General features: G+C 47.2%; 1 protein-coding gene and 1 long non-coding RNA gene across 3 annotated transcripts in view; one reads left to right on the top strand and one right to left on the bottom strand.

Annotated features, from left to right (window-relative positions):
* The window catches only part of Cdk15 (cyclin dependent kinase 15), a 70575-nt gene extending 63497 nt beyond the window's left edge, over positions 1–7078 (top strand). The window contains exons 13-14 of the mRNA XM_050159395.1: positions 3677–3813; positions 4741–7078. Of these exons, the coding sequence (XP_050015352.1) occupies positions 3677–3786 (110 nt within the window). The 3' untranslated portion in view covers positions 3787–3813; positions 4741–7078. The remainder of the gene's footprint in view (positions 1–3676; positions 3814–4740) is intronic.
* A 12966-nt stretch (positions 7079–20044) lies between these two features.
* On the bottom strand, positions 20045–64312 carry LOC126511838 (uncharacterized). Of its 2 annotated transcripts, XR_007594791.1 has the most exons (7): positions 63959–64312; positions 62003–62116; positions 61512–61681; positions 56014–59497; positions 23880–23925; positions 21785–22202; positions 20045–21006 (listed from the first exon to the last, which is right to left on the bottom strand). It is a non-coding gene; the product is annotated as an uncharacterized lncRNA (long non-coding RNA). The 2 variants fall into 2 exon arrangements; XR_007594790.1 differs by lacking the exons at positions 20045–21006; positions 21785–22202; positions 23880–23925 and adding an exon at positions 54450–55105 and having other exon boundaries at positions 63959–64309.
* Positions 64313–71603: the final 7291 nt, after the last annotated feature.

Raw genomic sequence — 71603 nt, 5'->3', positions numbered from 1 at the left:
ACACACACACACACACACACACACTTGCACAGAAGTGTGCACTTTGAATAATCGCACACAATATGCAGTTTTAGTGGCTGGACTGATTATGTGTCAGAACAACACAGCACCCACGTGACGGGGGAAAGATCAAGACATTTTGCAAGGCTGGTTTAATCTCCAAGTTCTTTGTGACTCCTTTAGTAGGGACAGGGGAGATTGGATTATCTTGTTTCCTGGGAAGGTTACTCAGCGCCCCAATCCCATTAAAGTCACTTTCTACACTCCAGTGCACCGGCCTTCCCCAGGTTATCAGCGAGGGGAGAGTAAACCGAGACGCTGGAATCCGATTTCTAAGGAGGAAAGTCAAAGCGCAGCCTGAAAGGGGTGACAGCCAACGGCCAGGAGCAGAGGAACTCAATTAGACTGGGAGACAACGATCTCATTATCTCCTCTGAAACGGTGCAAACACGTGAGACTCTAGAAGTTTTAAGTAAACGTGTCTTCCCGGCCGTCTAGATGACTGAATTTCCTTCTCAGGGAACTTTTGAGCGCCCACTTTTGTATTTATTTATTCTAAGTGCAAAGCAGCTGAGGTAATTACGCTGTCAGATTCACTAAGCTAATGAGCAAGTCACCGAGTGGAAGGGCTCGCCTTGCTGAGATCACTGAGGGAGAGCCATCGGCTGCCTTCCCTCTCCCTTCCCTTCCCATCATTTTCTCCCCTGCCTTCTCATTTTCCTTTACAGTGTGTTAGGAAAGAGAGTCCGGCAGTCTTCGGCCGACTTGAATCCTTTTGATTAGACTCTCAGTCTTTCAATCTCTCTCTCTCACGCACACGCTCTCTCTTTCCCTTCCTTTCTCCCTCTCTCCCTCCCTCTTTCTCTTCTTCCCTTCCTCCCTCCCTCTCTCCCCCTCTGTATCTTCCTCCATCTCCTTCCCTCCCTCTCTCTCCCTTTTTCTCCCCCCCCTCCCTGCCTCTCTCTCCTCTCTCTTCCTTCTCCCCTCCCCCCCACTCCTCCTCCTCCTCATCCCTACTTTTGTGGGGCAGGGAAGCCTCAGGGAACCCCAAGCTTTTCATGCCACTGTCTCCAAGGTGAGAAGGGGTCTCCTAAATCGGCTCCTATTTGAGTCTACAGAGTCGGCTGCGAAGTATAGACCCTGTTTATTTTAGCAGATTAACTGTTTATGCTGTGATGGGGCACATTTTAGCATCCCTGTGAAAAAAGTCTTATCCGGATCAGCAAAAACTTATTCTCCTCCCCATCCCAGCCTAGCAAATCTCTAATTCCAAAGCACAGATTTCCCACAGAGTTGAAGCAGAGATTCCAGGCCCAGCCAGGCAGGGCCAACAGTGCAGCTTCTTTCTTCCCTCTGGGTGCAAACAGTTCCGAGCAAACAACATCATTAAGACATTATGTGCCTTTGGTGTGTCAAACACAGGAGTCTGCCTCTGATACATACTGAGCTCTTTGGAGCAACCTGTCCCGCAGACCATGAGCCTGGGAAAGCAATGCCTGAGTTCCCACTGTAAGCAAGTTCTGTGCGCTTCCCCGGGTGAGCCCAGGCTCCTGAGCTGCCTGGCTCTTGACCCCAGCAACGGCAACTGTTCGGCACCCACTGAATGTCAGAAACTGTGGAAGGCAGCTCGCACACATTCAGTTTTTGTTTTTGTTTTTTTAACTCATGACAATCTGCTGGGAAGTTTTGTTCTCCTGTCAGGCAGATGAGCTCCTTAGCTTTGGAAGAACTTGGCCCATCGCTCTGTTGAACCCACTCAGAGACACAGGCGTCTGTGGAACTGCAAACCGCCAGGGTGCCCAGTCAGTCAAATCCAGACTGTCTCTGACGGGCAGTGTTTTCATTGAAGAGTTGTTTCAACGTTAGAATGGAGTGATGGCCACAGGCACTCAGAAGGAACCACAGAATGGGCCTCCCATGCCTGTGGGTCCCCCACTATAGAGTCTATGCGTTTTGGATTTAGACAACCCCACATATTCAGGGGCCTGTGTCTGGCCTCCACATGGGCCAACTCTTCTCTGGTCATTATTTCCTTTAAGATGGCCGTATAACTGTTTATACAGTGAGTACCACATTAGGTTTGGTGAGTAATCTAGAGACAACTTAAAGGACACCATGTGTGTGTGTGTGTCTGTGTGTGTGGGTGTGTGTATGTGTGTGTGCGTGTGTGTGTGTGTCTCTGTGTGTATGTAATATGCACAGAGGGGTCTGCTTTACACGAGAGACTCAGCATCTTTTGGTACACACAGGAACCAGGGCACCAGGGATGACTTCATCCTAAGTTTTGATCTTTTGGGGGTCTAGTGATGCTCCCTCTCCTCACTGGGTGACAACAGACCCTTACATGCTCCCAGCCTCCCAGTCGCCAGGGTAAACAACCAGCTCTACCATGTACAGTGTTGCTAAGTGCTAGTGTTCCATAGGTTAGGTGTGTTTAATGTTTGTTGTTGTTTTGAGATAAGGTCTTATCAAATACATTTTTATTTGTTTATATACGTGGGTATTTTGTTTGCATGTATTCCTGCACACCTGAAGAAGGCATCGGATCCTGTGGGACTATAGTATAGACCATTGTAAGGCACCCAGTGGGTACTAGAAATTGAAGTCAAGACGTTTGAAAAAATGGCTGCTGATTTTAGCCGCTAAGTCATCGTTCCAGCCCCTTTAAAAGCATTTTTGATGGAGCTGGAGAGATGGCTTGATGGTTAAAAGTAACAGCGTTCTTCCAAAGGACCAGTTCCTAGGTTCAGTTCCCAGCACCATTGCCATGGATATACCTGTCTGTAACCTCCAATCCCAAGGGATCCGGTGCCCCATTCTGGCCTCCACAGGGACTGCATGCATAGTGCACAAACATACATACAGGTAAAATACATGTGTGAATACCTGTTATCTTTCTTTCATGCTGGGAATTGAACCCAAGGACTTACACTGGCTTACCAGGATATACCCCATGGGAAGTCAAGGAGCATGGGAAGTCTGTGTATATGGATAAAGGTACTACATAAAGATATTTCAAAGCATTTTGCTTTTCCTTTTTCACTTATCAAATCCATGACTTAGAGTCTATCTGAAGTCTTTAGGGCAAGCTTCCTAATTCTGCAACCTTTTAATACAGCTCCTCGTGTTGTGGTGACCCCCAACCAAAAAATAACTTTGTTGCTACTTCATAACTGTAATTTTGCTCCTGTTACAAATTGCAATATAAATGTCTGATATGCAGGATATCTGATATGCAGGATATCTGGCATGCAACCTCCCAGAAGAGTCGCGACCCACAGGCTGAGGACCAGTGCTCCAGAGACTAACTGTATATGACAGGTTTTTCAGTCTTATCCCGCGTGATGTTCATTGCCGGCCCTTGGTGGGACTTCAGTCTGGACTCCTGGGCATGATGTTCTAACTCTTCACCTTGGGTTCCAGATCCTTCCCCACTTTCACCCACTAATGTTCCCTTGGCAGATATGCGCTGAACCGAACTAAATAGGGAGCACTTGACAACTATTAGAGATTCAGTAAAGGAAGTCACCCCCGAGTCAGTATAAGGTTATTAGCCAGTCTGCCTGTTTTGACTTCTCCTTGGGTAACAGATGTTACAACAGGCAGACAAGATATATGTCCTGTGAACAAGCTCAGGAAATCACAGGTTGATGCGTTCCTCTTTCCTTCCCTACAGAGGAGTCTTTGTTTGCAGTTTCGGGAGTGAAGCTGAAGCCAGAAATGTGTGACCTTTCGGCCTCCTACAGGAAGGGTCACTACCTAGCCGGCTTTAACAAATGTTGGTGAAGAGAAAAGGTCATCCGGATCTTTCAGGTAAATGGTTCCAGAGTCAGCACGGGGTCACTGCCGGCTGGAGGGAACCCTGTTCACCTCTGCCCTGGGTCTCCCCCTCCTTGGACAGCCTCTTCAGAATGCCATTTCCTAAGCGGGGGACGAGGTGAGGATGTCCATGGCTACTTCTTCCACCCTTGGTGCTGCAGTCGGCTCCTTTGTCACATCTTCGGGGGATCTGTGCCAACACTGGCAGCTTTGTTTTTCTTAACTAAGTAGGCTTCTCTGTTAGCTGGCAAGGGACATCAGGGCTCACACTGACCAACGAGCCCATTTTCCCCAAAGCCTGAGAGGTCTCCTGGGTGCTGAAGTATTGCGGCTCCTGCTAAACCAAGATGCTTTGCCACCATTTTGTTGTCTTTTGGTGAATCACAGATCCACCTAGAAGGGTTCTGCTAAGCCTGGTGGAACCCCAAAGCCAAGGACAGACACCCCCAGGCCTCTCAGGAACACTCCCTACACCGAGCCTCTGCCCCAAGTGGAAGGGACAGTAACCTAGACAGAGTTGAGTTAAGCCATGCGCAGCACCAGCCAGCCCTTTAGGTGTCCATGGCCAGATTCCAAATCATAATAACTATTCTGTGATTGGGTCACCCCGCTGGCAACCACAGATTGGCCATGTCTCCTTGGGCCCTGCATGTATGTGGCGCACAGACAGACCTGCAGGCAAAACACGGAACAACCCACGTGCATAACAATAAATAAATTTTTCATGGATATTTTAAGATGATGTAATCATCACCTTTTGTTTTGTTTTTGTTTTTGTTTTTGAGACAGGGTTTCTCCCGGCTATCATCATCTTTTTTAAAGGCAGACTATGGTATTCCATGAGTAACTGCAGTAGTCTCAGTGAGTTTTCTTTGCTCAATCTGTAACTCTCACATTTGTTTCTTCTTCACTCCCTTTCAGGGCTGTAGCCATGCTGTTACTTTGTGTCCGCTTACTATGAAGCTTCACGCCCTGCTCCATTCTGGACCAGAGATCTTCATTCTCTCTCCTGTCGCCAGGAGTATTTAAAACAGGATGCGCAAGGCCACAGTCTAACACGGTCTAACACATGCAGAGAACTCGATGGAAGGTTATCGCTATTTTTGTTGCCTAAGCGAAGGGGCGCAAAGTGAGGCGGTGTGAAAAGGGCCCCTCAGAACAGTTTCAACCATTTGGTCGATTCCCTGGCCGAAAGCTCCTTTTCTTGACGGGACAGATTGAGAGACAACTGGAACGTTCTGGAGCCAGAGCCGGTGCTTGCTGAGGCCTGCCATACTTGGGTTCCTTGCAGTTCCTCCCAACCCAAAGACTTCTGTGACAGGAGAGGATTAGTGTGGCTTAGAGGGGTCTCCAGGGAATGTGGTCTCCTGGATAAAACTGTCAGCAAATGGACCTGCTCGGGACTATTTGTGATGACCCCCAGGGATGCCTCTTTCCCCCTTCACGGGCTATCAGGATGTATTACTGCTTCAATCCACCGGGATTGTAAGAGTTCACACTGAGCTGCTGACCAGAGTTGAGTCTCAGCCTATCACCTGCTATTGAATCTTAATTGTCCGCGTTGACGGCAAAGGCAATGGGGAGTCTAAGCTCCCATTGATGGCGGAGATACTGGAGCCTCGGAGATGGAACCCAAACTCTGTGGCACCGTCAGATACACGTGTGCGCGCACACAGCACCCTCCGCAGGGACACTATTGATATTTGTGCTTCCTAAAGGAAGCCCGGAAAACTCAAATTACTCCATCAAGGAGACCTCTCATGAAATATAGTAGCCTCGAAACCGGAGACCACTGGGTATCCTTTAGAAGAAGGAACCAATTAAGAGAGAATTTTTAAATGGTAACTGTCCACCCAGTGGCGGAGATGAAAGAAGGAGAAAGGGATATACGCAGATAGTCGTGTCTCCCCGCCCCCAAAAGCTGCCTTTGTATATATTAGCAAGCAACTGGACAAAGTCTGCCCACTGCACCTGCAAGATCAAACAGTGTGGGTTGGATGGGGCAGGCAAGGTGTGTGTGTGTGCAAATAACAGATCTTATTCAACCTAGGAAAATGCCAGCAACTTGTATGGTAAAGGATTCAGACTTCGGTCCCGTTCTAGTCCCGGGTTTCTATTGCATAAATCAGAGAAAATACATAACTTACTCAGACAACCCACTGAAAAAGTACCATGATTATTGTTCCACCGTATACGTGAAAACTAGGCCTGGCACGGTTAAGTAACTTCTCGAAGGCGGTCGCCAGAGTTCAGATGCAAACCTGAGGTCTCACTGTGTCGCGTGAGATGGTTCTGGCAATCACGTTTATAGACCATTCTGCTGTTGAAGAGTTAGCAGATGCTTCACGTTGGCTGGCGATTCAGAGGACTCGGCCCTGGTGAATTAGCAGCAAGTCAAAACAATACTTACTCCTGTCGGTTTTTATCTGATTTAAATTCTTACATGTCGGCCTTAAAATGCCTACAACTTACGTAAGGCTGCGACTTTAGTGGGAAGAGGCCCTTTTAAGTACAAGATGAATTAATTATATAATCCAGCTGCCCCCCCCCAACAGATAATGCTAATCCCTTCAGGCTACAGAAATGAAAGACTAAGCCAATGCCCCCACAAGAAGAATGTAGCTTAGTCTCTGATCTGGGCACATTTAAATCATTAATCTCGGCTCCACGTATCGTGTACCACACTCTAAAAGAAGCATTCTACGAAATAGATGTTTACTGTACACCGTCAGTTTCCCCACCTAATCGTGCATAATCTTCTTAACAATGCTAACACGCAGAGTTTACAGAGAACACTAAGAGTCGGATAGATCTAAGGAGCTAGGATGCGGTGCCCAAACTCTGTCCCCAAAGCCTGGGCTTTCCCCAGCACACCTTCAGCTTGGCGTGCTGCATTCTCCAAGGTACCAGGACAAGCCACACAGAGGAACAGCTGCCGTAAAGGAAAACCCAGGAGCCAAAGACACTGCTTCCAGGGGTAGGGGCTATCACAAAGCAAAGGGACTGGCTGGCTACTGGGTTACGGGCAGGGACAGCCTGGATTGCAGCTGCTGTGGGGCAGGGGGTCGGAAGACTCACCTGAGCTGGCTCACCTGTCCACGAAAATGGACTGAGTCCCCTGAGCTGGCTCACCTGTCCACCACAAACACCAACTGAGTCCTCTGAGCTGGCTCACCTGCCCATGAACACGGACTGAGTCCTCTGAGCTGGCTCACCTGCCCATGAACACGGACTGAGTCCTCTGAGCTGGCTCACCTGCCCATGAACACGGACTGAGTCCCCTGAGCTGGCTCACCTGTCCTTGAGCACAGACTGAGTCCCCTGAGCTGGCTCGCCTGCCCACGAACACAGGCTGAGTCCCCACCACAGTGATGGCTTCCTCTGCCTCCTGGATGATACAGAGAGCAATAGCCAAGATTCCTAGTTGGAGGTTAGAACATCTGGTCTTTTGGATTCTCACACACTGGGGTTTCTGTAAGATCCTGTTGCTGCAAAAATAGGTAGATTTGTTTTATTTTCTATGAAAGCATTTCCCCCCATTAAATTAACAAAATCATCCTCTTTAGCCAGGCGGTAGTTTCTCACGTCTTTAATCCCAGCACTCAGGAGGCAGAGACAGGTGGATCTCTGTGAGTTTGAGGCCAGCCTGGTCTGCAAAGCGAGTTCTAGGACAGCCAGGGCTGTTACACCAAGAAACAAAGAAAAAAAAATTCTCTTTAATTCTAAGTGGAAAATAATGTTTGTGCTTTTTTTCTCCTTTAGAAGAAAGATTAATAAAAATTATCTATACAGCTCTAGAACATACAAAATTTTTCTTCATTCCTTCATCTTGTAAAATGAGCATTTCATTTGTGAAATTGTGAGTTTTTCCTCCCGTGTTTTTGCTGATTCCTTTGCTAGAGACACACTCGGCTTTAAAGAACATAATTACCAGTACTCCATTTGATTATCAACACTCATTGTTCCTCTGAGAGTTCTGTCTCTGGGTTACCCGTGATCTTAGGGCACTTCCTGCCTTAGCGGATGGTGAGGAGAACAGGATTTGTTCTACCAAAGCGAGAGAGTGCGGTGAGCGTCACCTCCTAGCCAAGTGTTCACTGGATTTTACCAGATTTGCTTTGTTTTGTTGTTTGCTGTCCCACGAGCCAGAAGCATTCGAGATGAGTCGGGGATGGGACGAGATAGGACAGCGTTCCCAAATGACACACAGTGGGAGAGGGACTTAGAACTTTCTGCTTGGACTGGAGAGATGGGCTGGTGGGTGAAAGTTCACTCTGCTCTTGCTGAGGAGCCACACTCAGTTTCTAGTGGCTTCCGGCACCCACATCAGGCCTCTCTCAAGTGCTTGTAGCCCCAGCTCCAGGGACTCCAATCCCCTTGGACCTCTGAGGACACTTGTACCCCCACAGGTGCGTACCCTTCCCCTCAGACACATAAAACAAACAAACCTTCTTCCTAATTAAGCCACTAGTACCTTGGTATAGTAACAACTTAGTAACAACTAACATCTTTCCTGCCCAGAAATGGATGCGTGAAACATACACCTGGATTGCTTTACATTTCCGTCTATCTTCTTTGTTTCTTTTTGCCGTTCTTGTTGGTTCTGGGGATTGAATCTTGGCCCTTGTATATGCTAGGCAGGTTCTTTACCACTGCAAGGCTATAACCCTAGCCCTTCTGCTTCCATTTAAGTGATTAAGTCTTGAACACCATCCCCTCAGACTCACAACAATTCTGGGGCACAGGTAGCCACGTGTGGTTGATGCCTCCCATACACAGACAAAGTACAGTTCCATGTCATCAGAAGTTCTGTCGGACAATGCTGGCAGTGTTTATCTTTAAGCTGGCCTGGTTATTTGCGAACAGCTACAAACTTTCTCCTGAGCAAATTCGCAAGGCAGGCAGTTGAAAGAGAAGACAACCCTCCTGCACAAGGGACACACTGAAGAGGATGCTTCCGTCTAAGTGAAACCTGGATTTCAACACCCTAGCCCACAACCATATCATCTCCTGTAGGAGTTCAGAAAGGGGCTGGGAAAATAGCTCAGTGACTAAAGACCTTTGCTGGAAAGCCTGGAGACCAGAGTTCAATCCCTAAGCCTCATTTGATGGAAGAACCAACTCCTGTGGACTGCCCTCTGACCTCCCCCCACACACGCGCCATGCACAGCACGCATGCACTACCCCCCCAATATAAAATAAATCAACATTTTAAAGTCATTTGGTAGGATTTAATAAGTGGGTCAATAACACAAGAACACACTTCCTCCTTCTCTGCATCTTCAGCGAGTGCTCCTCGGTGCCCTGGGCCTCAGGCTGGTCCCCATCACTGTCCTAAGATCCCAGCATATTTCCAAACCTCATCAGGGGCATCTCTGCCCAGTGGGACAAGATGGTATCTCTTCCACTGGAATAAAATAAAGGTTAAAAAAATGTTAAAACTACAAGAGAGTGTGATTACATGTGTTCCCCATTGTGTATATTTTTTTAAAAAAAATAAAATAAAAAGGCAGAGTGAAATACAAAGGGCTATGACATGTTGGCTACTGTCCCCTGCTAACTCATACGGGAGTTGCCTCCATTTGTAGAAAAACATGACAGGTTAAAGAGAGTTGGCCAGAAAGCAGAACTAGACCATTTCAGAAGCGCTCTCCTAAAGGGACGGGGGAGATAGAAAAGCAGCAGAGAGAGCACAGGCCGTGCGGGTCCTCATTTTGTTTAGCACATGAGAGTTGATGCTCTTTAAGAGGCCGAAGGAAGCTGACAGCATCGGGAGCCAGTGTGAGACAAGCTGGGCTTCTCCCAACGACGCTGTATCTGGCTCCTTGCCCAAATAATCTCTCAGGCAGCTCTAGACCTAGGTCAAGTCCTTGCTCACACGTCACCTCTCAGGGCAGCTTCCTGCAGCCCTACCTGTGTGACTGGCAAGCCTCCTGCACGCTACCCCCATCTCTCCATTTTCCTAGCACAGGTCGGCACTTGATTGCACGCTCAGTAACTTATGACTGACTTTTGGTGATGATTCCTGCTTCTTTCTCCCTTTCTAGAAGGCCGACTCCACAAGAACCTTTACTGCAGTCACTGGCAAATATATCTTGAATAATACTTTGGATTATTTCTATTTTGATTTGTAAAAATATTTTTATTAAAATTTTGATATTTTATTAAATGTTTTAAATTTAATTTTAATATTTTTATTGAAGTAAACAAAGGTATTCTTTCAGAATTTCATAAGTGTATGTAATAAATTACATACCCCTCATTTCTTCCTCCCAACTTCCCCTCAGGTCCCTCCAAACAACTTCATGCCTTCCTCTTTTTAACCCACAAAGTCCAATTAGTGATGTCCATAATCTTGTCTCTGTGAGGCCACCCACTAGCAGACAGACAACCTATTAGTGGCCACACCTTCAATGATAAACTCTTCTCTTTCCCCTGGCAACCACTTAATAAATACCTTGAATGGATGTATTCTGATACCATGTTTGGTTTGTTTTCTGGGTTTGTTATTGATTGTTTGTTGTTTGTCTTGACATGGTCTCATTTTTGTATCCCCAAACTCACGATCCTCCTGCCTCAGCTGAGACCAAGTGCTAGGGTTAAAGGTGCATGCCACCACTGCTGGCCTCTACTAAGTTTTCAACTTCACCCCTAACCAAATATCCATAGCTGTTCCTGGTACATGGTCAGGCTCATAATTGTACAAGGTAATTGTACAAGAAGTTAATAGGATTCAGAGTTTGAAGGGAACCAGTTTAAAGCATTGGCGAGAGCCAGGACCCGTGGTGTACACCTTTAATTTCAGCACTCAGGAAGCAAAGGCAATCGTATCTCTTTGAGTTTGAAGGAGCCTGGTCTATATAGAGTTCTAACCCAGCCAGGGATATATAGTGAGACTTTTTCTCAAACAAAAAGTTAAAGGAAACCAAAGAAGAGCTTAAGAAACGTGACTTATGAGGTGGAAGGAAAGAAAAAGCACACAAACACAAACATTAATAAAGGAACCAGAGAGAGGGTTTGACAGTTGGAAGTTCTGCCTGCTCCTTCAGGGGACCCAAATTGATTCCCAGCAGCCACGGGGCAGCTCCCAACTGTCTATAACTCCATTCCAGGGAAATCAGACACCCCCTTCCGGCCTCTAAAGGCACCAGGCATGCATGTGGCGCACAGACACACTTGTAAGCAGGGTACCAATACATTTAATAAAATAAAAATTAAGGAGATATTAATGAGCTAAGCTGGATGCAGAATCAAAATCCGGTTCCTTTGTTCGGATCTGGCGCTGCCACGTACTGCTCGCGCAAAGGGCTTTTTACAGCTGTGTTTTCACTTTTCTCTTGTTTGCTTGTTCGCTGAGGTGGATCTCGCCGTGTAGCACGGGCTGGCCTCGCGCTTGTGGCGACACTCCGGCCTAAACCTTCCCTGGGATTACAGGCCGGAGCCCACGTCTGCTCCCAGCCCCTTTTGTAAAGTGCAGATAATGACTGCATCTCTCTCAGCGAGCTGCCTGTGAGCAAGCAAGCTACCACCCTGGAGTACCCTGGAGTTATTTTAAACAGTACCTGGTTCACAGTCGGTGGTCTAAGAACTGCCCGTGGTTCCGGGGATGTACCGATGGTTCCGGGGACCCAGTACCCATAGTAACAGTAGTACAGATGGTTCCCGGGACCCGGCAGAAAGAACACAGAGGAGGAAATGTGCCAAGCACCACATGGAAGGAAGGCAAGAAGACAGTAAGAAACCCAGGCTCCAGAGTTAGGCTCAGCTCGGGTTGGGGAGGTACCCTCACATGCTCTGCCTCTACAGTGACGAGGTACATTCCGGGAGCCTGGCTAGGTGGTGGTTATGAGGCAGACACGAGACACTCACTGCCTGAACTCCTGCTCTAATAAAGAGATTTAAAATTGATGACTGGCGTTTCAGAATACAGACAGACGGCAATCCCTGCGAGAAATGTAAGAATGGCAATGGTTTCTCCCTCCTCCCACCAGACCTTTTCTGGGTTTCTTTGAGGTTTATCATTTAGTATGTTTAAGCACATTTGGGGAATCTAAGAGATTCTGACGGTGCCCACTGCAATGGCTGCTAAGGGCCGCAAGTCTCTGGAAAAGACAATTCCCCAAAAGGGTGGCTGGGGAAGGCAGATAAAAGACCTAAGTTGGGTCACGTGACAGGTGTCACTTGAGGAAGATACCAAGGCCAGAGATAAAAGCCCACTCCTTCTGGTCACGTGATACAGCTTCATTAAGCTCCCGGCAGGGGGCCAGAGAGGCTGGATGCCATTTTTTTTTTTTACTTATTTATTTATTTGTGTTTTTTTCTTCTCATTCTGTGATAATGAGAAAATGTTTAAACTCCCATCTCTGTGTTTAAACATTTCTTCCTGCTGACAGCCGCAGGACGCCCTTGATCAGCTGTCAGATGGGGAAGCGCAATTTTTCCAGAAAGTAAACAAGGTGTTCAGTGGTGGGAAATAATTCTCTGTTTATTGGTAGCAGTGAGCCTAGGAGTGACGGAGCCCGGTGACAGCCCTTGTCAAGCCAAGGCGAAGAAACAAGTTTGGAAAAACCTTCAAGACGTCTCCGACAGTAGGGTCTCACTACTTTCTGATAGAAATGTACTCTGAGAAAGTTAAATTAAACCCAGCCCTCACCCCCCACCAAAGACAAACTTTCCCAGTATTACCAACTTCTAGAGAGCCTGTAGCAAAACCCGCATGGAGTCAGAGCATCGGCTGTCAGAGCGCGTGACCTGCAGGTGTCATAGTGTCCTTGACGGTCGCTGGACTCATAAGGCCAAGGCACAGATCTTCGCACCAGTAAGAGGAAAACTTAGTGGCTGAAATAACAGAGAAATAAGACTGCTTTCTTTTTAAAGTCATGTACGGAGCAGCCCGAAGTGAGAAGCCTGCACAGCCACCCCCGAGGCCATGGTGATGTCTGGGACATGGAAGAGCTGGCAGACTGACCAACTCAACTACCATCCAGGCCCAGATCCAGGGCTCTGAGTTGGCCCACCCCAACATCTTCCCCATCTGTGAGCTGCTGGAGTGTATGAGGGACCAGTCCCCTGTAACCATAGCTACAGGATCTCTTTGACTCAGGGTTACAGCAGAATATCCAAGCATCTCTGTGAAGGTCCTGCTGGTGTAGCAGAAACCAGAGACCTTAAACTAGACTAATGACTCATTGCAACGAACATTCGAAAGTAAAGTTGTTTGGGCAAAAGGGTATATTGCCGTGACAGTATGAATATAGTTGACCCCCATAATGCCATAGGGAGTGGCACTACTAGGAAGTGTAGCCTTGTTGGAGGAGGTGTGGTCTTTCTGGAGAAAGTGTGTCACTGCTAAGGTGGGCTTTGAGGTCACATATATGCTCAAGGTACCCAGTAGCTGAGACCACTTTCTGTTGGCAACAAGATGTAGGACTCTCAGCTACTTCTCCTGCTCCGTGTCTGCCTACCCACTGCCATGTCCCACCGTGACGATGATGGACTGAACCTCTGAACTATCATCTAGCCACCCCAATTAAGTGATTTCCTGTATGGGTTGCTGTGGTCATGGTGTCTCTTCACAGCTCTGTTGTTGTCTAACCCTATCTAAGGCCACTGCTGCTACGTACTGAAACAGCTAACAAATACGTGATGTAGAGGCAGGAGAGACGTGGCCGTGGCCGTGGAATGGTACCTGCACAGAAAGATGAGACTGATGGAGGGGTGGGTGGTTGACCAGATAGCCTTTTGTTTTGTTGTTGTTGCTATTTGGTTGATTGGTTGGTTGGTTTCTTTCTTTCCTTTTCTCTGCTAATTTTTGTTTTTATATTTTTATTTGCTTTCAGGAAGGAGCTATGAGGGTGAAGGGTAGACCTGGGAGGACTGAAAAATGCATGGGATTGGGGTATATGATATAAAGCTTCCAAAGATTCAATAAAAAAACTACACTAAAAAGTAAAAAGCTAATGTGTGAGGATCGATGGAAGAATTGGGGAAGGGGCAGTTTAAAATTGTAACCTAAATATACTCAACAATAGTCAGCGGGGTGTGTGTGTGTGTGTGTGTGTGTGTGTGTGTGTCTGTGTGTAACAGAGAGAGGGGGCAGTATAAATAATATACAGCCGGGCAGTGGTTGCGCACACCTTTAATCCCAGCACTTGGGAGGCAGAGGCAGGTGGATCTCTGTGAGTTCGAGGCCAGCTTGGTCTACAAGAGCTAGTTCCAGGACAGGCTCTAAAACTACAGTGAAACCCTGTCTCGAAAAAACAGCAAACAAACAAACAAATAAATAAATAGAATGCAATATAATATATTTTTATATATAATATGTTACAGTGGCTAAAAAGGCACCATTATAGTCTTTTACTGATTAAATACATCAGAATGAAGTTTCTAATGAAAGGTAATGTGTAATCCCAAACTATATCCAGTCTGCCAGACCATGTCCAGCTTGTAGTAGGGCGAATGTGAAGGTTTGACTAGGTAAGCAAATGGACTTTGGGCTGGGGTTAGAGTCAGGCAGCCCAGAGCAGGAAAGTCCCTTCTGAGGAGTCCCATCTCCACAACTGACAGACCGAGACAGGTCCTGTCTTTGCTGGCCTTCTTCTGAGTTTATCACAGGGTGGCTGCCAGCCGCTCTCCAAGGTGATGGTCCAGACCCATTCTCCAGCAGCCAGCAGCTTGCCCAAGACAGACTAGCGCTGAACAAATTAAATTTTAATCATAATAATAAGTAAAAGTGAATAAAAAGGAAGTTGAACTGAATGGTGTGTCTGTTTTATACGCCTTTTTCCCCCTCCAGATTGTCAGCTCCTCAAAGGCATTCCCTGGTGGGAAACAGCAGGCGTTCATCAGTGAATTCAGCTGCTCATTCAACAAGCATTTATTATGTTAATGAAAGAAGTAAATAAATTTGAGCTAGGATAGAGGCTAGTGGTTTGGGAGGAATAAAAGACTCACACATTTGGCACTCTTAGGAATCATACCCATTGGGTAGAACTTTAGAGACCTTCCTTAAAGAGTCTCATGTACTGGTGGTGAGCGTGTGAGCTAGGACAGACCACCTTATTTTTAACACTTAATAGAAAATTTCTGATCCGGTGTGGTAGCGGCATTCCAGAACTTCAAGAGTCAAAGGAAAGAGGACGGTAAGAGCCAAGCCAGCTTGGGCTATGCAGTGGACACTGTCTCTAAAACAACGGTGTTTGTAGACAGAATTATTTATCTGAATTTAAAATGGCTGGTTAATTTATCTTATGTGTATGAGTGTTTTGTCTGAATGTACGTCTATGTGTACCACATATGTGTCCAGGAACGTCAGAAGAGGGCATCAGATCGCCTGGAATTGGACTAGGGAATGGTTGTGAGCCATCCTGTGGGTGCTGGGAATCTAGCCTGGGTCCTCACTCGAAACCACTGGATCAACTCTCTAGCCCCTATTTTTATTATTTTTTCTTTTCGGCTCTGATTTTTGGTTTGTTCTCTGAGATAGTGTTTCACATATCCTAGTCTGGTCTTGAACTGGAAGTGGTGTTTTCTAGCCACTTGATGCATGCTGGGAATTGAACCCAGGATTTTGTGCAAGCTAAGCAAGCATTCTACAGTTGAGCAACATCCCCAGCTCTGCTTCCTTTGTTTGTTTTGAGCAAAAGTCTCGCATAGCACAGGCTAGCCTTGAACTGCATAGGTAGCTATGGCTACCATATTTCTTAGTTAGAGGCTGGTGCTGCAAAGCCCCAACTCTGGGTCTGTAAAACATGGCACTGAAAATAATGTAAGGGGGGCCGTGACACAACCGGGGAGCCCCTGGATTTTCACATGAGAACTTGGGAGACAAAGACAAATTTGGGGGAAAAGATCCTGGAGGCACCAGGGAATACTGTCAATTCCAGACTGGGCAATTCCTTGTGCACCTTTTATCTAAGATGCATTGTCATTTCTGAAGCTCTGCCCCTTCTCGAGGTAGACAGAAGGCACAGAGGTAGCCATCAACATGTGTAATTCCAACAATCGTGAAGGACAAATCAATGTGCCCACGTAGATAAATCTCTTCAGAAACCAAAGTCCTCAGTAGATACATCCTGAAGATCGAGTCATTCCCGGGTGTTCTGAAGGCTACCTCCAGAACAGCCCAGCACCAATTTACCTTGGGAACAGATGAAAGAAAAACGAATGCACACAAGAAAACGAATCCTAGCCGGGTGGTGGTGGCACATGCCTTTAATCCCAGCACTCGGGAGGCAGGGGCAGGTGTGATGGAGGTGGGTCTTGTATCTTATCTTTTGCTTTCATTGGTTAATTAATAAAGAAACTGCTTGGCCCTCTGATAGGGTAGAATTTACATAGGCGGAGTAAACAGAACAGAATGCTGTGAGAAAGAAGCCGAGTCAGAGTCGCCATGATTCTCCCACTCCAGACAGACGCAGGTTAAGATCTTTCCTGGTAAGCCAGCTCGTGATGCTACACAGAATATTAGAAATGGGTTAGATCAATATGTAAGAGCTAGCCAATAAGAGGCTGGAACTAATGGGCCAAGCAGTGTTAAAAAGAATACAGTTTCCGTGTAATTATTTCAGGTAAAGCTAACCATGCGGGCAGCTGGGCGCTGGGAACGCAGCCTGCTGCTCATCCCAACACAGGTGGATCTCTGTTGAGTTCGAGACCAGCCTGGGCTACAAGAGCTAGTTCCAGGACAGGCTCCAAAGCTACAGAGAAACCCTGTCTTAAAAAAAAAAAAAAAAGAAAGAAAGAAAGATAAAAGAAAAGAAAAGAAAAAAAGAAAAGGAATCCAGACCAGCCAGACACCAAACTCCAAACCCTGTTAGGCTTCCTCCGGCCATTCAGACTTAACATGGCAACGTGAGAAAGTCCTATAGGGGAGATTGCCCCAGGTTAGCGTGGAGGTCAGCAGGCAACCCCAGCCTGAGATAACAAGGCGCTCTCCAGGAACGTGTGTCAGGAAAAGTACATGATCATAGTGTCAACTTGTAGGCTGAGGAGCAGCGTAAAGTGTTCTTGTCTGTCACCTCCTCTACTTCCACTGGAATCTAGCCACGATCTGATAGGAACACTTTGCCTGCTTTTAGAAGAACTCGTTGCTATCATGGAGGCTGTGTTTCATACTTAGGTTATCACCAAAGGCTTTCAGAACAGCCTGGAACACTATCTCCCAGCACCAGCAGGGTGTGTGTGCCTCAGGAGGAGGTGGTGGATGACCAAAAGCATGCATCGTGCTCAAGTTATGTCCCAGGTTTTCAATCTCATTTGGTTTCGGCTGAGCCCAAGAATCAGCTCGGTGCTACATGCGGCTCGTCACCTTCTCTGGGCCACATCAGACATAAGTAGGAGTCACGGTCACAGCAAGTCTATCTTGCTGTCTACACTGGAAGCCTTCCATCTAGACAGCAAGAGCCTATGTGTAGAAAGGACTAAGGCACCAATAGCTTCTTGGCTGGAAGCCTTTGGATAGGTTAGTTCTAAACTTCTTCACCTGTAAATATGGGCCTGATAATTAGCACCTACTTCTAAGGGCTTCCCGCGAGACTTGAGAGGAGCCGAGCCATCAAGGGGATCTGGTCAGCAATTGTTATTAGGACTATGACCCAGACCACAAATACAGTCTATATCATGGTCAGGTGTGCATACACAGTGTGACCAGGGGTAAAAACAATAACCACTATCGACTGTGCACTTTCTACAGATCATGTAATATAGACCGGGTACTTCACCCGTGTGGCTGTCTGCTTTACACGGATGACGTTATGTACCATATGCAGCTGTCCTGTGATGCGGTGAATGCGACAATCTTCCTTTTCAGACAGCGATAGGGATGCTCAACTATGCTAGGCAGCTTGCGTGGAGACGAAGATTCCAGGCTGACTCCAAAGTTCCTGCTTCCAAACGCTCTGAGATAGGGCGCCTCTGAGAGGACAGCTTTTCAAAAGAAATAAATTCTAAAAACCCGCTACTTTCACGCATGTATCGTCTTGTAAAAAAAATTGCTTCAAAACCTACCAGTTTGTCCTAGCAAAGCCTCTGTTGTCCCTGCTCTTTGGTCCCCACAAACCTCCTACGAAGAAAGTTCTCCTATTCAAATTTTACCATCTTCATCACTTACTCCAAAATGGTAATTCCTCAACTTGATTGTACACCTAAGTTCCCAGGCTTTGATCTGAATGAATTTTGGCTGCTGTTAAAAATCAAATCCGTCTTCAAAGGGCAGATACAGGCTCTCTTCAGGATACGCCAAAGAATTCACTGCAGTGTCTAAAAGGAGAGCAACCAGGGGCTTTTTTAACAACATCTCTGGGCTAAGCGATTCGTCTTCCGAGGAGACGGCTTTGAAGGGAGGGTCCTGTGGGGTGGACTGCATCTGGTATGTTTATTTAAAACATACCTTCCGTGTCCTTACAGAGATTCACAAGGAACTTCCCTGGTGCCTCCGGCACTCCGTTCTGCTGAAGCAGGGGGATTGATGAGGTCCCCGTGTCCTTTGGAATTGTGTCTGGCCTGCACTTTTGAACTTTTATCCGGTACTATAAACACAAGTGAAAGGGCCAGGGATGTAACTTGGTGGTAGAACGTTTGCCCAGCACGCGCAACACTCTAGGTTCAGTCCCCAATACTGCACAAATTAATTATTAAGAAAATAATCATGAGCAAGAAGATCCCCTGCGGAAAGGGATCCACCTGGACCAAGATGCTTTGCAAACATACGCACTGTCCCATCTCTGTTCCCCGATGCTGAACTCAAGCTGGAAATGAAGATTCTCTGGGGCTCCAAGGGATTAAGCATTAGCTGTGGCCTTTCTTGTAGGAAGCCACCCATCTCTCCTTCATGCACCCACTCAGCTTGATAAAATGTCTCTCACTTGCTAGAAACTTAGTGTGACATCCTAGCCCAGACAATGCTGGATAACTTCTGGTAAAAGCTGTCAGCTTTTCCATGTATTTTTAATGTGGCCAGACATCCATCTACCTACCTTTCTATCTATTTTTGAGACAAGGGTTTCATGTAGCCCAGGCTAGCCTAGAACTGTCTCTGTAGCCCACACTGCTTTGAACTCTGGTCCTTGTGCCTTTGTCTCCTGAGTGCTGGGATTTCGAGCGTGTGTGTTTAAGATGTATGAAGGTCTAGGTATCAAACCCAGGATTCCCTGCATGCTAAGCTACCAACAGAGCTACACCTCCAGGCCACATTCATCAGTTTAATGTCAGACACACATAACCACTATCTCAAAATCTCAGCTCTTAACATGCAGTGAGTTAGGCAGAGTGTTGGCTAAGCTAGCCTATGGACGTTTTCACTGGGTTTGGGCCCTATCTCAGGGCCCCCATGATCATTTACCCCAGTATGGCCCTGCTTTTGGTATTTACACGACATCTTGTCACTTCTGCTTTCTTGGCCGTTGTCACTTGATTTTATCTACTTGGTTTGTCTTACTGGCTAATTTTTAGATTTTTTATTTTTTTAATTTTTTAGTGTGGAAGCTAAGGGCACCCAAAGATGCCCACATCCTAATCCTAGACATCCGTGTTACATTATGGGACCAGGAGAAATTCGTTGAGATGACAGGGGTGGGGAAGGCTAGAGAGATGGCTCAGCGGTTAAGAACACTGGCTGTTCTTCCAGAAGACCCAGGTTCAATTCCCAGCACCCACATGGCAGCTCACAACTGTCTGTAACTCCAGTTCCAACACCCTCACACATGCATACATGCAAGCAAAACACTAATGTACAAAAATAAAAACAAATAATCCCATTTTAATTAAGGTTAGCGATAGAACTATGATTGTCCATCAGTTGAGATGAAAAGGAGGGAGAGGGTCCCAGGCCACCCACCTGGGCCTCTTGTCATGGTCCTTTGAAGTGTCCATGGGTAGCAATTGAGGCAGGCAGAATATTCTCAGGGAAACTGATCCCTGCTCTTGCTGGCCATGAGGCTGGAGAAGGGTTGCCAAGAGTCATAGATGTGACTTACTCTCAGAACACAAGGAAAAGTCCTTGATTTTAGCTCAGTGAAGCCTACTTAGACTTACTTCAGAATGATAACATGGCAAATTTATATTGTTTTAATCCATTAAAATGTGTGATAAATTGCTATAGCAGCAAGCAGAAATAAGAAACGGTTTATTAAATCTAAACAACCAGAAATGAGATTTACCACCATTCTTAAAACATTCTAATTTTACTTTATAATCAGAATGAATATAAGATACATGTGTGGCGGGGGTGCCCCAGAAACCAGAAATTGGGTATTGGGTCACATGGAGTTGGAGTTACAGGTGATGAGCTGCTTGACATGGACATTGGGAACCGAACTTGGGTCCTCTAGAGAAGCTTACACGTTCTTCACCACTGAGTCATCTTTCCAAGCCCTCACCAACAGTTTTTATGTGTATCGCTTATTGGAGAAATGATCAAATGTCAAGAACAATTGAAATCGGCAATTTCCCTTAAGGAACGGCTTAGATTGGATTCTCAACCAGACGCTGACCCAGCAGGCTGAGGCCACAGGCCTCCTGGAAGGAATATTGAAGCCAACAGAGGGGGACATCAGCCTGCAGAGCGGTCATCTGAGGCTGGAGCTGGCTTACAGGCTGGTGTAGTTCTTCCTAGTTGCCCCAAAGCGAGAAAAAGGGGATTGTCTCTCCTTGTCCAGTTTGGGGCAGGTGTAACCTCTTACGAGACCGTGTCTGGGTGTCTGGTGGCAGAGAGCAACACTCAGGGTAAGCACAGCTGTGAGCTATCAGCATTTGGTATTCTCAGCTGCAGGGGGATGGATAGGTCAGCCGTGAGCCGGGGAGACGCATGGGAACTAAAGCATTTGTTGCAAGCCATTGGTATTTCTAGGCTATGTCCCGACATGTTATACTGTGCTCTCCTTCTGTCTAGATATGAAGAGAACAGGAATCGTTGGTCTGGGGCTTCCTGCAGAGCACATGCTAGCTAGGGAGTTTACACTCCCCAGTCCCGGTCCCAGACAAGTGGTCGCTGCTAGCTCCATTTCACAGATGAGTTCACTAGGACTCAGAGCTCTGGCTGGTGGAGCAGTTTCTCTGAGGCCACCCAGCTAGCGAAGAGGCAGGGCAGGTTTCAACATCAAAGCCGGCCCATTGACTCTGCAGTTCACCACAGAGCGAGCACACAGGGCCAGCTTCAAACATCAGTTGGACGCTGCAAGATTTTCAGTCCTGGGAGAAAGATAAGATTATATTTGGTAAACTCAACTTCCTAAATAGGAAAAGGGGCCCGAGACTAGCTGATAAGATATTACACAAGGGTTGAAATGAAAAAGAACTTCTAGGGGCCAGGAGTGGGGACGGAGGGTGGGGCAGGGTGGGAGGGGGTTGTTTTAGAAGATCAGGGCTTGCACTGCACACTGTAAATCAAAGTTAATTACATTTTACTCCATATTACATATGAAGAAGTGAGTCGTAATTTTTACTTATGCCTCAGTATTCCCTCTCCAAATAGAAGCTCCTAAGGGGAAAGTGTCAAGTGTTTTAGCTTTTCCTTGGATAGCTCCAAGCACTATGTCAACCCAGGACAGCACATAATAAATACCATTTGATGACTTTTTCCCTCGCAGCCATGCCCTCAAACCCCAACTAACAGCCCACAGTATCTTTTACCCTAGCTGTCTCCCTGTGGGGCTGACTCAAAAAAAAAAAAAATATCGTGCCCTGGGAAATGCTGTAAATGTTCTCTTTTTTAATAAGGGTCCTGGTGTCCTGTGATGGATCCTATAAAATCTTGGACCGGCTGGTGCGTTCGCAGCCATGCGGACCCATTAACAGCGTCTGGTTCTGGGGGTAACATGCTTCCTATCCAAAGTGCAAAAGCAAAAGCATTTATTATGAAGAACACTGGGTGACCTGGAGTAAAGACAGCTGTGCCCTGGTGCTGTCTAGTCCGTGGTCCTCCCTCGGTAGATTAAAGAAATCTATGTTTTATGGGACCATCACTTACTCTGTGTATACACAGAAGGCTGGTTGGCGGGCAGCCCCCAGGACTGCCGTGTGTGTAAGGTTTCAGGCCCAGGAACAGGCAACAGGGTTCTGCTAGAACACTTATTCCAGCATGTTCTAATGTCTTCAAAAGGGGACGAGGCATGGTTTCTGTTCTCTCCTAACAGAATGACGCATAAGTAGCTGTGCCCTACGCGTAGCCGCCCTCTGGTTTCTCGCAGAAATCCTCCAGGTGTTTCTCGTCAGCTTCTCGGTTGATGACATGCATGAGCAAAGAGTCTTTCAGGGAAGGCCTGTCGCCGATTGGCTGTGCAGTTTGGGGCTCTTCCTTTAACTCACTGAATATTCATTTTCTTCATCCTTACCTGAGAGAAAATGATCTGGCTTCCTGGGATCTGGGCTCAGTTTCTTGGTTGGTCCTTTAACAGTGAGAGGAGCGGTGACACAGACTGAGACCCAACAAGAAGCAAGAGCCTGAGCTCAGAGGACTGAGAGTTCAGAGCTGCCTGGGCTACACTGAGATGCACACCAGACCTGGCCTCAAAAGAAGAAAAAGGGGAAAGGACTCCCTAAAGCTGCTTGCAAAGGAGTTTTAATGTTGCTGCTTCACTTGATTTTATCTCAACGTTAATAAGCAGAAGCTTTTTAAAATGCATCAGTCTAAAATCAAGCAAAGGTTACGCATTCCTATTTAGATGTACGGGCACTCATGCCTGCAGGTTCAGTATCAGTGGTTTCAAATAATTTCAGATTGAGAATATTTGTTTTAAATAATCTCAGGAGTGGGATATAGTTAGCTGGGTGGTAGAGTACTTATTGAGTCTATACATAACTCTGGGTTCATTCTCAGTACTACACACACATGCACACACATGCATGCAAACACACACGTGTACACACACGCACAGGCACACACACGCACAAGCACACACACACACATGCACGCACACAGCTGGTCAATTTCAGAATATTTTTTATCAACTACCTCTCTACCCGTTTCAGTCTTCCCTAACCACTAATCCTTTTTCTGTCTTCGTAAATTTGCCTACTCTGGACGTCTTACAGCTGTGAAGTATTATAATGTGTGGTCTTTTGAATCTGAATTCCTTCACTGAGTGTATTTTCAAGGGTGACCCGTGTTGTCGAGTGTACAAAACTTTATCCTTTTCTGTGGATGACTATTATTCTATCGTGCGGCTTTTCTTTTTATTGATTTGTGAGTCAGGGTCCTGCTATGTAGCCTGCACTGGTCTAGAGTGCTCCATTCTCTTGCCTTAGCCTCTGCGTGCTAGGATTATAGGCATAGCATCGCTCCTGGCTACAATCTTGATCTATTGATCAGCTGTTGAGTTTCCAGGCTCTTTCTGTGGATAAGACTCCTATGAACACTGTACAATTATTTTGGTGGATGTGAGCCTTCATTTCTCTTTGGTATAAAATACCTAGGAATGGACTTTCTGGTCATATGGAATGCCTACATTTAACATTCTGAGGAACTGACATGGTCCCATGGCACCATGTTATACTCCCATGGGAGTGTGCAAGGATCCTATTAATTTTCATCCCAAAATCACACCATATTATTTCCCTTTAACATATCAAGATTTGCCTCTTTCCCCCAGAAAAGAACCAGGAAGTGGTCACAACAGTGGTGATGTGGGATTCCCTTCTGTATGCTGTGAATATCATTGGTTAATAAAGAAGCTGCTTTCAGCCAATGGCGTAACAGAATATAGCCAGGCTGAAAGAGATATATATATAGAGAGAGAGAGGTCATGTAGCCATGGGAGGAGACAGACACTGGAACTTTGCCTGGTAAGCCACATACACACAGCTATACACAGATTAATAGAAATGGGTTAATTTAAGACGTAAGAGTGAGCTAGAAATATGCATAAGCTATTGGCCAAGCCATATTGAAATTAATATAACTTTCTGAGTGATTATTTGGGGTCTGGGAGGCCGGAAAACAAATGTGTGACCTCCATCTACACAGTGGTCACAACTTTTAGTCTTGATTGGAACGTGGAGTAGCTAGGCCAAACCTTTTTTTTCAGGCAGATTTATCCTCTGGAGTATTGGAATATAATACTTACTTTCTTGTCTTGTATGTCTTGTAAGGAGAGAACTTCATTGGGATCCCTGGAATGGGAAAGCAGAGTCTTATGACGTCTGTTGATGGTGGTTTCCACAACAAAATAAATAGCTATGATTCTTAAAATTGTTGTGTTAGCCCTGGAAGAAATAGTAAAGGCCTTATAAACCAGGCGTGGGAACTGATAGAGGCTCCAAAGACCATCAGCTCAGATGTAGGTACTTATGATTTATACAGCTCTAGACAGGCTTAGGAAAAGAAGTCGGATTGATTAGCAATGTCTGCAGAAACGATGGGAGAGCAGCCATGGCAGCCCATCTGATACCTGCTCAAGCCCCCTCATTGATGTCCCCAAAGTCACACAGCTGCCTCATGACAAAGACAGAACGGGAAGCCGTTCAGAGGCTGTGTTTCTGTGTCGTATTGATGGGTTCTGAGGAGCAAAGAGTAACCTGGTCAGAAGCTCAGTTTCTATCCTGCTAAGGTCAGATAATTTTCATCTACACATGCAGGACTTGCTCCACCAGGGTAACTAGTTACGATTACAGAGGCTTATTGAATGCTCACTGATATGGGGGGCCAGTTCCATTTGCCGTATCACCCCATCTCCAGCACCCATGTGACTCACCCTTTGAAGTCCACAGACTGCACATTGGTACAATCTTGAGTAGGATCGGTTGGGACCAAAGAGAAACATAGTGTTGGCCCTTCCTACTCTGAAGGGAATGACTTTAGGGTGTGTTTTCCATCTGAGCAAAGAGAGAGTGAGATCCGGACTTGGATTATAGATCAATCAAACCTCGTTTTCCAGAAACAGTAAGAACTGGGCTTATTCTAGAGGAAGGAGAAAAATGACTTTTCTATAGGAAAGAGATGAATATTGCCTATACAAGATAGCCATTAATAGATATATTGTCAATGTACTTTAGAACAATCACCTGAAAGTAGTTAAAATGGCAAAAAATTGTTATTGTATTTTACCATAGCAACTGTATCAGAATCTTGCTGTGTTGTCCAGGCTGACCCCAGACTTCTGAGTAACTGGTACCATAGGCAGGCACCACCATGTCTAGTCTGTCGCTGTTTTTTCAATTCTTCAGATCTCTTTGAATCTATTTATCATGTAAAATGCGCCTGGCTTTTCCTTGTCTGTCTTCTTAAGGAGTTAACCTATGCAGTAACAATAACAAAAGCATAGAACTGATAACCCCATGGAACCCACTCTTCTTATTTCTTTTTAAATGTTATTGTACACGAGTAAGACGTGACACTCAAGGGGCTGAGGAGTTGCGGAGATGCTGGTTCACTCCAGTGCCGTGCATAGTGCACAAGAGGTAAGACGAGTTTGGCTCCCCGGCGTCCACATGAAAAGCCAGGTTGTCCTTTTGTCCCTGTCACCCTGGCTGGGCTGGGGGAAGGGAGGTGAACCTAGGAGCTCATACTCCAGCCAGGCTAGCAGAATCGATGAGCTTCGGTTTCAGTGAGAGATTCCAACCTCAAAAAATAATGTGGAGGGCAATAAAGGAAGACACCCAACATCAATCCCTACACCCCCGACTCCATACACACACACACACACACCCCACATATCTGAGAACACATATACACAACACACACATCACAACATATATACACACTCGCATACACATACAACACACACACCACATATCTGAGAACACATATACACAACACACACATCACAACATATATACAAACTCGCATACACATACAACACACACACCACATATCTGAGAACACATATACATATACGTACACACACCCAACATATATATACACTCACATACACATACAACACACACAACACATATCTGTGCACACACATACACAACACACATACATACATACACACACCACAACATATATACACACTCACACACACACATACACACCCCACCCTGCCTCTCTCTGTTTCTCTCTTTCTCTTTCTCATGTGAATGAAATGTAAGCTCCAAAACCACACCCAAATGCTTGCTGCATGTTTCCTGACAAGATGGTTATGAACTAACATTTTGGAATTGTGACCCCCCCATATTAAATGCTTTCTTTTATAAATTGCCTGGGTCATGGTCACTGCAATAGAACAGTGACTAAGAGAAGCCCTGTTCCCCTTACTAATATGCAGGTATCTACAGAATCGGTCAAGTTTAGGGTAAAGCTTGAATTGTTATGGAGTTTCTTCCCCATAGTGACGTGGGAAGGAAAAGACCAAGTGAGGTACTTACCACAACTAAAAGACCTAAGCAGTTCTTCCTCGCCTGGGTGTCTTCCAGTATCCAAGATTGGGGAGGGGACAGTGGAATAAAGGTGCTGTGTTATTGTCCAGCCCCTGGTTCATCCCCCATCCTTGTGGAGGAGAAAGCCATAGACTCAGAGACAGAAACACCCACTTTTCTCTCCCATAACAGCATAAGGCAGATGACGGTGAGTCCCAGACTGGCCTGAGCCAGGCCACCAACCCCATGATCTGGAGCCCAGATGCTGGCGCAGGAGGCAGTGAGGGCTTGGCACCGTTTGCCCCTATATCCACCCCACATCATTCGGTGACCTTCGACACCAGCACCTGGCCCAGCACAGCGGAGCAGCTGTTGCCGTGGCTATTTTGGAGGCGATCATATATTTTTAATGACCCTGCGAAATCTCCCCCTGAGCAGGGAGGGAAGAGTTGAAATTACAGCCAAGCAATTTGCATTGCGAATCAAGTGGCCCTCCCAGAATATGCAGAAAGAAATAAATGCCTCCTAATGAACCCTGGGGCTGAGGGGAGGGGCTAAGGCTTTGATATGAATTCTAGGAGAGGGGTAAAGAGTTTTAGCCAGCCTGAGACCCAGCAGGGAAGTTGGAGCTGGAGAGCCAAGGCAGTCAGTCCTCTTTCAGCCATGGAGGAAGGAAACTGGATTGATTATCTTGCTAATAACAGTCTTGCTAGCTGATGAGAGCCTCTCGGAGAGAGACACCGATTCAGTGGTACCTAACCAACCTGCTCCTTGCCCTGCGATACCTTCTGCACACACTGACTTCACTCACCAACGCAGCAGACCCAGCCAGATACCCCAGTTCCTCACCGGGTACTCCAAAGCTTTTTCTCTTTTCCAAGGTTTAAGAAAATCTGTCAGTAGCTGGGTGTAATGGCACATGACTTTAATTCCAGCACTCGGGGAGGCAGAGGCAGGTAAGTTCAAGGCCGGCCTGGTCTACAGAGTGAGTTCCAGAACAACCCAGAACGACACAATGAGACCCTGTCTTGAAACTATAAAAAAGAAAATCTGCCAAATCTGGATGGATGGGCGGATGGATGGATGGATGGATGGATGGATGGATGGATGGATGATGAAGGAACAGCCTTTCCACTGGAAGTCTTTTGTAGTGACTGCCACCAAGACAAACACAGCCTTCCTTCCTCTTCCTACCCTACATTCTAAAGAGTCTAAAGCAGCGGTTCTCAACATATGAATCACGATCCCTTTAGGGGCTCAAACAACCCTTTCACAGGGGTCACCCAAGATTATCGGAAAACACAGATATTTACATTATGATTCATAACAACAGCAAGATTACAGTTATGAAGTAGCAACAAGAATAATTTTATGGTTGGTGGTCACCACAACAGGAGGAACTTTATTAAAAGGTCACAACATTAGGAAGGTTGGGAACCGTCTGATCTGGAGTCTAGAGTCTGAGTTGATTCAACACAGGAAAGGGTGTGTGTGTATGCAATGTGTTCGCGTGTGTGTGCACGCTCGCGTGTGACTTGTAGGAGTGCTTACTAGTGGGGCTGGCGTGTTAGCCAAGCAGCTGTGTTGAATGCGTGCCACGAATCTCAGGACATGTGGACATGGTATTTGTGTAGGCTTGACAATGCCTGGTAATCAAGGTTTGTGTAGACTTGAGACAAGGGAAAGGAGGGGAGCCCTGTTCACTGCCTTCCTTCTGGATAGCAGCAAGGCCAGCTCAGACAATAGGGCTCCATAGATGCTCACAAGGTCCCTGAAGGCCTCTCCCTTCAACTTCTTCCTGGTCACAACCTTTTCCCAGGGCTCCTGCTCAGCCTTCCCCAGAAGGGTCCCTTGAGAGGAATCTGGAGCCCTCAGGAGGCCCCTGGCAGTAAGTGAGAACCTGCATGGTTAGGCAAGAGCCCGCCAAGGTCATGCAAACAGATGCGGTCTTCAGATGGCTGGTACCCAATCCCACTCACCAGGATGAGAAGTAACAGCTATCTGCCCATTTTCTCATTCATGAAATAAAGACCTCAGCGAGCAGATCCCACCACCTCATGGCAAACACAGGAGTGGGTAGGTAACCACTCAGTGCCCTGGGACTGTGCAACCAGTTTGGGCTAAGATGATTTGGCCTCCTTACAGAATCCCTAGGGACGAGATGCACAGGCCTATGGGCTAGGGCAATGCCCATGGGAGTAACCCCTCCCTGGATCAGGATGTTTTGTAAACACACATTTTGGTGACATCTGCATCAAGATGACCCTGGAAGCAAGGGAGAAATAAAAAGGAGAAAAGAGAAACTTGTATTATTATTATTATTAAATCACATGAGTCATCATATTAAATAAATGTAATTGGCAAATGACTGGATTTTGTTTGTTTGTTTAGACAAAACTTTGTAGCCGGGTGGTCCTCAAACCCATGTTCCTGCTCCCCACCTTCTCAGTGCAGGGACTAAAGGGTTACAGCTCCATGGGATTATGGGACTTTGACTTAAATTAATTAAATGCAAGAAGACATTTATTAGTCAACCAGGAAATTTTAGAGACTGGGTAGAAATAGCAGATAACATTTGGAATTATTGTTGATATTTTTAGATGGAATAATAGTTTTGTGGTTATGGAAAGTCCAGATAGCCTTCATTATTTAGAAAACACTGTGAAAAACCCATGGGTTAAATGAATACCTCAAATAATCTCAGTAGGGTATCAATTTGGGAAGCAGTGGTAAGTGTGTCAAATACAACTGGCAGGTGACAGTTTATAAAGGGTTTTGTTGTTGTTTTCTGGTTGTTTTGTTTTTGTTTTTTTTTTTTTCCAGACAGAGTTTTTCCATGTAGTCCTGGCTGTTCCAGAACTCGCTCTGTAGACCAGGCTGGCCTCAAACTCAGATCTGCCTGCCTCTGCCTCCCCAGTGCTGAGATTAAAGGTGTTTGCCATCACTGTCTGGCTTATAAAGGGTCTTATCATATCATTTTTGAATTTTTTGCTTGGATATTTCCATAATAAGAATTTTAGAAGAAAGAGAGAAACCCCTCTGGAGATGCCTTGTGGGGTGCCTGTGTCCTGCCACCGTATCAACCAGGACAGTGATGATTCACAGAGAATCTTGGACAAATGAGGAGGACCACAGTTGAGCAACATTCGCTGAGCCTATAAATCAGCAAGCACAGCTGAAGCCATTTAGTAAGAAGCTTGTTAATCAGGAAAATCTGTCCTAAATGGGTCATTTTATTGGCACAGGGAGGAGATGTGATGAACACCCCTGGCAGGGAGGGGGTTCCTAAAGAATGCCAAGCTCTCCCTCAGAGAAGCCAGAGTTGAGTGGTGCCCTCTCTGAGGCCACCTCAAACCTTTTCCAGAAAGAGACAGACCCCAAAGTAAGAGGGAAGGGAGTAGGGGCAGAACCCTGAGAGTGGGGTTGGGGGGGGCTCCTATTGTTACCTATCGACCCCTAAATGTTAAGTCCTTCCAGGTTGAGCTGGGATTGTCAGTGCCAGAGGCTGCATCTGGCCTGATGAACGGATTCCTCTGAATGGTCCGGGTCAGAAGAGTGAAAGAAAACCAGGGCTGGAAAGAAACTTGGCGTCAAAAGGCCCAAATTTGGGTTCTAACTTTGCCTTTTCCTAGGGATAAAACTTCAACCAATTCAGCTCACACAACCCCTATCTCCCTGCTAGCTAAGGGGACCAATGTTATCCATCCCACAAGGCTGGGTGACCAAATAAGCCAGAAATCATATGGGCAGAGCGTTATTGTTAATCTCATGTTTGACTGAGTAGCTTAGGAAAACTTTTTTTAACCATAAGTAATGATTTAAATACCAAGAATCTTCACACTGAGTCAAAACAATAGCAAGAGCAAAATCTCTGCTTGAGCCCGCCCAGGTTGTTTATACGGATCCATACTGACCTTGAGGTAAGAAAGAGTGCACACAGGTCATCTTGCACAGACCTGCACCTCGTGGTTGCCGAGGAGACACTGCCATACAGCTCTTACCCCTTCACCCACATTTGTTCTTGGCTCTTCCCACACAGTAACACCCATCTCTCCCCTGGCTCTGGTCTCCAGCCTGGCTGGTTCCCAACCCTCCCATGGAGCAGGAGGCCACCCCTGCGGAGCAGGGGATGTTTTCCTTCTGTCTGCCCCTCCGTCCCCTTATGGTAGACGCCTCGGGTGTGAAACTGCACACCCGTCATGTTGGCCTTCTGGTTCTGGAGGCCTCAGGAGGAAAACAGCTGTCCCTCTACTTCCTGGGGACAGAGGAAGTCACACTTGCCGGACGGCTGAGCGCTAAAGGAACGTGTAACATCAAATCAAGGCTGGGTTGAGTTTAAAAATAGATGTCTGGGCCTCCAAAGTGCGTGTCTCCTTCCAGTCCCACCTCCACTCCCCTCTTGCTTCTTTTGGGGAGGGAGAGTCAAAGGGGTTAATCCCTCCTGAGTGGGCCCTTGCACCCCACTCACCCTGCTTGCGTTCTGTGGTCTTTCTTTTCTGTCTTCTCTCGTGTGAGTTGATTAAAAGCTTTTTGAGTTTGAAGAGGTTTGTGTCATGACAGTTCCGCTGGCTGGGCGCCATGCAGTGTGCAGGCACACACAGTATTGAAAAGGAAGGGAATGGCCCACGGCCTGGAAGGACCAGAGGTCTTTCGACATGGAGATGAGGTGCTGCTGTGCTCACTGCTGAATCTGAGGATAAAGTAACAGGCTGTCCATCTTTACAAACCAGAAGAGAAGGCCAGCACAGCATCTCTGTGTGCTGTTTGTTTTCCGGAGAAGAAAAGAAAGGAGGCACTTCAGTAGTGGTAGACCAGGTTGATGTGGGTGCTCCTTCTGTATATGTGTTGCTTTTATTGGTTGATGAATAAAGCTGTTTCGGCCAATGGCTTAGTAGAGTAAAGCCAGGTGGGAAATCTGAACAGAGAGAGAGAGAGAGAGAGAGAGAGAGAGAGAGAGAGAGAGAGAGAGAGAGGAGTCAAGGAGACACCATGTCGTTGCTGAAGGAGAAAGATGCCAGAACATAACCGATAAGCTGCAGCCTCGTGGTGATACAGAGACTAACAGAAATGGGTTAATTTAAGATGTAAGCACTAGCTAGGAATATACCTGAGCCATTGGCCAAACAGTGTTGTAATTAATACAGCTCTTGACTGTTTATTCGGGTCTGGGTGGCCCGGAAACGAAAGCGCAACCTCGTGCTACGCCAGGTGCCCAAAGGCAGACTGTTTACAAATGGCAAATCAAGTTTTAAGCTTTTTTTCTCACTCCAAAGTCCCTACTGCCCATGAGGATCTGGGAAGCATTGTTCTCCTACAGCACCCCTCCCCATTACTCTCTCCAGGGCCCAGGTATCTGAGAGGGAATTTCCTACTGTACCTATGATAATACAGAAACTGCCATCAAGGGTTTACTCATCCCAGGGCAAAAATAATAATAACAATAATCCCCATATTAATGGACATCTGTCAACTGTCGACTGGTTTTCCTCCACAGGAATCACGGCAGTAGGGACTGCCAAAGGACCAAATGGCAATAATTCAGCTTAAAGATAATTGGCTTTATTTCTTAGTGTAAGATTGAGTAACACTTTCTTTCACAGAACAGAATGAGTGTTCCCTGAGCTGAGCAGAGGAGGCTGGCTCTCCCGGCAGAAAAGGACTGAAGGAAGGAACAACTGAAAGCAAACAAGAGATTGGTCATTTCAAAGTTACTTGCCTTGTAAGGCAGGGCAGGGAGGCAGAACACTAGGAAGAGACTGTTCCATCAGGCAGGTTACCTGAGGTTAGCGGTAGGATTACGGCAGAGGGAATCTGCTTAGCGTGCCAGTAGAAACTGGTTCCTCTTAGGAAATCTAGCTGTTATCTCCTCATCCTGATCTCTCAAAGGTGAAATAAACGGCTTAGTTTCCTCTTGGTGGCACAGTACCTCAGCGTGACGTGTTAGCCTGGTCTTCCGGGTTAAGCTTGGGAGTTTAGCCTGGAATGCTGGCCTCCTGGAAATGGGACTTAGTGCTTTGAAGTCCTGCATTGTCTTGGTGGGACCAAGATAATGCATCTTTTTCTTCCACATACATTGAAGCCGTGGTGATGTAAAGTCAAGGGGAGGTGGCGGCAAGGTTAGAGGCACAACACTCTTTAACTCTATAGGAAGTAGCCCACCAATGGGTGGCTGTATCCTAAACTCAGTCCCACTTCTAAACCAGCTAGAGAGCCAGCCATTTTGTTCCACTTAACCTTACCCCCCAATCTTGTGTGTGTGAGTGTGTGTGTGTGTGTGTGTACATGTGTGGGCACCAAGAATCAAAGCCAAGCCCTCATACACGATAGGCTTAAGTGTCCTACCACCGAGCTACAGCCCCAACTCTAAGCCTTGTTTGATCTTAGCATCATCCTATGAGTCTCTGTGAGACGGTTGCTGTCCTTACCAAAGGACGGTGTGGGGCTCAGAAGGGCCCACTGAGATGCCCAAAGTGCTGGGCCAGCCTGCAGTGTATGAGACCTATCTCATCCTTCCTGAAGGGCACCTCTTCTTCCTGCAGATCTGTGTGTCCTGGATGATGAACAGAGAATTCACGTTTCTGTTTCCAGAAGGCCAGACACTGGCCAAATCTGTGACTCTACAGATCAGAACTGTGAACGGTGGCAACTTTAGAATCCACAGAGACAACACTGCCTTTCAGAGATTGTTGTGGAAATTACTTTAGCTATGTAAAGCTGTGTTACACTTGTTTTATGCTGCAGAATATTACTGTGTGTAAAGGTGTGTTACATTTGGTTATGCTATATTTCTTTAACAATATAAAGATGTGTGTTTAATTATGTAGAGATGTGTTGCTGTTTCACCTTGCCTGCCTAAGGCACATGATTGGTCTAATAAAGATCTGAACAACACCATACATGGGTGGACACGTATACACATACACAACAAATAAGTTTAAACCATAGCGGGAAGGCTCTGAGCAGACATTAGAAGGGACTTTCTGATCATGAAAACCAAGAAGACTAAAGGAGAGAAGGCTGTATTTTCAGAGATGTGTAGAGAAAAGCTCAGCTGCTATGAGCTGGGGGAATGGTGGCTCGTACTAAATTCCCAGCACTCAGAAACTGGGGGTAGGGGCTGGAGAGATGGCTCAGGGGTTAAGAGCACTGACTGCTCTTCTAGAGGTCCTGAGTTCAATTCCCAGCAACCACATGGTGGCTCACAGCCATCTGTAATAAGATCTGATACCCTCTTCTGACTTTCAGGGATACATGTAGGTAGATGCTGTATACATAATTAATAAATAAACCTTTTAAAAAAAAGAAAGAAAGAAACTGGGGCGAGAGGATTGTCACTGAGGCCAGCCTGGGCTATAGGACAAGACCCTGTTTCAAAACAAAGCAAGTGATTACCTGGTGAGCAGGCCAGCATAGAGTGCTGTGGAGACAAGAATGAAGACCAGGGTTAGAAGAACTCCCTTTGAGCCTCCAGCTAAGGGAAAAATATATAAACACAAAGTGGAACTAACTTATTTTTAATTGAATAACCATTGCTTACAATTTGGGATGATTTCAACAATGCTTCTTGTATTTCTATTTTGGCTCTCTAGGGCAAATTTGAAGTTTCCTGGTAATTTATAATTTTAACCACAGGTTTCCTGAGGCAGTAAGTTTATATGGGAAAAATAGTCCACTCTGAATCTCAAAAAAAAATTCCTATGGTATAATTTGCCAATCACACTAAACACACATGTCATTATCTCATAAGCTCATAATTGCCGACTCCTTTAACCCCGACATCTTGGAACAGGTAGTTCTCATTCAAGGAACAGATCATGGCCTTCCCTGAGCCAACCCAGCTTCCCTGAATGACGGGTGGAGACGCCTGAAGAGGAACTCACCCTCCACTTCGGGTTCTGTGGCTCAAAGCTGGTGCCTTCTTTAGAATGTCTTTGTTTATTTTTTTGTTTGTGGAGGCAGGGTCTCACTGCACAGTCTGTTTTGTCTGGGCTGGCCTTGAACTCTGGACTCTCCTGCTTCAGCCTTCTGAATAGTGAGTTGGGACGTCAGGTGGGCACCAACACTCCCAGCCCTCTTATTGGGTTAGATGCTGTTGTCTTTTTTTTTTAGTTATTTTACTTTTGTGTGTGTGTGTGTGTGTGTGAGAGAGAGAGAGAGAGAGAGAGAGAGAGAGAGAGAGAGAGAGGTATATATAGGCAGGCTCATCACAGCTTCAGAGAGATCAAAAGACAGTTTTCAGGAGTTGGTTCTGTTTTTCCAAAGTAGGTTCCAGGAATCAGTTTCAGGTCCTCGGGCTGGCGTGGCAAATGTTTTTTTTCCAAGTCTGATCTTTTGTATACACAGGGAGCCACTGACTTACTCCCAGATGCAAACTTTGGAAGCCTTTCTGGTAGATGACGGATTTGCATGTATCTGGATGCACTTGGGCCTTCTCTATGTTTAGGAGACAAAGAGGTAGATCTGGGAGGCTAAGTCAAGACCCCCTAGATACTTCATCTTAAGCTGGCCAGGTGGCAGAGTGCAGAAACAGATTTCATCAGTATCAAGACTGGATCACAGAACAGAACTTCGAGTCCCAGCCCTTCTCATATTAGGGCACCCAGAACAAATGACAATACAATAGGACAGGTACCCTCGGGGAAAATACCTCACACTTTTTTGGGGAACCATTCAAGTGGTTTCAGCCATTCTCCACTTTCCCTGGGCACCCACTGACTGGTGGACCAATATTTTGTACCACCTATTCGAAGGCTCTGGAATAGAAAAAAAAATGGTTATGGCATTGGACGGAAGGGCCTCTGAATTCGAAATGCTTCGATGTAAGTTTTGGCACGGTTGCTCTTACTCCTTACCTCAGTTCCCTCACTCGTGGTAATGGTGCTAATTCATAGTACCTACTTAAAGAACCTGACCTGAAGATCAAATGAGTCAACCCGCGTCTGGAGCTTAGAAAAACCAGCATGGAGCAGCCCTGACCACGTGACAATTGCTGCTATGGCTACCTTAGTTGGGGGCCAAGGGTGTCTCACTCCAAATCCGAATCTTGCTCTAACCCTTCTTCCTTACGTACCTGTTTCTCCCCCCACCATCCCTAAGGTGGTTGTGAATCCTAACAGGAACCAGGAAAAGGGACCTGGTCTTTAAGGCAGAGATTCACACCCAGCTCCCCTTCCTTCACCCTACAATGCACAACTCCATAAGCCACCTCTGTACTCACTACTCAGGCCTTCAAGCTTCTCCTGGGTTGACCAGATGACTGAGAGGTGTTCTGCTCCAAAACGTTATCACTGTTACGGTGTAGAAGTATCTCTCTCTCTCTCTCTCTCTCTCTCTCTCTCTCTCTCTCTCTCGTGTGTGTTATTTGCAGTCTCTATCTGTGCTCTGTGTGTGTGTGTGTGTGTGTGTATGCACATGGCAGAAGCTCAGCGACAATTAACACCAAACAAGTTGGTGCTTTTTGTTTCCTGTGAATCAAAACCCTGCAACATGCCCCCACCTGCAGTAAGAACACACCTTCCATTTGCAGACCCTGCCTCCAACAGCGGAATTCTAAATTGGAGCCATTTCTGCTACCTCAAGAATAAATCCGTAAGTATATCTCCTAGGCAACGCCTTGTTAGCTTTGCTACTCAAAGCTCTTAAAAATAATAAAACCACACTTTTTTTTTAAATAAACAGTAATTCAGGCCTCTCACTTAAGGCTCCCACTTAATTAGCGTGAATTGCCAGAGTGTGATGCTCACTTCTACCCATATGAAGATATTATATGAATACTGCAAACTTACACACGCCCATCAAAAAATACACTTAAAAATGCTACTTTCCACTATCTCGGGTGATTCCTCCTAGCTCTATTTAGAGGTAGTTAGAACATGCACATCCTTCTTGCTATTAAAAATTGATGCTAGCTCACACTGTCACCCAAAAATAACACCCACAGCAACATCTCAATTTAATCCTGATCCCAGCAAGAGGTACCTTCTACTTTCACAGTTTAAGCAGAATTTTCTTTTCCCTCTCCTCTGTCCCCTAGAGGGGAGGATTCTCTGAAGCCATCTGTCACTCCTCTGAGAGAGAGAGAGCTGTGTTGCTTGTGCAGAGTCCCAAGAGACTGTCCTGGCACAATGAAGGTGCCCAGACAGGACTGTGGAGTCTGTGGGATCTGGATGAACAAAGCTCCAGCCTGCAGGACACCGTGGTCTTACTGTTTTCATTGACATAATGCCCTTCTCTGGTGGAGCCCAGACAGGCTGTGTGAGAAAGTCCTTCCTGGAGTTTGGATACCTACCACAGGCTCAAATGACTGCCCATCCCACAACGCAAGGAGCGAAATGATTTTAAAGACTCGGAGAGAGCTCCTTACCCCTTCCTGGGAATGGATGGAGCAAAGCCAAGTCCAACAACTCTAAGAGCTCACCAGCTTCGTGTGTGTGAGTGAAGGCTACTCCAGGGCAAGCAGCAGTATTGTGCCCAAACCTACATCCTAGAGAAGGAAAGATAAACGTGGCCAGGACTTTTATTGCTCTCTGCCTTTGACAAATGGCCGTGGTTAGTCCACTAACAACAAAAAAACAACTCACAGGCAGTCAAGGAGCCCTTTGAAGAAAAGTGTATTTTGTCATCTCTGGGGGCATAGCCATCACTAAAGCAAAGGAAAATAGTTCCTGAGTGTGTCTTGGACCAACTAGGCTTCCCCATGACTTGCAGCAGTCCTGGGGAAGACTCTATAATGCCGCCCAAGGACACTCAGGTCCTAATCCCCAGAGGCTGGAACGCTACCTCTGATGACAGAAGGGATTTGGGCAGACGTCACTGTGTCAAGGATCTTAACGGTGTATTCATTCCTATCTTGTTAAGGACAGAAGGATTTATTTTGGCTCACAGGTGTGAGCGCAATCCAGGACAGCAGGGAAGGTCCAGGGAGGAGTGTGAGGCGGTTGCAGAGACAACGTAGATTTCTGCTCAGTTTGCTTCTTCTTTTCTATCTCAGTCTAGGACTCCAGCCCACAGATGGTGCCACCCACATTTAGGGCGGGTCTTTCTTCCTCGGTTTACCCAGGCTAGAAAAACTCTCTCACTGACGTGTTCAGAGCTTTGTCTCCTAAGTGGTTCTAGATGCTGTCAAGAGAGGTGGGAGTGGCTAGAACATAACAGTGGGAGTGGTTAGAATGGTGGGCATGGCTGGAACTGAGCCTCTTGTAGCCTAGACTGGCCTCAAACTCACTATATGACTGTATTGGTCAGGGTTTTCTAGAGTTACAGAACTTATAGAATGAATCTCTCTCTCTCTCTCTCTCTCTCTCTCTCTCTCTCTCTCTCTCTCTCTCGTGTGTGTGTGTGGGGGGGACTTATTGGAATGACTTATAGGGCGCCTGTCATCCCGTCTCAAGATCCAGATCAAAAGCGTGTCATCTTCTTGCCTCAAGATTCGGAACACAAGCGTGATCCATCCCTGGACTGCAGTGTGTTCCAGATACAGTCAAGCTGACAACTAAGAACAGCCACCCCAGCACCCAAGGCTGGCCTTGAACTGCTGACCCTCCTGCTTTTGCTCTCCCAAGTGCTGTGATTACAGGCGTGCACCCCCAACCCAGCTCCACCATCAATATTGACCATCACAGACGGGTAGATGATTCCCAAATTAATCTGTGTGGACTATCTATATATGACTATATAACCATAACACAAGCGTCCTTAGTAGAAGGACTAACTATGGAAAGGCTAGTGACAAAAGACCTAAAAGCAGACTTTAGAATCATATGCTTTGAAAATGGAGAGGCCACGAGGCAAAGAATCTAGGCAGCCACTAAAAGTCCAGGACAGATCTCCTCTGTGGCCCCCAGGGAAAACCAGTCCTTACAGCTTGGTCTAAGCCAGGTGAAGCTGATCTCACAAGCCTGGCCATTCTTCCAAACTGTTAATGCTCACACTGCTGTTCGTGCTGGTTTGCTGTCTGTTGCTGGGACCAAAACACTGATCAACACCAGCTTGAGGAGGAAAGGGTTTACTTCAGCTCACACTCCATCATGAAGGGACGTCAGGGTAGGAATCAGGGAAGGAACCTGTAGCCAGGAACTGAAGCAGATGCCGTGGAGGGGTGCTGCTGACTGGCCTGCTCCCTGCCTGGGATTTCTTATGTCACCCAGTACCACATGCCTCTGGTGGGCTGGACCCTCTCACATCAATCATTAATCAAGACTTAGGTACATAGACTTACAACCATAGACCTACCTACACCAATCCGAAGGAAGTATTTTCTCAATAAGGGTTCCTTTTCCCAGATGATCCTATCTTGGGTAAAGTTGACCAAAAACTAACCATCACCAAGTTGCAGTTATTTGTTAGAAAAACTCCTATGCTTTCCAAATACAAGAGAGGCTTCAGTTGCACGCCTCCCTTGGTGGCAGAGGCAAGCCTAGGGGACCAGAAGAGCGTCCATTCTCCTCTGAGCAGATACTGTAACAGACCGTGATCCACTGACCAACACTGATGGCACCTGGAGCTGAGATGGATGAGGGATAGAGACTTCACGGAGAAATTTCATGCTTCGCTGGTCGTGTGTTCCAATTTAGCCCTTAAACCTTGTATGGCAGATACAAGCACTCCTCTCTCTCTCTCTCTCTCTCTCTCTCTCTCTCTCTCTCTCTCTCTCTCTCCTGTCCTGGGGCTTGAACCGAGGGTGTGTGCTTATTGGGCAATCATTCTACCAACTGGGCTACATTCCCAACTGCTAGTTATTTCTGACCAGGTGCTCTCAGTTACAAACAATGGGAAATTCCATGCAAACAGGCACAAGATACTTTATCGAGACATTTGGAGCAGCTCAGTTTCGGAAGACAATTGCTGCAAAGCCCGAGTTCAATCCCCAGGACCTACATAGTAGAAAGAAAGTACCAACTCCCGAAAGTTGTCTTCCGGCCTCCATCTGTGCACCAAGGCACTCCTGTGCAGATAGGCACACACAATAAATGGAGAGCGGGCAGGTTATCAGCTTTGGTTAAACTAGGGTTTGAAGTGGGACTGACTTCTGTCTTCTAGGGAGGACCGTTCTCATGACCTAAACAACACAACCAGGGAGGGCTGTTTTGTTTTCTCTCCATTTCTCAGCTCTGTCTCACCAGGCTCTACCCACACCAGGTCCTCTTCTAGTGACCCTAAGAATGGCCACTGGGATAGGTGATGGTCCCAACCCAGAACCAATTGAGAAACAACCAATAGAGAAGGGGCAGGGGCAATTTAAGTGCTGATTGGCTTACAGCAATCACGTGTTCCCAACCTAGCACTGAAATCAGAATCACCTAGATTCGAAGAATCTAACAGAAAATGGGAGGGAGAGAAATTCCTCACAGAAAATTGGAAATATTGGGAAGAAGAGGGGAGAATGGGTATGGATTATGGGCATAGGATGGATACGGAGAGCCCACAAACGAAAGCTTGCAAATCACATGAGGTTTTATTGTCAATGGCTTTTTTTGAGCTGAAATGAGCAAATTTTCTACCCTCCTTTATATTTATTTCCTGGAGTGAATAACCTTACAAGGGCTGCTTGCTTAATTGGATCCAACACTCCTTAGCCCTCCTGGGAACAGGGCTCTTCATTAAGCCTCCAGGGGTTTGAGATGCCAGTTCTTGTGTCTGTAATTCCTGGAAAGAAGCAGAGCCGCGGTGCTGCCCTTGATGAATCCCAGGCCAATTGTCTAGGCTGTAGATTATCACTGCCCCTCCTTTTACTTATCACTGCTACTTACCCTGTAGCCGCCCCCTTGTAGCTTGTTAATGGAAGAAGGAAGGAACGGGACAGAGCGGGAGAAGGAAGGAAAAGCAGACAGGCAAACCCAAAACAGCCAGTTTAACTCTTAACCAATCCTGGAAGATTTTTCAAGAAAGAAGGTGAAAGAGGGTTATGACTTGGGAGTATCTTGAGTTTCCGTGATCTGTTAGATCTGGAATAACTCTTTCCCTCCCCTATCTTCCTTCCAGATCTTCAGATAGCTGAATCCAGAAAAGCACCTGTTGAGGAATCCCAAGGAATCCAGGACAGTTCCCTTAGGCAACCAGACATTTCCAGTGGCTTTCATTCCTCCCTGTTCTTCGTTCGCCAGGTGTATCAAGTCACTGACAAAGCCAGGCGGGGCTCAGGATTCACTGCCACCATTCTCGATTCAAAGTCCAAGTGATGCAGACCAAAACATCCGTGTGGGCTCGCGCATTTGATCCTCGGAACAGCTCTGTGATGTTTGCCAGGTTCGTGTTTCCAGAGGAGAAAACTTTTATTAGTTGCCTTGACTGGTTCCAGGGTTGACCTCAAACTCCTGTTCTTCTTGCCTTGGCCCATCCACATCATTCCGTGAATTAGAGGCATCAGCTTTAGCTGTGAAATGGATGGAAATGTTCTCAGATCCAGACCCTAGGCCCACATCCAACTTGTCAGTCTGTGGGAGCCCACAGACGTGAATTCAGTCTACCTTGACCAAAGATCAAAGTTCAGACCTGTTCTTGCTCCTTCAAGGTTATAACAGGAGGTGTGACCCAGCAGGTGGCTACTAACAGGCTGTTTTGACCTAGGGTGTGGTTACTTGATGCTTCCTGCACTGAGAAGGTGATTACATTGTAACACAATAAAAAAGTCTTTTGTCTCCTCCCCCTCCTCTTTGGATTGGGGTACATAAAGCCTACCAGAAATAAACAAGGGCAAATTCAATATTCACTGTGTTGCCTTCCCAACTCTATCCTGTGTCTCTGTCTTTTCTTTTGTATCTTTATTTTCTATACCTGACATTTCTTTTTTTTTAAATTAATTTATTTATTTATTATGTATACAATATTCTGTCTGTGTGTATGCCTGCCGGCCAGAAGAGGGCACCAGATCTCATTACAGATGGTTGTGAGCCACCATGTGGTTGCTGGGAATTGAACTCAGGACCTTTGGAAGAGCAGTCAGTGCTCTTAACCTCTGAGCCATCTCTCCAGCCCCCTACCTGACATTTCTTAATCCTCATGTTTCCCTCCAAGCATGGATGAATGAGCTGGGTTGGACCAGGCTGATGTTGTCTCCCAGGTGCTGAATATAGCACCGATCTTGGTAGAAACTAGGGGCTTGGGACATGGTGTTTCCTTTCACCAGCAATGTGGCTTGACTCATGTTACCTGCATGTTTTTAGGCAGAGAGTCAGGAAATGCTGACTCCCAGTGATGCTCAGAGGGTCACAAGCAGTACGTCCCCTTCAGCATATCAGTAACAACTGTTCTCACACTTGCTGAACGCTGCCTGGACTAGCAACAGAAAAATGAGCTCCAAGCACCTTTGTACCTGTGATCAACAAGGAAAGTGAAGACTGTCCCAGCTTCAGTTACCTCTCCTGGAAGCACAGACCTCCGCAAACAACAGAGCTGTCCCGGGGACTGTAGAACGATTCTATTCGGTTGTGTTATAAGCTGTGCTCCAGGTTTGGGTAGTAATATTGATAATGGTGACAATGAGTCCTGATTTCACCCTTTTTTTGATCACTTTTCCATCCCTCTGACAAAGCCTTGTGCTGATGCACTTACAGCGAATGATAAAAGGTTTATTTGGTTCCTCTTTTTAGGGTTTTTAGTACATGACTGGTTGTCACTTTGGCTTTCTGTGGCAAACCCACAGTGGAACAAAGCTACTTGCCTCGTGGTAAGAAAGAGAAGAAGGGGGTTGGGATCCCCTGTGAGGACACAAACCCACTGATCTAAACGTCTCAGACAGTGCCCTGTCTCTCATGGTCTCCTCCACCTTCTCATAGCTTCACGCCGAGGACCACACTTTTAACATGACCTCTGAGGAACATTCTGGATTCATACCTCAGCATGAACCTCCCTTTTAATAGCGACAAATAATCAGTGAATAAGCTGACTTGGGGAAGGAGTCGATTATAATTGCACCCACAGGTCAGATTCCTCATGAGGGCAGCTCACTGCAGAAAACTCTCAAGTCTCAACTCTCTTTGTTTCTGGTTAAATAAGCAGATGTCTTCCATCCCCACCAAGGGACATGTCATCTCTGTCATGACTTTCATTGTCATTGGCCCTTCTGCCAATTTAGAACTGGATTAGAAATATCTGCTCTGGGTTGCATGATGTCATTTGCTTCTCCAGTGTCATTGTTGACCTAATACAGGCACCAGGCCCTGTGCAAAATGCTATTTATCTCCGCCCCACGAAGTCATCCGTATTGGAAGGATAAGTTTTGGCTGTTATTACTGTCTCAGTTTTACATAGGAAGAGACCAAAGCCCAGGAAAAAATAGTGACTGTAACTTTCCCAGGGTCACGATGCTTGGTAAAAAAGGGACAGAGTCACGTTCCAAAGAGGAACATACCTGACTCTGCGTTCCCTAACTCCTGAGTATCACGGCTTCTTCATCCCAGAAAACGCGAGAGATACAGCCATGCTAGGCTGTGTTTCCCTCGGCCCAGAGGTACAGGTTCTTTGCTGGATTCTGGAGCGGTGAACCTCCTTCAGGTGTGTTCACTGAGCCCCACAGGTTCATGTAGAATTCTAGAAGAGAATCCATTGCCTGCAATCCAACAGGTTCCCAGATGAAGGAGCGGAGTGGATCCTTGCATCAGCCGCGCTCAGAGACTGAGGTTTAATTGCCCTGCAAGCAGCTTGTTAGACGCTGCCCTGGCGGATGAGGAGAACGGCAATAGAATCAGCCAATTAAGCAGCCAATGGTGCTGAACTAAATGTGACCTCCGACTTAATTGTGGATGTCAGTTTCTCACCAGCCTAGATTTGGGGGGAAGAAAGGAAGGGTGAGGGGAGAGTGAGCGGGAAGGGGTCTCGCAGGCCCTCCTTTGTTTGTTAAGGGGACGGTAGCATCAAGGATTCTGGGATTTCCAGTAAAGTTGGAGAAAGTGGCCTGTCTCCTTGCTGTAGCCCCAGGCAACTGGCAGGAAGAAGTCCAAGCTTAGAATAAAAATGGGCCTGGCCTTATCGGTTAAAGGAAGTATTTCTAAACAGGCCTGAGGCTCAGTCTCGGGGCACATTTCTGAGGAGGAGACAATAGCAGAGCTGCATTTTTCTGGCTCGTGTGAAATGGAAACTTCTTTCCTCTGGGCTCACAAGGCTAGCTTGGTGCAGAGCCCCCTTCAGTCCCCTCCACATATCAGAAAGGCAGCTGAAGTCCCGCGTCCAGAATCGAACAGTGTGGTTACGGGTTCAAGATGGGAAGAGCTGGCGCCATCTCCGCGTCTAGTGGGAGTTGCCAATTTGGCTGCTTCTGCCCTGCTGGGGGGCAGCTGGGGAGGCATGGTGGTTAGCTTAACCTACAAGAAACAGTGTGCCCATCAGTGAAGGGGCACAGCTTCTATCGTGCAGCACCCTCAAAATCAACCCTAGTTCTGAGGCCAAGTGTTTCTGGAGAGCTTCAGCAAGGCCCATGCATGTCAGAGTCCTAGGGGTTGGCTGGTCTGCCAGTGAGAAGCCCCTCTGGGGCAATCTTGACTCCAGAGCAGCCGTGCTGATATCTGAGACTCTTCCTAACCAACTCCGCCTCCTAGCAGTATAAATTTATAGTTATGAAGTAGCAACAAAATAATTTTATGGTTGGGAGAAATCACAACATGAGGAACTTTACTAAGGGGGTAGCAGCATTAGGAAGTTCTGCTTGCATGTCTGCCTGCAGGTCAGAAGAGGGCACCAGCTCTCACTACAGATGGTTGTGAGCCACCACGTGGTTGCTGGGAACTGAACTCAGGACCTCTTGAAGAGCAGGCAGTGCTCTTAACTGCCTAGTCATTTCTTCAGCTCCAAAAGAGGACTTCATGCTGCTGGCTTCTTAGGAACACAGGATGTGAACAACACTCAGCATTGTTATAAGGGATGTATGTATGCTTCCGTGGCACAGAAGTGCTAGCCAGAGTGCACCTAACCCTCAGCAAACATGAAAACTTTCCCAAAGTATCTTTGCTTAAAGTTGTAGGAACAGAATTGTTACTTATGAGAAACAAACACTTAAAAGATTGAAGATATTTGTTTTTATTCTCCTAGCCATTTTGGGTAGTTTGAAAATCGTGGCTCTCTTACAGATGAATACATTTTTAACAAAGCTTCATAGGACCCACATCATCTTTTAGGTCATATTTCTTTTCTTTCTATGTCTCTATAACTTCTTTTTCTTTTTTCCTTTTATTGGGATGATGTAGTGAGTAGCCCAGTCTGATCCTGGAATTCATTATATAACCTCCAACTTGCAGTAATTCTCCTGCCTCAGCCTCCCAAGTTCTAGGAGTATAGGCATAAGTCACTACATCAAGGTAGTTTGTTGGGGGGGGGGGGTTGTATGTTTGTTTTTCTAACTGTAAACCTTTCCTAAGGGCACTCTTTCTATGGGGGGAGTATCACAAAATTGGCCCCAAGCTAATGAAGAATTCTGCGAACCTTCTTCACCTCTCCCTACACTATTTTAGGAGTTATAGAGGTGTGCCCTGGGGGAGCGGCATGTCCTCTCTGAGCTCCAGGGCTGTGGCAGTCTATTAGGAAAAACCTGCCTTTGCGTCTGAGCATTGGCAAGCAGAATGTCCCTTGTCTGGTGCACAGTCGGGGTCTCCATTATAGAGAACTCAGCGCTGGTAGCCGCTGGGCTTCCGGGGCCCCTGCTCCCCAATTTCTGCAGCAGGCCTGAACCTGTGCCCGGCCACTAGTCCTGGGGCCCCGTCCCCTTGGAGCCCGGCTGGAGGGCCACTGCCTTTGAAATCAGAGGAGGGCGGCGAGTGGCAGCTGTGTTTGTTCTCTAAATTAAAGGTTGAATCATTAAAATTACTGTTTTCCTGGGAATAAAGAGATTTAAACAGGCCTCCTTTCTCCCCCGCTGCCTCTCTCCTCTTTTTCTAATTTGTCTCCCAAGGACTCCAGCTCTGCGTTAAATAGCAAAGGATTATCTGTGTTTCCATCTTGGGACCTGTGTGGCTCCACAACAACCCCAGGCCTTATCTGAGCCGCCTGGGGGCCAGCGGCCACTGGGGCTGAATTCTTTCCAGTATTAACCGCCATTCAGATGGAGAGAGTGGGGGCCCTCGTGGTGGCCTCAGACCTTTCTTAGGTATTTTTCCTCGCCATCTTCGCCATCTTCCGTGGAAGGAAGATTGGGTAACTTGAGAACTCGAGACTTTACTAAAGAGAGGAGGGGGAACCTGTAAAATGAGCATTGTGAAAAGTGCTTAGGAGAGCACTGTGCTAGGTCAAAGCACAGAAGGTACTCAGTTAGTTACCTAGTCAAAGCACAGTGTGTACTCAGTTAGTTAGTTACCTAGTCAAAGCATAGGAGATACTCAGCTAGTTAGTTACTAGTCAAAGCACAGTAGTACTCAGCTAGTAGTTACTAGTCAAAGCACAGTAGTACTCAGCTAGTAGTTACTAGTCAAAGCACAGTAGTACTCAGCTAGTAGTTACTAGTCAAAGCACAGTAGTACTCAGCTAGTAGTTACTAGTCAAAGCACAGTAGTACTCAGCTAGTAGTTACTAGTCAAAGCACAGTAGTACTCAGCTAGTAGTTACTAGTCAAAGCACAGTAGTACTCAGCTAGGTACTTGGTCACTGGTAACATATATAAGGCCTATGAAGATGTTGTCATGAAGAGTCAAACATATATTTAGAGAATGGTGCAATCGGAGGGTTGGATAAAGTGGTGGTTCTGGGAGCATTTATAAACTAGCAGGGCCTCATACCACGCACACACAGTACGACATCAAGTGGTACACAACAACCGTCTAAAATGATGGTACAGTTGCCTCACCCGTGCCATGTCCTGTGACCTCACCTGTAGCTGTTTCTTTCATTCTCCGTTTGCAGGAAAACAAAGATGTCCCTGGCTATCCAGCTAGTAAAAGCCCAAAACGGTTGTGACTCCTTAGCTAGCTCCAAGAAGTCAAAGGAGGGTCCCCTCTGTTGCTGTGCACACAGCGCTGCCACGATGGTGCCCAGGTGAGGCCGGTTGTTGGCAGCCACACCCTCCATCTGCGATGGTTTGAAGGCAGAGTTCACATCTTCTTGTGTACGCCCCTAGAGTGGCTGGTACAGACCCTGCTGAGGAGGACATTCAACTAGAAGTTCTTAAATACCTGCAGAGAATTCCAGCTGTCTGCACCCCAAATTCCTTCTGTCAGTCCTGTTGATTGACATCACGCCCTGTTTCCTCTACTGCGGCAAGAGGGTGAACCTGTTGTCTATTTTACGAAAACATCCTGGACAGTTAGTCATCCATTGCTAAGAGCATGGAGAATAGAAAACCACATCTAATACAGTCTCATGGGCGCCTGGATCTCTGTAGCAAATCAGGAGACGCTGGCTTTCTTTCTTTCTTTCTTTCTTTCTTTTTTTCCTTCCTTCCTTCCTTCCTTCCTTCCTTCCTTCATTTCTTCCCCTCTTTCCTTCTTTATCTCTCCCCTTCCTTCCCTTTCTTTCTTTATCTCTTTTCTTTCTTTCTTTCTTTCTTTCTTTCTTTCTTTCTTTCTTTCTTTCTTTCTTCAGTAGGACAATCATGCTTTCAAATCGGCATGGAGGGCAGACCCCATGAAAAAAGTGCTAAACGGCCCAGGACGTCAAAGCTGAAGAGGAAATCTGGGCCTAGAGGTATCTCGGGATAATCTATCAGGATGGGAGAACTGACCCTGTGCCTAAGGAAGACTTCCACAATTGAAGAATACATCCTCACTCTTCATCACCAGAGGGAGGAGGAGGAGAAAGAAGTAACAGCAGTGTTTACTGTTTGAAAACTAACCATGAGGGCTGGCTGGATGGCTCCATGGATAAGGGAATCTGTCCAGCTCTGAGGACCTGATTTCAAACCCGGAATCCACATCACGGGAGGATAGAACTGACTTCTCCAAGCTGTTCTCTGTTCTTCGCATATGCAGGGTGGCCTACGCACATACATGAACCAAATAGATGATAGACAGACAGACAGACAGATAGATGATGGATAGATCAATAGATAAATGATAGATCGATAGATAGATAGATATAAAAATATTAAAACATTTAAAAATGATACTAAACCTTATAACAGGGGCAAGGAACAAAAGAAAATGAGCTCTCCCAACCAAGACTAAAAACAAGTGGACTCTGAATTGCCCACTAAAAAATTTGTAAACTGGATGGTGATGGCGCACACCTTTAATCCCAGCACTCGGGGAACAGAGGCAGGTGGATCTCTGTGAGTCTGAGGCCAGGCTGGTCTACCTAGTGAGCGCTAGCACAGCCAGGGCTGCACAGGAAAACCCTGCACACACACACAAAGAGAGAGAGAGAGAGAGAGAGAGAGAGAGAGAGAGAGAGAGAAAGAGAGAGAGAGAAGAAAAGAAAAGAAAAACCCTAAACAGAAACTTGAGTGAGGAAAGCAACCAGTCCTACTTCATCCACAAGGTCAGACAACAGTCAGGCCCTGCATCTTAAAGTCCTAAGTGAAGTGAGCAGCTATAATCCTAGCCCCCAGAAGACTGAGGCAGGATGATCATCAGTTCAAAGCCATCCTAGTAAGCATAGAAAGGCCCCATTTAAACAAATAAAATAAAGATACAACATAGACCTCACGTGAACAACCAAGCAGTTTCCCAGCATGCCGTGCTGAGCTGGAAGGAGGCAGCTGGTGCCAGGCAGCCATGCCCTCTTGCTTTCCTCCTGACATTTGATACCCCACCCCCACAAGCCCATATTATTTAACGATGTGGAACTGCCCTTTCCTCCAAAACCGAGATCCAATGAGCTGTTCATTCCTGGTTCCCACAGGTGTGTGCTGGTTTGAGCCACTCTGGCTGCTGAGAAGCTGCAGGTGGAAATTTAGAGAGGGAAGGGTGGGCCTCTCTAGGTCAAAGAGACTGGGGGAACAGCTGCGATTGAGGGGTATCTGTTGCAGTCTCCTGATCTGACAGAAACCAGTTGCACAAATTAAGATTGGTTTTAGTTGAGCATTGTGGGGTGTGTGTGTGTGTGTGTGTGTGTGCACATGTGGAGGAGGCCCAGGACTGAAGTCAGGTGTTATTACATGTGGTGCGTGTGTGTATATGCGTGTGTGTGCACATGTGTGGAGGCCCAGGACTGAAGTCAGGTGTCATCCTCCATCCCTCTCCATCTTACTGTTTGAGACAGAGTGCCTCACTGGACCTGAAGCCTCCTGATTCAGCCAAGCTGACTGGTCAGCGAGCTCCAGAGATCTGCCTAGCTCTGCCTCCCCAGGGCTAGGATGACAGACCTGGATTACCACACACAGCTTTCTACATGGAGGCTAGAATCCAAGCTCAGGACCTTGTGAGTGCCCAAGAAGAGCCATCCATCCCCCCACACCCAGCGGTCCCCTACTCTCTGCTTCCTGTTCAGCCAGGAAGTGATCAGCACCGTGATGCTCTGTCCCACACCAAATCAAGCCAGTATGAACTGAAACCGTGGGAACCGCTCGTCCAAGCAAGCCCAGCTTCAAGCTTTTCTCTCGGGTATTTGATGAGAAAAGTCACTGTCCAACAGCTTACTCAGGAACACTTGCTTTACCTCTTCTTCCATCTTGTCTGGTTTGTTATTTAAAGAACATAGATGTGCATGCTGATCTCTGTGAGTTCGAGGCCAGCCTGGTCTACAGAGGGAGTTCCAGAACAGGCTCCAAAGCTACAGAGAAACCCTGTCTCAAAAAATTTACAAAAAACAAACAAACAAAAATAGTGTCATCTCAACTCCCTAGACCTCAATATACATCTTACTCAAAAATAAATCTTTTCTTTTTGACCTATTATCCTGCCTCCCAGAGGTAGAAATAATTTCTTCACGTCCATCTCCTTCTTGGGTAAAGAGGACAGTTTCTCAGGCTTAGAATCAGATCAAGGAAGAGCCTCCCCTGCTGCTGGGTAATGGACTAAAAACTGCCAATCCAAGTCCTGAGCTTCCATCAGAACCCGGGTCTTGATTAGAAAGGATGGAGATTTCCCATAAACCCCTGCTTCAGTGTCTCGTGGAAGTTTGGGAGTTCCTCCACCCTTAGCACCAAGGCAGCCGCTAAGGCAGGAGAGTGTGGGCATTTCAGCTACAAGCGTGGTCTCAAGCCCCACAGGAGATCAGAGCTGCCTGGCAGCGTGTTACTGTATACGTTTCTGGGCCAGCGGGACGGTTCAGTAGGTAAAGGGGCTTGCTGCCAAGCTGACTGAGTCTGACTCCCAGAACCTACATTACAGAAAGAGAGAACTAACCTATGTCCTGACTTCCCCTCAACCCATTTCTAACTCAGCATCTCTGAGGCTGGTTTGAAAATCTGCATCTCTAACAAGTTTGCAGATGAAAAGGAGTTTGCTAGTCCCGGGCCACACTTTGGGGGGCTACAATAGACCCCACAGGTGGATCTATTTTAAGACAGATCTGACACCTGTGCCCCTGCGCCCAGTGAATGGCTGCCTGGGGTTTCAGTAGCCCTCATGCTGGGGGTCCTCTGTGTGTCGGCGAGAATGGAGTCGTTTTTTGGAGGCTGGCACACTCGAGCCTCGGTTCATCCATTCTTACAAACAGATCGCTGTTGTTTGCTTGTTCCTGTAGCTCGGCTGTGCTCCGACAGAACACGGAGCGAGCGGAGCAAGCAACTGGCTAAAGCAGACGGGGGCCTGGCACAGCACCTTTGTGTGAATTAGAAAAAGATGAGTCTCTGAGCAGAGGATGGGAAAGGACATCTCCTCACAGCTGTACGGGAGGCCCTGAGGAGAAGAGAAGAAAGCCAGCCAAGCCCTGGGACAAGCCCTGGGACAAGCCCTGGGACAAGCCCTGGGACAAGCCACAGTTCCTCTGACTCAGGACACCATTCTCTAAAGGTCAGGGCTGGTTGTTTTTGAGTGAAATCATCCGTATGTTCCAGGCTGCCCATTCTCTTTTTTAAATTGTGTGATGGTGGTGTGTGTGCGTGTGCACACATGTATGTGTGTGGTGTATGTAGTGTGTATTGTGTGGTGTGTGTGTATTGTGTGGTGTGTGTGTATGTGCGTGGTGTATGTGTATGTGTGTTATGTATACAGTATGTGTGGGTATGTGTGCGTGTGCACACATGTATGTGTGTGGTGTGTGTGTTGTGTGTGTTATGTATACAGTGTGTAGGGGCATGTTATGTGTACGATGTGTGTATGTGTGTATGATGTGTGGTATGTGTGTGTTATGAGTAAGATGTGTGTGTATGTTATGTGTATGGTGTGTACATGCGCATGAGTATGTTATATGTATAGTGTGTGTCTATGTGTATGGTGTATGTGTGCATGTGCATATGTTACGTGTATGGTGTGTGTGTATATGTCTGTGGTGGTGTGTGTATGGTGTGTGTGTCTATGTTAAGTATATGGTGTGTGTATGTGTGTTTGACGTGTGGTATGTGTGTGCATGTGTGTGTATGTTATGTGTATGGTGTGTGTATGTGTATATGATGTGTGGTGTATGTGTGTGCATATGTTATATATATATGGTGTGTATGCGTTATGTTATGTGTATGGTGTGTGTATGACATGTGGTGTGTGTGTACATGTGTGTGTATGTTATGTATGTATGTTATGTGTATGGTGTGTGTGTGTGTGTGCATGCATAAGAGGACAACTTCCAGGAATCAGTTCTCTGCATCCACCATGTGGACTGCAGGGATTAAACTCAGGTTGGCAGGCTTCCAAGGCACAGAACTTTACCTGCTGAGCCCTCTTGAGGGCCCTGCTCCTCTTTATCCTTCTCCCTTGGTTCCCCAGGTTTGGGGACCACAGGCAAGTACCACCATGCTCAGCTCCTAGAGGACCAGATTTATGTCATTTAATCTCTGCCTCCCAGTGAGAGTTGCACAGGGGTCCTTGGCTTGTCCCAGTGCTTGTCCCAGGGCTTGGCTGGCTTTCTTCTCTTCTCCTCGGGGCCTCCCTTACAGCTGTGAGGAGATGTCCTTTCCCATCCTCTGCTTGGAGACGCATCTTTTTCTAATTCACACAAAGGTGCTGTGCCAGGCCCCCGTCTGCTTCAGCCAGTTGCTTGCTCCATTCATTCCTGGGTTGAAGGAGTTCCACCCGGCTCTCACCCCAATCTTCCTCCCGCCTCCCAATTCCCTACCCTAGCCTTTCTCCTCTCTCCTCCCACCCCAGCCCTGGGCTGAGCCTGTCCTCTCAGCTTGTCCCTTGCCAGCCTGGCCTCCACCAGAACTGCCTGTTTCTGGTTCTGTCTAGGCTCAGACCCAAACTAGCTGGTTTTCCTGAAAAGCCATATTCCATCTCCTTCCTAGATATGAGACCAGCAGAAACTTGAGGGAGTTGACTGAAACCATCTACACCTGCTTACTTCAGAACTGTAAGTACATTCAAGAGCCCAGGGGTGATTTGAAATTAAATCTAGTGCATAGACCAAGTGGACCCTCTCGAGAAGGTTCTTCCTAGATTGTAAAACCTGATTCAGGGCACAGCCTTGCCTCAAAAACACTGGGTTTGTTTCTCAATGAAGCTGCTGCCCAGAACTCATGCTGGCCTGCTTTCTGTCTCAGTTAGGTCTCTCTTGGATTTGTATTCCTGTCTATGACTAAATTGGTCAGCCAGGGAGCCAAAGTCTCTAAACTAAGGAGTTAGCCATGTATCTCTGTCTCACCGTGGAAGGAGGAGGGTTGAATAACACCCCCCCGCTCCCCCTCCCCCCCTCCCCCCCTCCCCGCTCTCGCGCGCTCTCTCTCTCTGTTGTTGTTGTTGGTTTTTTTGTTGTTGTTGTTGTTTTTTGTTTTTGTTTTTTTTTTGTTTTGAGAAAGGGTTTTTCTGTGTAGCTTTGGAACCTGTCCTGGAACTAGCTCTTGTAGACCAGGCTGGCCTCGAACTCACAGAGATCCGCCTGCCCCTGCCTCCCGAGTGCTGGCATTAAAAGCGTGTGCTACCACCGCTTGGCTCCCACATATTAATTTAACCCATTTCTATTCATCTCTGTATTGCCCCGTGGCTTACTGGCTAAAGTTCCAGCGTCTGTCTCCCGTGGGGGGCTACGTGGCTTCTCTATGACTCCGCCTTCTTCCTCCCAACATTCAGTTTAGTCCCGCCCCCCCCAGCCTAGCGCTATTCCCCTACAGCTCTGCTACAGGCTCAACGCAGTTCCTTTATTAACCAATGGTAATCACAGCATACAGAGGGGGGATCCCACATCAGCTGCCAGAAAGAATGGCAGGTGGCTGCACCCGAGCTGGGGCATCGGTGACACCCTGGCTCGTGACAAATGTGTGGGCATCGAAGAGAACCCTGCAGTTTGCTCAACAGGAAGCAGCCCCTTTATTCTCCCTTTGGCCACAGGATGTGTTCCCGGTCCCAGCGTGACCGTACCACGTACATAAGGCTCCTTCCCTTGGTAGCCAAGGGCTTTCCTGCCAGTGCCAATGGCCACACAAGCAGGAGGGACAGGGACAGCGGAGGCTGCAGAGACCACCAAGGAACAAACGGCCACTCCTCTCTGGAGGAACAAATAGATTCGTTTTTCTCTTCCTTTGGACTCCTGTGTTCACTGCGGCAGACCTGCAGATGAGCCCAGGGGCCTCCTTCACCAATCGGTTCTTTTATAGGTTTCAGCAACTGTGGTGTGTGTGCACACATGCATGTGTATATGTGTGTGTTATAGTGTGTGGTATGTGTGTGTGCATGTGTGCGTATGTGTGTGTTATATGTGTGTGGTGTGTGTGAATGGGTGTAAGATGTGTGTGCATGGGTGTGTGGGTGTAACTGTGTGTGTAAGAGTGGAGAGGTGTGTGTGTGCATGTGTGCGTGTGTATATGTCTGTGGTGTGTGTGAGTGGGTGTAAGATGTGCGTTCATGGGTGTACTGATGTGGCATGTGTAATATGTGTGTGGCGTGTGTGTGTAAGAGTGGAGAGGTGTGAAATGTGTGTGCACGTGTGTATGGGTGTGGCGTGTGTGTGTAAGAGTAGAGAAGTGCACATGTGTACGGGTGTAGTATGTGCATGTGTCTGTGTATGTATGTATTTGTATGTGTAGTCCCTCCACCACCACACCCCTGTTCTCATTCCTATCCAGCAGGGCCTAAAATCCCACTCTTACTTTCTTAGAGGCTCCTGACTCCCCACCGGCCCACAGGATCCAGCAAAAGCCAGGTCCGTGCAGCCTCGCGGTCCTGTCCGTCCCCATCGCCCAAACCTGCAGGTGCCAGGCCACACTCTGCTTCGCAGCGCCCTCCCCATTAAAGCTGCGGAAAGGAAGAGTATCCAGCCAGTGCTGTGGGGTCCCGCCAGTTAAACCTTCACCATCTGGCCGGCCTCCCGCCTCTGCATCACCGCAGGTTTTCTCCCTTCCCTGGTTATCATCCTTGGTGACCTCAAGCCTCATGTCAGTGACCTGACCAGTCCCCCGACTTCCCCCTTCGGTGCCCTCCTCCACTCCGGTGACCTTTGGTCCACGGAGCTGCTCCCACAGCTGGGCCACATTACACGGTTCTGCTTCCCCTTTAAGACCTGGAGCCAGGGTTGACTCTGCAGCCTCGACCTCCTAACCTGCCACATCCCTCATGTCTCCCTCCTCAGCCAGTCCTTGGGTTTCCTCAGCTTCTCTCTCTCTCTCATTTTTTTTTTTGATGCTTTCTAATACACAAATATCCATCTTTGGCCTCTATTTATTTGATTGACTAATTTATTGGGAGCTTTTTCAAAAATATCTCACACTGTAGCTGGGACTGGATTTGAACTCACAGCTATTCTCCTGCCTTAGTTTCTTAAATGATGTTAAAGAATGAGCCACCACACCCAGCCAGTCTGTTTCTCTCTCTCTCTCTCTCTCTCTCTCTCTCTCTCTCTCTCTCACACACACACACACACACACACACACACACACACACACACGAGCATATCTTTCTTCTGGGTCTTATTCCTCCCCAACAATTACCAACAACTGAGCTGAAGGAAGGAAATATTTGGAAAATGACCTACCTCCTCACCTAAGATGATAACTGTATCTATTATTTATTACTCGAGGCTCCATACTTCTCCATACTCGGTATGAGCTACCTCTGATACCAGACATAATGTCCCAGTTATTATGGAAATAAAAACCAAATCTAAATCAGTAACTCTCGGGCAATAAATGGGTTGAGGCAGGGGACCGCACAGACCTCGGGAGCCTGGGGCTGCCACTGACAGAGAACAGGCAAGCGTCTTATCCGGTTGTCAGGAGCAGTCTGAGCTGGGTGATCTTTGTTAGTCATGAAGATGGCATTTTTAAAGAAACCTCTTCCTCGAAGTTTAAGGGGATTTTTCTCATCTATGGTACAGATCAGTAGCCAGCTCATCCTTGGAGACATCTTGGCTTTCTCCAGTATCTCCTGGGGGTGTCCTTTCTCCCTCTCTGTCTCTTAATAAGATAAGGGATGAGGGGCGGAGGGACGGCCACATTTCAATCACTGCTGACAAGGAAGGAGAGATTGCTGGTGGGTAGCAGGTTTTATGGGTGTGAGAACTTGAATCTCTTGTTCCCACAAAGGTCCCTTTGTCTGTTTCACCTTCCCTAAGCCTCACAAGAACCAGGAGATCGATATGATTATTAATCCCATTTTGACTTATGAAGAAACTCAATGAACAGAGAGGGAATGTCATTTATTTGCCCAAGTTAACAGCAGGATTCAAATCCAGAACCTACCATGTTTTACTCTCTCTGGAAAGACAGAGGGAGGAAAAAAAAGAAGGAAGGAAGAAAAGCTTCCAGGATCTTCTAGAGACAAGACTGAGAAATGTGGGGACCGATGTAAGAAATTACACGGGTCAGCGGACACGGGATAGGATCGTCACTGTGGGCGCATCAGTGAAACAAAGGGAAGGAGCCCTTGGAGCGGCAGATCATGAGGCAGAGCTCATGCCCCAGAGCTTCTGGTGGCTGAAGTTTTGGCAAAAGTCGACAGTCTCTCTTGTCACTTAAGTACAGATGTCTTACGGGTGTCACACGTCTGAAGGTAATTAACTGATACAAATCACCAAGGTCTGCTGGGCAATCAACAAACGCTTCCCAGAAGAACTGCAGCAGGGGACAATGAAAAATAGGAGAGGATGTGGGGGGACCGGCGTTCCCACCCATTGCCGGGGAATTTGGCCCCCACAACATTTTTGGCAAGAGTCAGGCAGTATGTGAAACATGAAACTTAACCCCCACCTCTCGTGATCCACAACAACCAACTCAGAAGGATCAAGGACTTAAAGCCCCGAAACTTTGAACTTACTGGAAGGAGATGGGACATGCTCTAAGACATGGGATAGGAGTGGATATTTGTGGACAAGACTCCGAAAACACAGACAAAAGTAAAAACACACATGAGGGATTATATCCAACTAAGACACTTCTACACAGCAAAGGAAACAGTTAACAGGGCGCAGGGATGACCGTGTGAGGAGCTATGCAGACTGCCCACCGGCAAAGATATCCTAAGGAACTGAAACCATGTTGCAGTGAAAGCCATGCAACCAAAGTGGGCAAATCCCAACACTCAAGAGGCAGAGGCAGGCAGATCACTGTGAGTTCGAGGCCAGACTGGTCTCCAAGAGCTAGTTCCAGGAGAGCAAAAGCTACAACACACACACACACACACACACACACACACACAAAACAAAACCTGTCCCAGGAAGACAGAAAGGAAAAAAAGGTGGGCAAATGGTCTGAATGTTTCTCAGAAGACATACAAATGACCCTGAGTTAGATTAAGATGCTCAGTATCGCTGAGCAAAGTTGCAAACAAAGGCACGATGAGCCGTTGCCTCACCCTAGTCAGAACAGCCATTATTCAAGGACTAAGTAACAAATGTTGGTAAGAGCACAGAGGGAGAAACACTTCTACGTAGGTGGTAGGACGGCTACTGTGGAAGACAGCGATGGTTGGCTCCTGTCAACCCGACACAAACCTAGATACATCTGGGAAGAGGGACTCTTACCTGAGAAAATGCCTCCTCGATAGGACTGGCCTGCAGGCACACCTGAAGAGCTGTCTTGACTAATGATGGACGTGAAGGGAGACCAGCTCAAGGTGGGCGGTGCCACCCATGGGAAGGTGCTCGTGGGTTGTATAAGAATGGCTTTAATCCCAGCACTCCAGGGTGGAGACAGGAAGTGGTAAGGAGGGACAAAGACAGGATCTCAGCCCTTCAGGATGTGGAATGAGACAGGTAGAGAGAAGCTAGCGGCTGCTTTCAATTCTCTGACCTTCCAAGTTTTTACCCCATTTCTGACTTCTGGATCTTTATTGATTTAGATTAATTAGATTAACGTTTTGTCTGGTGTTGGGATTAAAGGCGTGTGCCGCCACTGCCCAGCCTCTATGGTTAACTAGTGGCTGTCTCCACCCAAGCAAGTTTTATTTGCCAGAACACAAACAAAATATCACACAACCCTCTAGTCCAGTCCTGGTTCCCACGAGACACATGGTGCACAGACATGCATGTAGGCCAAACGCCCATACGAATAAAAATAAATACCTCTAAAAAGATGAAATAGAAGTAAGAGCAAAATCTCTTGGTAAATAGAAATATTTGAGAAGACAGAAATCCTTATTTTGCCCTGATTTTCTCACTACACATTGTGTGCAAATAGTTTTATTTACTTATTTATATTTATTTATTTTATCTCATAAAGGGTTGGAGGCACATGCCCACAATCCTAGTACCAGAGAGGCTGAGGCTGGAGGATTGCTGCAAATTCAAAGCCAGCCTGGACTGCATAGCAAGTACCAGCCAGCCAGGCCTATGCAGTGAGAGGCAAGTGTTCTTGCCTTCAGTGGGATTCTCTTCGGTGTCCTGGCTTGTGTCACACTGCTGAGACCGTCCCTCTGCAGCCATCACCACGTGGCATTGTGGCATCTACTCCCCAGCCAGTGTTTTCTCCAGGTGCACAACCACAAGGCTCACTTGACCTTGGGAAATGTGACCCTTTGCCCGCCTTTCTCTGGCCTCTCCCTTCAACTCCCCAGACTTCTGTGACCTATGATGTTCCACAGGTTGGATACGCTCAGTCTGTTTTCAACTTAAAATATGTTCAACTTACGATGAGCCTGGACCACTGACAAGGCAGAACTCCATCGTAAGTCGAAAAGAATCTGTGCTCCACAAAAGAAAATAATTGTGGGGACTCCAGCTGGACAAAAATCTTCCCCGTGTGCCCCAATCCCTCATGATTCTAACATGACATTCATGGATGTACCCTGGGGGTGAGGTGATCATGTGTTCTAGAAAGAAAGAGATACCTCAATTCCACTTTGGGGCCAGGGAGATCCCCCAGGTCCATTATTGTCCTCAGCTCCCTGAGGCTCCATTATCCACAGGGACAATGAGATCGAGTTACTCAGGAGTCTGTAGGTTTCACTGAAATTACCCGTGGGCCTCCCTGCAGGATGTTCTCAGGCAGAGAAGAAAGACCACTGTAGATTGTCCACGGCGGACCCAAGCCAGGTTGGGAGAGGGGGCAGATGGTTCAGGAACTCTCCGCGTGCGTGCGTGCGTGCGTGCGTGCGTGCGTGCATCTAGCCTCCCTGCTCCTTTTTCAGGCAGCAGGTCAGGGGACAGCCGCAAGGAAATGGGAGCACAGGGCGTGCGGGATTCTCCTCCTCTGCCCGAGTTGCATGCTGACAGCTCAACTCCCCTGTCCCACCACTCCCCAGCTGGTCCCACGACCTGGGCCTCTGTCCGTGCGGCTCCCCTTCAATAGTCCGCATTGTTCAAGGAATCTCTTCCTTTTGTTTTTCCATCCATTTATGCCTCGGCTCATTTGTTTTCCATTCTTGGGAGCAGCTCGTCTGTTCTTGGGCCCCACCGTGTCTTTCTTCCCTTGATTCCTGAACAAGATGCTTGGACAGGCCCATTGTCTTAACAGCGGGCAACCAACCCCATTTAGTAAAACGTTGTGTTTTAAAGAGAGAAGCCGGGAGGAATTCCAGTTTTTAGCCATGGTAACTTCTGGGAGGCTTAGCAGTGGTGCTGTGGCCCTGTGGCCTGGGCTTTATCCTCTTGTCTTCATTTAGATGCTAAGGTAAGAAAAACCTAAGTTCCACCAGGAAACAGGCAAAAAACCCCTGTAATTTTCCCCCTGTTCATCTCTGCTCCTCTGGGCATGGTAAAATTATACTGCATGGGTAATCCAGGGTGTCTCGGTTCCGCTGAAAAATAGATCTGAGGAAGAAAGGGAAGAGCCAGCAAGGCCAGAGCAGTTAGAGCCCTGGCAGACCGCATCTGGTAGGAGCAGAGGCTCTCAACACAAAATAACAACAACCAAAATGGTACCCCGGGCTAGGTGTAGTGACACATGCTTTTAATCCCAGCACTCACGAGGGATCTCTGAGTGAAGGCCAACCTGATCTGTGAAGCTAGTTCCAGGATAACCAGAGCTGTTACACAGAGAAACCCAGTCTCAAAACAAACAGAAAAGTTCCCTGGAAGCCCCAGAAAGGACCCACTTGGACATCATCTTAGGTGTGTGTTTTCTCTTGGGCTTTCCTTGGGTCATGCTGGGATCATTGTGGGAGCAATTAAACCGGTTATTACCGTACCGCCAAAGGTGGAGAGGGAGGATGTGGCTGACTCCCCTCAGCTCCCAAACTTTAGGGTTTGATTTGACATCACAGAAGGCCCCTTAGTGAGCCCCCAAAACAACAAAATAACGAATGGCATCTCCTGCCCCCGCCCCACCCCCAAGACTAGCACAGAAAGACAGGTGGAAGGCAGACCGCTGTGGGAGTGGAGTAAGACTCGGACACGCAGGCTCTCCTTGTACCAGAAGTAACTAAACAAACCCAGGAAGTAGAAGAAAGACACCATTCAAAAGGGAACTACTTTCCTTAAAGGTGTGTTACTTTCCTTAAAGGTGTGTTACGGGTGAGTGTTTCCAAGCAAATTTCAGGGCAACATAGAATACATCAATCTCTCCATCTTCCATATTAACCTTGGGTCTCATGATGTGTGCATGTTTATGTGTGTACGTGGTATATGTGTATGTGTGTGTGTGTACATATGTACACACTCACACACCCTTAAATGTGGCCGCTGTGCAAAGAAGGAATGATGGGAAATCCTGCAGGTCCCACAGATGCAGGGGGAGGCCTCTCTTGGAGCTGACTGCACAGAGCTGTCCCTTCAACATGGCGGCTGCTCAGCACGCTTGGCAGAAACACTTGGCTCCAGCAGAAAAATCTCAGCAGGGCGGCTTGTTTCTGCTCATCAAACACCAGCAGCTTTCACGGAGAGCAGCAGAAAAAGAAATGGAAGAGATATGTCTGATCGCTTTTGGGCTGTGTGTCAGCATTTTTCGGAGGCACAGTTAGCTCAGCTCTGATTTTGAAAGAAAAGTTGTGGCTGTCTTCTGCCCCGCAGACTCAGCCAAGGGAACAGTTGGCAGGGATTCACCTGCACCCCAGATGCCTTCATCAAGTCCCTGGAAAGACCCGAGAGGCCCATTACTGGAAGCTAATCGGAGAGTTCACCTTGTCCCTGCTAAGTATAGGCTGCCGGCAAGGCTCTAGATAGGGAGCACCAGAAACAAATTGCTCAATTCCTTTTGTGGCTCCTCTGCAGCCACCCCCACCCCATAGCTTCCCTTCCATTTCATGCCTGTTCCCACCAGCAGCGGCGCAGGGAGGAGAAAGTAGGGTGTAGACTTAATGCAGCTTACACCTGCTCAGTCTCCAGGAGAAACCATCTGTGAATCCCCAGTAGAGGAGGAATTGTGGGAGACCCAAGGATCCTCCCAACAAGGAGCTTGTTGGATGAAGGCCACTCGGTCATTCCCGGCTGCTCATCCCCGAAATAACCACACAGAAATCGTATTATTTAAATCACTGCTTGGCCCATTAGCTCTAGCTTATTATTGGCTAACTCTTACATTTTAATTTAACCCATTTCTATTAGTCTGTGTATCGCCACGTGGCTGTGGCTTACCGGCTAAAGTTCCGGCCCCACGTCTCTCTTCACTCTGCCTTCCTTCTCCCAGCATTCAGTTCTGTCTTCCCTGCCTACCTAAGTTCTGCCCTATCAACAGGCAGTTTCTTTTTTTAAAAAAATATTTATTTATTTATTATGTATACAATATTCTGTCTGTGTATGTGCTTGAAGGCCAGAAGAGGGCGCCAGACCTCTTTACAGATGGTTGTGAGCCACCATGTGGTTGCTGGGAATTGAACTCAGGACCTTTGGAAGAGCAGGCAATGCCCTTAACCACTGAGCCATCTCTCCAGCCCAACAGGCAGTTTCTTAATTCATTAATGGTAATCACAGCACACAGAGGGGACTCTCACAGCAGGAGCTTCTTATAACCAAGAGACCAGAATTTCTTCCCTCCCAAGAGATTCAAGGACTAGAACAAGATATCTAGGTACCACAATTTCATGACCAGACTAAAGAAAGGAGGGCAAATCGGGGGGATTCACTCTTAGAGGTTCACCTCAAAAGCTCAAAAGGACATCTTTAAAGGGTGTGAAGCCACATACTACCCAGAATGCTTAGGGTCAAAACTCTTCAGAAAAGTGAAATTAAACAGATTACTAATAAATACAACACTTGATACACAGTAGTATCTCCATCGGCAGGTTGATTTTCCATAGTTTTGGTCGCTACAGTCAACCATAGCCTTAAAATAATACTTAGTCCAGAGGAGAAAGCACACACTGTTCCACGTAGCACGATGGAATCCATGCTACCCTCCTGGATCACTAAATCAACCCTTAGGTCAGTGTCTCGACCCTACATTAGCTACCTACCCAATAGTCACTGCAGAACCATCTCAGTTACAGACTGGTTATCCTAGTAACACAGAGCTTAGTTTCAAGGAACCCTTATTTTACTTAATGACGATCCCAAAGTGCAGGAGTATTAATGTAAACAAGGCACTAGGGCGTAAAACCCCAAGAACAGATGAACTCTGAGGCCATGCTGCAGAACATATGGACAAAATATGGCACACATACAGGGTCAGGGAATGTCTGCAGTTGCATTCAACCCAGAGGGACCTGAATTGTATCCCTTGTGGAATAACACATTCCTTATTACTGCACGAATGTATCCTAACCCCCAGAGCAGTCTTGAAAGACATCACACAGAGATTTAGAGGGAGTAGGTAACATATTGTCCCTAGGGACATTGCCTTGTCTAGGTGGCCTGTTTGTTTTATAAGCACTACTTATAAAACATTGAGATGCAGACATTTAAGTACACAACTTGGATTGATGTCATGATAAATTTTTACAGCAGCATCCACCGCCCCAACCGAGCCATAAAGCATTAACGGCAGCCCAAGAAGTCCCTCACACCCTTTCCAAGTCAGTATCAAGCAAGTAATTACCCTTAGACTCAGGTCTTTGTGAATTAGTCAAGCTGCTCTAAGCGGCTACATAAACACCGTCATGCTTTGGTTTCTTTCCCTCTGGTTTTTTGCCCTGTGCCTCTCAACTCACTTCTGAATGGAAGAGTTGTCCAGACGTTCCCACTGCTGAACTGTCTTCTGCTCTATGAAAAGCCACGCTTGGCTGTGGTCTCTTCAGTCACAAGCACCTCTGGCAAGAGGGACCTCCGTGGGCTTGGTACCTCTGCTGTGCTGGCAGGGGTGAGGGCCCCGAATGGAGGCCTGAAGAAGACAGAGGGAAAGAAGTAGGCTGGCTGCAGCATCCTCACTGAGAGAGGAAGGTGGAGACAATTTGCTAGGTGCTCCTGCTAAAGAAAGCATCACCCCACCCGCTTCCCTGATCCCTGGGGACGACTGACAGCTCTTGGGTTGCCCCCTTGTCTGATATGGGTGCCCAAGGAGACCGAGAACCCAGAACTCTCAAAGCTGTTGCCTACACTGGTTTGAAAAAAGGCCCTTCCTTTCCTGGAGCCTCTGGCTGACCAGATGAAGCATGTTTGGATGCAGACCCAAAGTGCAAGTTAGGAAACCAAAGGCCCTCACTGAATAAGGAAGCTTTTGATTCCTCCATCTTGGATTTTTCAGCCTCCAGCAAGCCGTACACTGCTGTTGTCCATGTGTGTCACAGTCTGATGGTCTTTGGTATAGTTTCCCCAACTGTCTAAGACAGGGAGGGGTCAGAATCTTAAAGTTAAGGGAGACCTAGTATTCTGAGGGTCCCACAGGGCTCTCTCTGACACAGCTGACTACCGTCATCTTCATTATCTGGCATCCCTGATGCTGGCAACAAAATATTTCATGTGGTTTTCCCATCAACCTGTCAAAAGGCAAGGAGACAAAGGTACAAAATAGGACAAGCCACCGACTTTTTGGCCTGGGATGCTGTCTGGAGTCTGAATCCAGTTCCTGACTAGGGGCACGTGATACTGGATCCTGTTTTCCCAGACCACGTCTCCGATGTTTCAAAGACGGTGACGTCTGTTTCTATGCAACCTCCCCCTCCACTGGCACACTATTCCTGGAGAGAAACATCTAGAAAGAAGAGGAGGTGTGTGTGTGTGTGTGTGTGTGTGTGTGTGTGTGTGTGTGTGCTTATATTGGGGGTGCTCTCTTGGGCACTCCCTAAGGGATGGTAAAGATGGTGTTGGTATTGACAACAGGGCAGTGAGCGACTAAATATTAGGGACAGGCAGAACACACTAAGACTGTAGTTTACTAAACCCTATACCAAAATCCAGCTACAGAATTGCTATGTTCCTGCCTACATTTCCATCCTAACTGAGCTGTCTGTGAAGCCACACTGGGGCCTTCCCCAGATCCTGGGTGAGGTGAAGCCATCAGTGGCACCAGCTCCCCTCACACCCCAGAGTGCTACTGTCTAGAGCAAAGACATGGGCTCATCTGGAGACTCCAGGCTGCCCAGAGGGGCTCTCAGCTGCCCCCACCCCTAGGATGGGTTTCCAGCTTTAGCTAACTTGCTTGTCAAAACACCTTGAAACTGCCAGGCTAGGAACAATCTAAACAGTCGTGTAGTTACATGATAATAATTACACCTTCCATGTACATAACACCTTTTTCCCCCAGAGCAGCCGACTTCTGTATTATCTCATTAATCCTCCCACCCCTGGGAGGCAGGGAGGACCGCCGTTCACAGATGGAAGAGAGGGAAGAGGAAGGAAAGCAAGGGGGGGTGAGAAAAGAAGGAAGGAGCTGCCCTGGGCTCACATATTTAGACATTTAGTTACAGGGGTTAGATGTAGTCTAGCGGGGGACCTGGGTAGAAAATGAAAAATACTACGGCTGCCCCCACGCTGAGCACTTGAGTCTTTAGGTCTCTATTCTGCAGATAGGGAAAGCGAGTGCAGAGAAGTGTGGCCGTCCCCACTAATCCTCCAACAGCCTACACCCCAGCGGGTACCCCTAGCAAGGCCAGGTAAACGAAGGCAGAGCATGGTTTAGCAGGGGAGGGGTTGGCCCCTCCTCGGCCCCCAGAGGTCAGAGGTAGCTGAGTAAAAGCTGCTCATTATGTAGCCCTTATGGAATCTATAGAAAAGGCCTAATTCACTGAGAGCAGCACCCCACCCCCACGCCTCCTCCCTTGCTGGTAACGTTTTCTGGCGCATCCTTTTGACACGGGGGGACAATTGCCGCTATTGATTGCCGCCCCGAGGCCACCTGCCACTGGTCCTTTCTCATGCACAGAGAGCTATGGAGCAGCCACAAAGCAGGCCGAGCTGCGTTTCCCACCAGACCTGGGAAGGGACCTCCGTGCACCCTCCGCCCCCACCGGGGCACTGGAGCGTGAGGCCTCTAGAATTTCTGCAGTCCGAAGGGGACTGGAAGACTCCGGCCCGAGCGGGAGACTGTCAGGCCTGGCTGCTCACTGACGTCTGGAATCTCTGGGAGGTTTGACAGGAAATTAAGCTATTGCGATGAAGGTGAGATGAGGGGTCCTCGGCAAACACCGATTTTGGGTACCAGGTTCTGACCCCTACTCACGGTGTGTGGCTGGAGCTGGCGGCTATGTATCAGAAATTCTGTGAACTGCTTAGTGGCAGTTATATTGGAGGTTTGAAGTGGGCTCTGGCGGGCCTCTGCCATGCGAATGGGCAAATGCTGCCACTTTTCCCAACCACGACCTCTCCTCCACCCCCCTCTCCCACCCTTACCCCACAGCCAGCTGTTAAACATTTACCAGCGAGGTCACCTTCCAGGAATATCAGGCACAGTCTGTAGACCCAAGCCAAGCTCTCGGGCCAGGCCAATGTTGAGCAAGTCATCCACCCCTAGCCAGAAGCACGGTCCTCTGTGCTGTCCCTGTTGCGCATCTGGGCATTCCCTGACATTAGAGAGACGCTGTGTCCTAAGTTCCTTCTTCAAAAAGCTGTTATTTGGACCCAAATAATAAATAGATTTTCTGCCTAGAGAGTGACTCTTGGCTCTTTGGGACCAGTTCCTAAACTACCAAGCCAATACCTTCAAATCAATGCTTGCAAATATTGAATAGATTAGATTGTACTGTTTTTTGTGTGTTTGGTTGGTTTTTGTTTGGTTTTGGGGTTTTTGTTTTTTGGGGTTTTTTGGGGTGAGGGGTTTCTCTGTGTAGCTTTGGAGACTGTCCTGGAACTCACTCTGTAGACCAGGCCGGCCTTGAATTTACAGAGACTTGTCTGCCTCTGCCTCCCAAGTGCTGGGATTAAAGGCATGCGCCACTACCACCCGGTTTATTTTGGGTTTGTTTGTTTGTTTGTATTTTGATTTTTGATTTTTTTTTAGAGACAGTGTTTCTCTTGGTAGCCCTGACTGTCCTGGAACTCAATTTGTTGACCTCAAACTCATACATGTCTGCTTGCCTCTCTGCCTCCAGAGTGCTAGGATTAAGGGCCTTTGCCACCACCGCACAGGGCCAGAAAACTGGGTTATTTTCTTTTTAAACGAAGCTTCGTTTGTCATAGTTGAGCCATCTGTGGGTGCTAAGGTTGATGTTTTATACAGAAAGGTCTATTTGATTCATATAAGCTTATGCTACTTAATAGTGACCCCTTGGCAGGCTCTAAACTGACCCAGGGCACAAGGCTCTGAAGAATTATCTAGATCAGGTGCACAGGTGAGAAGACCCACCTTGGCTATAGGCAACATCGTTTCATAGGCTGAATAAAAAGAAAAATGCCAAGCTGAGCACTAGAATCCCTGGCTTTCCCTTTGCAGACTACTGCGCCTCAAGTTCCCCACGGCCACACCTTCCCTTCAGGATGGATGGACGAAGGCCGAGCTGTAGGCCATAGCCAGCTCTTCCCTCCTTCAGCTGTTTTTGTTTTCCTCCAGTATTTTGCTGCAGCCATGAGGCACACAGTTGCTAGAACATAGATGGCCATCTTTAAAGAGTGGACTGGCAAGGCCCATGAAATTGTCTGTCCGTGCAAGTTACTGGAAGGCAAGAGAGAACCCTGCTCTAAAACAGGAGGTGTTTAGAAGCTGGGTACTGACACAGCCATAGTTTCAACCATTTCTGCGGAGATATTGCTTTCTTTTTTTTTTATTTTTCAAGACAGGGTTTCTCTGTAGCTTTGGTGCCCATCCCAGAACTAGCTCTTGTAGACCAGGCTGGCCTCAAACTCCCAGAGATCCACCTGCCTCTGCCTCCCAAGTGCTGGGATTAAAGGCGTTTGACACCACCGCCCGGCAGAGGGATATTGCTTTCTGTTGAGCATAGTAGTGGTTCTTAACCTGCCAAAGACTTCAACCCTCTAATATAGCTCTTCTTGTTGTGGTGACCCCCCAATCATAAAATTACTTTCATTGTATGCATGTGTGAGGGTGTGAGATCTTGGAGCCACAACAGAGCTGCCATGTGGATGCTGGGAATTGAACCCAGGTTCTCTGGAAGAGCAGTCAGTGCTCTGAACCCCTGAGCCATCTCTCCAGCCCCACTATCTGTGTTTTCATAGGATCTCAGGCAGCCCCTGTGAAAGGGTTGTTCGACCCCTAAAGGGATCACAAGCCACAGGTTGAGAACCGCTGCTGTAAAGAATGCACAAACAAGCTACCGGTGAAGCCTCCAACTGCTGTTCACTGAACTGCTGTGAGTACCTTCTCCTGGAAGGCTTTATTATACGCTATTCATTACCCTGAACCTCACCCTTGTAGACTTCTAAACCCCCTACACAAACCCCACAGGCCCCTGCCAATCCCAGGCCCCATGGTGATAGACAGGAGCAGCTCTGATCTTCACCAGGTTTTTCGCAACAACTCTTCAAACTTCCTACTTGACCCCTTTCTCTAGGCTACACATGTGAGCATTCTTATCTCTTGTGGTGTTGGAAGGAAATCGCATCAAATCCAGGGCCTGGACACGCCAGTACTCCATCACCAAGCTAAATCACTCTCCCATCTTCAACTAAGAAGAGGGGACATAAAACGCTCTTCATCGTATGCGCCAATATTAATGTTCACCGTCATGCATGGACCTTCACGGAGGGCGTAAGAAACAGAAGATCGGGTTATCCTGCCCTCCCAGAGACAGATGAGTAGACATAAAATTTGAGGCACATCCAAGAGGACCTTCCACCCCAGACTCACATATCAACCAAGGCCTTCCAGTTCAGCTAGGATCATTAGAAAATGATCACATTGGGGGAAAAAAAATAAAAAATAAACAAACAAAAAAATTGTTTTCTGAAAATATCCTCCCTGGACAGTATGGAAAAACAACTATGTAGCAAATGTCATACTTGGAGTCTTTCCAAATGCCTACATATTAAAGGCTGGGTCCTCGGGTTGACACTACTGAGGTGTGGCCCAGTGAGAGGTGAGGCTGAAGAGGAGTGTTCCTCAAAGAAGCTCACATGACGCAAGCATCTCCTTTCTCTTCTCTTTGCGTCAAAGGTAACATGAGGTAAGGGATTCCTTTCCACTCATCTCCACTGTGATGTACTGCCTCGCTACAGCCCCCAAAGTCACAGGCCACCTGACAATCAGGGACTGAAACTGCCAACACTGATTGCCCCCCAAAAAAGCACACATAATCTGGCGGTGGTGGTGCACACCTTTAATCCCAGCCCTTGGAAGGCAGAGGCAGGCGGATCTCTGTGAGGTCGGCTTGGTCTACACAGCAAGTTCCAGCATAGAGCTAACTTGCTGGGAACATTTCAGGCTCCACGGTTTCAGTCCTAACTACTCAGCTCTGCCGTTTGTAGCACAGACGGTTATGGCAGTGTTCCAATAAAATCTGATCCATGGATTTTGAAATCTAAATTCTGTTTTTGTTTGTTTTGTTTTGTTTTTCGAGACTGGGAGACTTGGTTTCTCTGTAGCTTTGGAGCCTGTCCTGGAACTAGTTCTTGTAGACCAGGCTGGCCTTGAACTCACAGAGATCCCCCTACCTCTACCTCCCCAAGTGCTGAGATTAAAGGCATGAGCCACCACCACCCGGCTGAAATTTAAATTCTTATCATCTTCAGTTGTCATAAAATATGATCTTTTTGGTTTTTATAAACTTTAAACATGCTCAAAGTCACTTTCGGCTCCAAATCATATTGGCCTCATAGGCAGTGGTCTCCTGCCCCCTGATTGAAAGAAGAATGTTGGAGGAAGTAGGCATGGGCTTCAGGGTTTCCAGGCTGAGGGATGACCCGGAGGTACCCAAAGGATGAATCTTGATGGAGTTTCGTGTGCCCTGTAAAGGAATTCGGACTTTACCCTATGTATGCATGATAGGTTTTTAGTGGAACATTCATTTGTTAAAACAATTTTTTTGGCTTTTGGTTTTGGTTTTGCCTTGAGATTTTATTTGTGACCATTTCTGGGGATGGGGGTGAGTCAGTTTTGTTCTGTTTTATGTGTTGGCAGAACAATCATGAAAGAACACTGCCGACTCTAATTCATACATTTATATAACAATGAAAATTCCCCTAAATTCAATGTACATGCAGAAATTTCAGTCAGTAAGTGGGCCACATCAGCTTCTGTCCATCCAACAGAGCTCAGCTGTTGGCAGCTGTTCTGGGTGGCTAGCTGGGATCTAGTTCCTTGGGGGGTTAGCAAAGATCACTCCTCAATGGCGTTTTGTGGCCGGCTGTTTTGCTGACTTCCAAGCATAGCCTGTGGTTGTCTGGATGAAGTATAAGAGCCTGGTTTTGGAGTCTCCTGCCTTCCTCTCCTTCTGCTCTCAGCTGCCCTGAAGCACTCTCCATTGCTACATTGTTGCGGTTTTCCACTGTCTAGGCAGACGGCAGAGATGGAAACAATGTATCACTGTGAGTGTTTTAGAAACAATGTATCGCTGTGAGTGTTGTAGAAGCAATGAATCGCTGTTGAGTGTTGTAGACTGTTTATTTGTTTACACCGTGTGAGGATGTGTCTCTGTGGTTGGGTTAATAAAGAGCTGGAAGGCTGATAGCTAGGCTGAAGAGAATAGAGGGGACTTCTGGGGTAGGGAGGGAGGGAGGGAGAGAGAGGGCAGGAGTGAGAAGAACTCTGGGAAGAAAAGAGGTGGAAAGACTCCAGGGAGATGCTGCAGAACAAGTTGGACATACAGAATGAAAGAGAGATTAAAAGCCTTGTGGCAGAACATAGATTACTAAAAACACGTTAATTTAAGTTATAGGAGCAAGTAGGAGACCAGCCTAAGATAAAGGCCAAGCTTGCATAATTAATAATAAGTCTCCATGTCATTATTTGGGGCCTGGTGATCCAACGATAGTCCGACAAGAAGCCTTGCTACAGGTTCCCAGAAAGAAACAAGAGTCCAGGGCAGCAGGACGAGACGGCACCTTTGACCTTCTATCCTGAGCTCCCCTGGGCCATCTGTCTTCTCTTAATCCCAGTAAGAAATAGCTGGGGAAGCAGCTCAATGGTAGAGGCTCTCGCTTCCTAGCTGTTCAGGGCCCTACAGTCAATAGCCCTAGTAACACTTAAAAAAAAATTCTTGCTACAAACACCTGCCATCCAGCGAGCCTTGCGTTATTCAAAACAGCCACGGAAACTGTGCTCTAAATATAACCCAGCTGAGGTCTTTATGGGCTTAGCCACAAAGCCTCTTCAGCCTCAACAACCTCAGGACCAGAGTGAAGGTAGGTTCAGCTGAGTTACCTGGGGATAGGACTCAGAGGGACTGCACCCACCTCCCCACCCCTCCTACTCGCAACAGGCATGGAGGCGGCGCTACTGCTGTGGGGGCGGGGCTTCCAAAGCACAGCGCCTGAAGTTCTTCCTAAGCTACTTAGGGTTAGTCGCTTCTCTATGCTGCAATCTCTTCACCTATAAGATGGGAATGGGGGGTGGCCTGGAGAGATGGCTTAGCAGTTACGAGCACTGGCTGCTCTTCCAGAGGTCCTGAGTCCAATTCCCAGCACCCACATGGTGGCTCACAACCATCTGTAATGAGATCTGACACCCTTTTCTGGCCTGCAGGCATACTTGCAGACTGAACACTGTATTCATAATAAATAAATAAATTTTTAAAAAAAGATGGGAATAGGACATAGCTCAGTGACAGAGTGCTTGCCTAGCATGCAACAAGGCTCTCGGTTTGAAAGAAAGGAAAGAAGGGGGATAAAATAGCTTCTTGAAGAGGGTTCTGAGTATTATTAAATTAAATAATTCACATAAAGCAACCAAACCAGTGCCTGGTATATATACTCAGTCTACGCAACTGTGAGCTGTTCTAGGTTATTATCACGGTCAGAGCATCTGATACTAATTTAGCAAAGTTTGATCAGCTCTTTCATTTCTTTGCATATTTTACTTGCACAGGGGTTGCCCAGTGGCAGGGCCTTCATCAATTCACCATCATCTTCATCAGGTTACACCAGGGTGCTTGCACTCAAAGCCCTCGTTATGAGCCCCTCATCTTGCTTCCTAGTTCTGAGCCTGACAGCTGGGCCCAGCCTGACATCAAGAGCCTTTGAGACTGTAAAAAGGTCAGAGAGGAGAGCGATGGGGGCCAGCTGCTCTATCTCTTTCTGTTGGGAAGGCTGTGGCAGGCAGGGAGCAGCAAGGATTGGGACTTTGGCAGGAGGATTAAAGTCCCTAGGCAAAGAGTAACCGGCCAAGCATGAGAAAGTCCAGCTTTCCTTCTGTCACTGATAACCCTCACACCCCCCCCCAAGCCAGGCCTGGTGGTGCAGGCCTGAAAATCAGCTACTCGATAGACTGAGACATGACCACAGCAAGTTCAAGGCCTGCCTGGGCTACGGAATGAATTCAAGGCCAGCCTGGGCAACCTCATCTCCAAAATAAAAATTAAAAGAAAGCTGGGTGGTAAGGTGATTGCTGGTATGGGCAAGGTCCCAGGTTAAATCTTTACTACCCAAAATAAGATAAAATGCATTTATAACACTGCATAGCAGTGCACAGCACCTCAACACAGAGACAACATAACACCACACACACATACACACACAGACACACACACAGGCACACAGACACACACATACATACACAGACACACACAAGCACACACATACACACACAGACACACACACAAGCACACACAGACACACACACACAAGAACACACAGACACGCACACGTGCGCACACACACACACACACACAGCCATGCTGCCCTGACTTCTATGTCCTTTCTCTCTAGAGCAGACTGGTAGAATTCTTCTCTCCAGTCTGCCACAAGCTAAACAAGGTGTCAAGACAGTCGGCATACACAGTTGGGAGGGCTGAGAGAGTCTAGGCTCACCATGCCCCAGGCATGGATTTGGTAAAAGCTGAGCTCCTTGTCTGGGTACTAATCACCTCACTGCATTGCAGGCCCACTGCTGGGGCCAGAGAGTGAGAAGAGAGCAGCCAGGGCTAGGCCTGGGGTGCAGTCACTGTCCTTGGACAGTTGGTTCATCATCGTTCACAGTTCCTACTAATGCTGATACCACAGAAGGCAGCAATAGGGTGGGGGGTGTAGGACTGGGACTTCATGACCCAGAAGAAAGTCAGTAAGTACAGTACCCTGTGTCCTCTCATTAAACCTCTGAGCATCTGCAGTACATGTATCTGCCACGATCTCCAGGGCACTTCCATTAGCAAGCGTATTAATTAGAGTCATTTTGCCAGCCCAGATCACTTATCTGCACGGAAGACTCCTTGGGTCTTTGTCTTCATGGCCAGAACGCAGTGTGGTCAAGTCACTCGTGTTCAGACGTGTGTTCTCACACGGCCGTAACTCCTGACAGAGTCCTGGATGGGATCCTGGCACAATCACTTACAATCACTCCATTTAGGACACTTATCCTGTTTCGTCCTGGTCCTGGTCTTCACTGTTTTGGATCATCTTCTTCTCTGACGTGACTCTTTCCCACTAGGGGGTCCCAGGACCTTGGGATGAGTTTACTGATGCTATGGCTTGAGAGTGGTGGGTTCTTAGATCGCTTTCGGGCAGTTTAGGCTCATTAGAGCCTGCCTCCTTCCTGACAGTACTCTGCAGAGGCGACTGGAGTTCGGAGAGTTCTTCCACCTGGTGGCCTGTGTGAAGCCAGCTTGTTAAAAGCCTCCGTACGGCTCAAGGCTTTGTTGGAGCTCTGTGCTCTGGCGGTGAACCCACCGAGGGTCAGGCCTCAGGAGTTGCAGGGGTTTGCCTCTCTCTGCATAATTTTTTTAGGTTGGCTAGACTCCCACATTTCTGAAGAAAAATGAAGA

This window comes from Alexandromys fortis, unplaced genomic scaffold (genome assembly GCF_014885135.2).
Source record: "Alexandromys fortis isolate MF-2015 unplaced genomic scaffold, M_Fortis_MF-2015_v1.1 scaffold_65, whole genome shotgun sequence".
In the NCBI taxonomy this organism is placed as follows: Eukaryota; Metazoa; Chordata; class Mammalia; order Rodentia; family Cricetidae; genus Alexandromys; species Alexandromys fortis.
Note: the sequence above shows the minus strand (reverse complement) of the source record. Positions and strands in the feature narration are given on the sequence as shown.